This window comes from Spermophilus citellus (assembly GCF_964194105.1).
Source record: "Spermophilus citellus genome assembly, chromosome: 12".
NCBI lineage: Eukaryota > Metazoa > Chordata > Mammalia > Rodentia > Sciuridae > Spermophilus > Spermophilus citellus.
This window is the reverse complement of record NC_138198.1, coordinates 10,022,394-10,083,341: the sequence shown is the minus strand read 5'-3', so window position 1 is coordinate 10,083,341 and position 60,948 is coordinate 10,022,394. Positions and strand designations below refer to the sequence as shown.

The 60,948-nt window shown below is 48.3% G+C and overlaps 1 protein-coding gene across 5 annotated transcripts; it reads right to left on the bottom strand.

The window, feature by feature from the left end:
- Positions 1 to 4,800: 4,800 nt before the first annotated feature.
- CDC14B (cell division cycle 14B) lies at positions 4,801 to 54,379 on the bottom strand. Of its 5 annotated transcripts, none has more exons than XR_014018228.1 (15): positions 53,576 to 54,379; positions 52,208 to 52,270; positions 51,452 to 51,527; positions 48,912 to 49,004; positions 37,546 to 37,622; positions 33,163 to 33,229; positions 30,097 to 30,159; positions 27,365 to 27,452; positions 26,830 to 27,060; positions 21,225 to 21,363; positions 20,910 to 21,075; positions 20,119 to 20,216; positions 10,708 to 10,824; positions 7,962 to 10,518; positions 7,127 to 7,924 (listed from the first exon to the last, which is right to left on the bottom strand). XR_014018228.1 is itself a non-coding variant. In XM_081262792.1 (14 exons), exons 1-14 carry the CDS (start codon positions 53,622 to 53,624, stop codon positions 6,059 to 6,061), a joined length of 1,392 nt encoding a protein of 463 aa, XP_081118918.1. In that variant the 5' UTR covers positions 53,625 to 54,368; the 3' UTR covers positions 4,801 to 6,058. The 5 variants fall into 5 exon arrangements, 3 of the variants coding, with proteins under 3 accessions (XP_081118918.1, XP_081118919.1, XP_081118920.1); XR_014018229.1 differs by having other exon boundaries at positions 52,208 to 52,298; positions 53,576 to 54,373; XM_081262792.1 differs by lacking the exons at positions 7,127 to 7,924; positions 7,962 to 10,518 and adding an exon at positions 4,801 to 6,095 and having other exon boundaries at positions 52,208 to 52,298; positions 53,576 to 54,368.
- Between the last annotated feature and the right edge of the window lie 6,569 nt (positions 54,380 to 60,948).

Below are 60,948 nucleotides of genomic sequence, written 5' to 3'. Positions count from 1 at the left end.
CCAGCACCGGGATCCCGTGTGGGCTCCAGCTGGGTGACAGCAGACCCCTCCCTCCGGGGATGACACACACCTGGGCTGCCCCACCCCGGGTGCAGGCTGTGGCAGGACAGGAAGGCAGGTGCCCCAGGGGCCCGGGGACCCTCAGTGTCCTGTGCCCTCTGTAAGTGAAGGGTCTCCTCTGCCCTTCCTCTGCCCACCGGGCTTGGGCTGGACCAGAACGGGGCAGGAAAGTCCCTCCGGCAGGGCCCGAGCACGTCTGCTGTGGCCATCGCGGCCTGGCACCGTGAATTCTCCACTTGAAGCCAACTGGCAGGTCCCAGGTGGGGACAGCGCAGCCCGTGACGTTGGCTGGGAAGGGGTGGGGGTGTCGCTCTCCACTGGCTGGGGATGTGTGGCGCCGGGTAGGCAGGGGTCCTCGACTGCCACATTTTCCAGAGTCCCACGCAGGGAACCGTCCTGCGTGGGAAGTGGCCCTGTTTCAGAGCCACTCGCCCAGGGTGGGACGGCGCTTTCCACACCATGCCACCTCCCTCTTTCCCACCCAAAACCTCTATTTAAAAAGATGGCATGTGGCCATTCTGAGACTCCGAGGGCCACAGCCAGCACCTCGGTGGCAGGCAGCCTGTCCCTACGGGGCCTCCTCACCTAGGGTTTCCGCCGTGGTCACAGTACTCGTCACCCAGGAACTCATCACGGTCATGCAGACTTGCTGGCAAAGAGATGAGGCACAGTTAGCGGGGTGGGGGCGAGGTGGCCGGTGAGCCGCAGGGTGGACCTCCTCCGTGTCCCCGGGGAGGGCGCTGGGGGAGGGGCTGGGAAGGGTTCACCCGCGAGGACCCACTTCCTCTAATAAGCTGGTGGAGACACCGAGAGGACGCCAGGGCCCTACCTTGCCTCCTCTTAGGACACAAAGTGTCCCAAACCAGATCACGAAACAGCTGAGGGTCAGGACAGCGGCACACCACTCTGGGGCCCACATCCTGCTCTCTCCACATAGAGCCTGGCAGAGTGACAATGTCACCCCACTTCAGACGGAGAGGAAGCAAGGTCAGGGAGGGGCGCGACAGGGCCCAGCCACAAGACTACCAAGTGGGCGGAGTGGGGCTTGGTGCTCAGTCTGGGCCACGCCCCATGTTCACCACTGTGTCAAACTGCGCTCCGATGCCCGGCCTGTGACCCAGAAACCTCTCCTGTCACAATTCACCCCAGGAAAGAACCAGCCTGGCCCAGGAAAGACGGACACAGGACAGATCCACACAGGGCTATCCCCAGGAAGGCGGGCAGCCACCACATGGCCAAAAGGCAGACAAGGCTGTCGTAGGACACTATGGAAAAGGGTGAGAACTCCTTCCAGGGACCCGCGAGTGCCCACAGGTGCCTGGGGAGGGGAAGAAGACAGAGCCGAGGCCAGTCGCCCTGGGCAGGCCCTTCCTGTAATCCAAACCGGACACTCACTGGCCAGTTCCACAGGTGAGCAAGGTGAGGCTCAGAGGCACACTACGGGTCCCCAAGGTGGCAGAATAGTGGCACATCCAGGACTTGCCATCTCAATAACAGAGCCTAACCAAGGGGCGCGTCCACCTGCTGACAACCCCCGGCCTGGTCTGTGCACAAACCACTCACAAGAGACTTACCTCTGCTGGATGGACGTCCCCCTTCCAGTCAAAATATTTTGTTTCTTTTAAAATAACAGCATTACGGACACACAAGGGAAAAACAGATCCGAGCCGCCACAACCTGCTACAAAATCCATCTTTGCCTGTCGTCTAAAGACAATTCCCTAAAATTCACGGCAAATTTACTTGAAGCTGTGTGCCACACAGTCAGTAGGACAGCCTGTCACCCGACATGCCTCAGGGGGCAAGCAGATAAGGAGCTCTGCACAGAGGACAGAGCCACTTGCTGCCCCACCCTGGGGAGCAAAGTGCGGGAGTCTGGAGGGGCAGGGAGACAGGTTTGCGCGATTTTCACTTTGAAAATCTGTGTCCCAGTGTGAAGCAAAGCCCAGGTCCTTGGGGAGCAGAACAGGACTCAGGAGGGTCCCAAGTTCTGACACCACCTCTATGAGGTGGGGGCTTTGGGTCTTAGGATCCTGCCCAGCGAGGGACCATGAGGGCAGTGGGGAAATGGCATCCCGGGTGACAGGTCAGGTGCGGGGGGGCTCGGGACCACTCCTGCCCAGCCCTAGAAGCTCCTATGAGGGGGGCCTCCGCTTGTGACCCACACCCCGGATGTCCCGGTCTCCTGGAAGGGGAGGGTGTGTGCAGTGACTCTGTACGGGAGCCCCCACTTGTCTTACTCCTGTGTCCCTGGAAGTCTAAGTCCCCCCAAGCCCACCCCTTGGCACCTTAAGGTCTGATTGTGTCTGGGGACGCTGCGGAAAGATGGGGCTAAGGAAACAGAGGCCACTGGGTAGCACCGAGTCCAGCCTGGCAAGGGCTTTTACAGATGAGGACAGAGAGACATCGGGGACAGGGAGGCAGAGGAGGCCCATGAGAGGGCCCAGCTAGGTGGTGGCCTCGGGACAGACCCAGCCTGCCACACCCTGATCTTGGGAGAGAGGACATTCTGGACTCCATCTTGGCTGTGGAGCTGTTTTGGTGGCCCTGACAAACCCACAAAGAAGGGGACACCTGCTTTATATTCCAACACCGCTACCCTGACAGAATGCTCAGTGAGCGAAGAAACCGGAAGCCTCTTTGGTTAATACTTTTAATTACAGGATTGTAATTGTACAATTTCCACTGTTCAGTGTTTCGTATAAAACCAGTTCCAATACACAAGATTTTCAAATGCAACAGTATGTATCAAACCACATATATATGCAAAGTTTACAGGCCATTATGAAGCTGTATCTTTAAAATACCGTCAGGAAAATAAACATTCAACCAGTTCTCTCAGCTTTAAAAAATATGATTAGAAATATACATTTTAATAAAAAAATCAAAACAATGATTGCTCAAATACTGATTAATCAGTTACATTTTAAAACTTTTAATAATCTGTACATGAGTGCACATTAGATAAAAGTCTGCAAATAATTAATATAAAACTGCAGTACTCTCTACGGGTGATAAGGAGGTAATGTCCTACACAGTATGGGCGAACTGTCCAGTCTTTTAGACACGTCCCTGGTATTTCCACTTAGAGGCGGGGGGGGGGGGAATGGAGCAGCAGCGGGGGCCTCACCAGGACATCTCAGTTGCTAAGAACTATTCGGAAAATCCCATGTTTTTAAGGTGGAAGTTTGATGAGCATTGCTTTTTAAATGCACTAAGGGAAGATAACAGGGAGAGAGCGCAGCAGCGGGGTCCTTCTAGAACACATCAGGTAAGCACACTGCTCACCTGCCACAGAGGGTCACTCTACAGAGGGGAGAAGGCTCCAGAACTCCTGGCACAGGGCACCCGGAGCACCCGGAGCACCCGCAGCCCCCGTGGCCTGCAGGCCCACACTGCGCCCCAGGGCAGGCACGAGGGCCTGGGGGGGGGGGGGGGACACTGGGAAGACCTCGGAGACAAGTCTGGGCCTGAGCCAAGAGGTAGAAAACACCCCGGGACAGGGGCAGCGGGTGGGTGGGGCAGAGGGGGGAGGTGAAAGGCTCAAGCTCGTAACCAGAAACGTCTAGAGACAAGTAAAGCTGCCACGCTGGGCGAGTAAGGCCACCTTTGAACGGGGCACGGCTCACCAGGACTCTGTCTTGGCATTTCATGGGTCTGTCCACACTTCCAGGAGCCCAGTTTTGTAGACACTCCTCCCAGGGTCTCTCCCCGACTCCTGATGATCTGAGTCAAGGGCACCTATAAATACCTGTCTCTAATTTTGCTTTCCCTGGAAGCGGGCTTGGTGTGCTTTCAAAGCTATTTAAGGCTTGCTCGCGGCTCAGCCTGGCGAGCACTGCCTCATCTTCCACAGCAACAGGGTCTTCAGCAGGACCCCCAAGTTGGAGGCCCAGAAGACGCGGGTGTTTTGTGGTTTCAGGGGGGACGGGGTTTGCGCTTATTCACAGCAGGAAAAACTTTTCGAGTGTCAGACCCAGAGACTTCTGGATCCTACCGTGTCCCCGTAAGCTTAGTAAGGTTGCTATGCGCTCCTTCTTGGGCCCTGGCCTTGCTTCTCTGGGCACCCCAAGGAATGTGTCTTCCACAGCAGCCTCAGACTCATCTCAGTGAGCTAGTGACACAGGGATGTTTGGCAAGAGCCACAGTGATAGCGATTTTAGCTGGAGAGCTGAGAGGCCGACACGAAAAGGCGACTTAGAGGAAAGCACTGTGGTCACCAAAGGCTTTGGCCCAAACCCAGCTGGCTTGCCCACACGAGGGGCCAGCTCGGTAGGAGCATGTGGGTAGATGCATGCTCATTCTGGTGCAGGAGAGCCCGATTCAGATGGGCATGTGGCTAGTTGGGGAGGAGGTGGCCCTGGCCAGGTGTCCCTGAGACACTGCAGCCCACTCCTGGCGTGCTCAGCCTGGCCTCAGCCCACGGATGCTCCTCCTCCCAGCCAGCTCCTGGGCCTGTCTGCCTCCAGGCACAGAAAGCCACTGCTTTCCTGTGACCTAGTCCCTAAGTTTAGAAGCTGGCCTGACAGGACTGGGTGTGGACATACCGGCACCCTGCCTTTCCCTCAGGGCCTGTCCAGGCCACGCTTCTCTCCAAGGCAGAAACCCTGCAGCAGGCGCAGCCACCTCTCGATGACTTCAGCCTGTCTCACGTCCCACGTCCCACTCATGGGCAAGGCCGCTCTGTGCGTGGGATCCCGCCCCCATACATTCATCTGGTTTTTGGAGGAAGGTGGCGCCCTCTCCAGACTAGCCAGGAGGAAAAGCGCTCGCTCCTCAGGGAAGGTGCTTGCAAAATGTTCTTCAATCATGGGCCCTGTTTTTTTAAGCAGCAGATAAACTGCGTGACTGCTGCGGTCACAGCCACCGGCGGTGGTGCTCCAGGAGGTGAGGGGACAAGGCACAGTTACTGTTGGACTCCCTGACCAAAGGCAGTGGTAGGGGCTCACTGCCAACTACCGAAGCCCCAAGCGACGCCTGTCAGCCGGGGGGTAGCCTCGGCCCGATGGCTGAGGAGGAAAACCCACGCGGTTCAGAAAGACTCTGAAAACCTGTTGACAGTTTTCTTTTTAAAGCCACCACAATGTGAGATGGCTGTTTCCTGGGGCAAAGCCCCACTATGTGTGTGTGCACGTGTGTGTGCATGTGTGGGGGTGTGCGTGTGAGCGTGTGCGTGCATGCGGGATTGTTTCTTCATGTCTAGAGGAAAACACTACTTTACTCTGCCTGGCTGGGCCACGCAGGAGCGCAGAGCCTTCCACTTCTTCAGTCTCTAAATGATATCGGAAAGGAAGGACCCACCATCGCCTTCCAACTCGGAAACCAGCTTCTCCTCCTGAGTCGTCTAAAGCTTCCATTCAAATTCTCTGGCAAGCCTGAGGTGGCCCAAGTACCTCGGGGTGGGACAGCGTGCGACAGTGTGCAGGTGTGGCTTTCACAGGTTCTAGTAATAAAGCACTCTTTGGTGGAAGACAAGCAGCTTGGGTACTTCACAGAGGGAACGTCACAACAGTATGTCAAAGGGAAAAGGGAGGACGGGGAACTGAACTGCATCCCGTGTGGAAAGGCCCACGCAGGTGTCTGCGGGGCCGCGGGGCAGGAGAAGACCAAGGCATCAAGGTGCACCCTCAGATGCTCCGCTCTCCTGAAGGCCAGCAGCCAAGGGGACTGTGGTCATGGGGACACAGGCCGCACACACCGGGCAGCTCTCTGGACGGCAGAGGCGGCGACTGACACCTGAGCTGGGGTTACAACAGTGTTCTGTGGTTTAACTCGAGACAATGCTAGAGAAAGGAGAGCCGGGCCCTTGGCGCCGCCGCCCGCACCCCGGGCTCAGTGGCACCAGATGCCGGTGGGTCTTTACTTCTCCGAACGAGCTTCTTGGGTGGAAAGCGGCTAAGGCGTCTGCAGTTTGTTTTGTTCTCAAAGAAATTGTGCTACGTCTTGTCGGAGTTTTGTGTTCCCAGAGTCTCCGGCACTTCTGGTCACGGGTTTTTAACTTAACGCAAGACTGTTTTAGTCCTTGACAGAGAGGGACTGGGGAGAAAGAAGAAAAAAGAAGAAGAAAAGGGTTTTACCATGAGGTTTTAAGTGTCCCAGAGGCAGTTACCAGGGACGAGGGAGGCAACGCAATGAAAGGATCGACATGCGGAGGAGAGCAGGCTTCAGGTGCGTTTGAATGACAGACGCTTTGGAAGGGACAGCACCCCACAATGACAAAGTACAGACAGAGAGGAGGAGGGCCGAGCGGAAAAGGGCTCAATTCTGAAAAAAAATTAATTTTAAAAATAAAAACAATGAATAAAAATGAACGGAGATGGGAGGGCAGGGGTGGCAGAGCGAGGTGAGTACCATACTGCCACCAAGGGCACTGGCTGCAGAGCTCTCCTTGTCCTTCCTTCCCTCTGGGGAACCCGGCTGCGAGGAAGGCGGAAAGAAGGAAAGACGAGGAGGTTACTGCAGAGGCCATCAACTGGTCCCAGGCACCACACGCCATTCCCAGCTCCGCAGGGCCCACTGGGCACATGTGTGATGGGATGGCCCAGCAGGGCAGTGGAGCACACCCAAGGACCCCGTCCTGCTTGATGACAACCCTCTTGGATCCTCACCCCCCTCTCTCCCAGCCCCACCCATGTGCCCTCGTCACTCTTCCAACTCGGTCACAACTTGCAGAGAAAAGCAAAAGCGAGAGTCACAAGAAGGCTCTCTGTCTGGAGGAGGCCTCACTCGGATGCCCCTGCTGCGTCCCCTTCCGAGAGCCCAGAGGAAAACGGTCCTGGTCACCTGGTGGAGGCAAGTGGGAAAGAGCTGGAATTTTAAAGGGCCGTGAATTCACGTTTGGAAAGATCGGAGAGAACCGGCATTTAAAACATGTGAAGAGAGAACTTCCTGGGACCCTGCAGGTCTGGGTCAACCCCAGTGGCCACAGGCAACCAGACAGGCATCCCATCTGCGACTTCTGAATCCAGATCAGCCACAGGCAGGACAGAGGGGACTTTGCAAAAGGACTGAGGAAGTCAAAGAAGCCAAGGTCACGGCTGGGGGCTGGAGAAGGATCCCCAGCATCCCTCCCCCAACCACGGGAACCACCGGGAACAAAGCAGCCCCAGGCCACGGGCAGCAAAACGGTGGTTCCCAAAGACGCCACTCGCAATGAAAGAGTCACTTGTCCAAGAGATTCCTTAGAACATGGGATGGAGAGTTAAGAAATAAGACTGCCCAAAAGAACCGACAGGGGCTTCCAGAAAGGGCGCTCAGTGGGAGAGCGGGGTGAAGACAGGACCGGAGCACCGGCCAGCAGGCCCCACAGGGGCGCGGCACACAATGCGCCTCCAGACAGCTCACGGGGAACCCAAGAACGGGAGGAACAGGCCGATTTTCCACTGCGCTTTCTAGTTCTTAAGAGAGAAATGTCAGGTGGTCCCGTGGCTCAGCCGGAAGTGGGAGGAGCAGCCCACGGATTCTGCTTTTGGATTGAGAAAGGGAACGAGGCGTCACAGAGTCTCACTGCTCTCAGTCACCAGGCCACACACCCTCTGTGTCTGCTGTGCCTGGGCCACTGCATTGCGCGTGGCTCAGGTTTAGCATGGTGTGTCCAAAGGGACACGTGACAGAATGATCACCTGCCGGACAAACATGGAGGCGTCTCTTTCCCAATAACTTAGCACAACAATCCCGTCCCCACCCGCTACCCAGTGAGCTCGCTGAACAGGTTTGGAAAAAAGTTCTCCAAGGCTGAAGACCCCCTCAGCCAACGGCCCAAATGAGGAGAGCCAATTCAGCGTGAAGTGACATCTGACAGCCCCCCCCCCCCCGCCCCGTCCTGGAGCCTGGAGGAACAGATGTGTCAAGGATCCCTGGAGCTCCTGCGCCCCAAGATGGGGTCGAGGGAGGAGGCGGGACCTGCAAGACAGAGGACCTGCACACAGGAGGGATAGCACGGCAGTCTGCCTGTGCCCGGAGGGGACCAGGGACGCAGGTGGAAAGGGTCCTGATTTTAAGATACTCTGCTGAAAGAAAAGACTTCAGCCCCGTCCCGGGACGACGTGCCGGTCTAGCCCACACTTCTCCCCGAGTCAGGCCACACAGCAGGGCCATCGTTCCCGCTCTGTTCCTGTGCCACCCTCCAACCAAAAACAAGTACTCAGGATGACCCGGCCGCGGCCCTGGCTCCAGTGCTCCCAGAAGCAGTGTGGACGCTGCACATGGTCTTTGTCTTTCTTCTGAAAACAGGTGAGGTGAACAGAGGTGAAACCCCGACCCCAGAGAGGAGGTGGCTGAACAGAACCTGAAAACCCAACTCACTCGCTGTCTTACTCCTTTGCCTCTCTAAACCGCCCCCTCTGAAAGTGCATCTCAAAATTTAAAAGAAGTCTTTCTTGGTTTTTGGCACTGCCCCAAATTCCCGGAGCCTGCTCTGGGCCAGTTCACTGCTGAGCCTGGATTACTGGGTCTGAACCCCCCACGAGGACCCCCAAGCACCCTCTGCGGAGGCTCCCTGCATCAGAAGCCCTCTCTCCTGAGCAACACGAGCACAGGCCACCCAAGTGACATCAAAAAACCTTGACACTGGTGCACGGCCCACCCTCCTTAAAGGAACACAGCAGCGCTTGGGCACGTGCAGCTCTGTGACTGGACTGTGTTCCTCCACAACCTAAAAAGGCACAACCCATAAAAATCAGAATTAAGTACCCAAGAAACGCGACACTGTGATGGAAGCCCGGTGCTTACACCTAAGGAGGATGGTGTCCATTCAGAGCATGTTGAGATTTACCATTTTAACTTCTGACGGTTTGCCTCACCTAAAAAGTGTCAGAATCAAAACACTCCCATTTCCTACCATTTAGCTTAGAAAAGTTGGAAAATAAGAAAATGAGCTGGCCTGGTGGCGCACACCCGTGATCCTGGTGGCTCTGGAGGCTGAGGCAGGAGGATCATGAGTTCAAAGCCAGCCTCAGCAGGCCCCTGTTTCTAAACAAGATATTAAAAAGGGCTGGAGATGTGGTTCAGTGGCTGAGTGCACCTGGTTCAATCTCTGGTACCAAAAAAAAGATAAAGAAGAAAAACACAGTCCCCAGCTGTTGTGTCAATCATACGTCAGAACGTTAGTGTCATGACACATCTTTCCTCTGGTCTTATTTCTCTAGACACAGAAATCCGTACATCTGCCAGTGTGGCTGTAGCTGTGCACCTCTCTTCCTACAGTATAACGTGCATACACAAAATCAGGGCAATATCTCAGGTTTTTTGGGTGTGACCCCTTTCTTTTGCTTCTGGATCATTTACTCAGGTCACTGGATTTTCTTCAAAAACATGTCCGAAGCTTTGCCCAGCATGGATCAGGCCCTAGGTTGATCCCCAGCATCACCAAAACCAAAAAGAAGTAAAAACACTACTCTCAACTCCTTTGACCTGATGGGACAGCCTGGGTCATCTCCTCTTCCCTGCTGTTACAAATGACACTCTGACATCATGCTAAGGATGGAGTACCCAAATCTGACCTTCTGTCAGCAATTCTCTAAGCCTCCTGTCAAGTGGAATTGGTCAGTGAAAACAGTGTGAATATTTGATACATTTCTCATGAAAGATTAAAAGCCCCCAAAATCATGAGTCAGTGCCCGACAATTCTCAGACACTCAAGCAGGACACTGTCACCTTCCCGTGTGCACCGAGTAAGGAGTGGACATTGATAAAGGAGCCAGCCATGAGGAAAGGCATCAGAACTGAGCCACTTCTTAGGTCACTAGCGCACACAAGTCCCAGACCAGGTCTGCTGCTCCTGGCACCCATCAGGGACCGACCAGCGCCACCAGGGAGCAGCGAAGAGAAACAGGGAGACCGTGCGGATGCGTGACCTGGACACACGAGTGCCTGGTTCTGCTTCTCCACAGGCCGCCAATGGTCTCCGGTAAGAGACCTGTGTGACCACAGCACAAAACCAGAGCCGGGCAGTGGCAAAGGGGCCCCACCTCGCATGCCTGAGACAGCTGTGACCACATTACTAACTCGTCCCTCAAAGAGAACGTGTTTTCAGAATCCTTTCAGAATTCAACATCCGCCTTTGGTCCATGATAAGTAAACAGGGACAGTGGCAAGTGGCTGGTGTGGTCCTAGGACAGGTCCACGTCCCAGTCAGGGCCTATATTTAAAGGAAGAAGTGATGAAAACTGGATCACAAATGGAGGACGCAGGAGCAGCACTGGATGTGGACCGTGGCCACGAGGACCGGCGGGCCTCGGGTCAGGAAGGGCCTCTGCACGGGCAGACACTGGCCACCAGCTGAACTGCAGCCAGTGCTCCAACAGTTGAGCTAGCAGACAGAAAGATGGTCAGTGTTCTAGCAGACGGACAGCAAGACACCTCGGAGCTGTGACAGCACTTTGGAAACTCCATTTAAAAACTCTTCAGAACCACCACATTCTCAACTCTCCACAGCCCACTTTCCAGGGGTAAGAATTTCCTGAGCCACAAAAGGAAACAAAAGCCTGCATTCAACCGCCCAGAATCTCACACGCCCCCGGTGAGTCCTCTCCCACTGCAGGGACCCTGCCCTCTGCGGTCTTCTGCCCATCTTGAGAACTAGAGCCTAAAAGAGCAATCTGGAAACCCGTGCTGGGAGCGGTTCCCAAGAACAAGATTCTTTTCTCACCTTTTAAAACTGCCTTTCCTCGCAGCAGATCGGGTGGTTCTTTTAGTAATGCCTGCACTGCCAGAAATGTCAGGTTCAGGTGTTCTACAGCTCTGAACACTGGACTGGAGAATTACTCTGAAAACAGTTGGAAAGAAATGAGATTATATTCACCGCAACGACTTTCAGACACTTTGACAGAGGAAGGCATTCGCGCCTTTAGTGCAAATTATTTTCTAGAGAATGATGAGATTGTCTATCAATACGCTTGCCAAAAAAATACCCCAAAACACATTTTAACACCAAGCCTTTTTGAGATGAAGCATCTCATTTCCCTTTGAAGGTTGAACAAAGATAACCAGGGTGCTCTGCTTTTGGAGAACAAATGCCGGGCATGATAACCGATTCCCACACCAAAGAACCCATCAAACGAATCTGTGAAGACAGACTCAGATTTCTAGTCATGGAAACAAGTCATAAACCCCAAATTCTGAAATATTTGAATATGAATTTAGGAATAGCTACACAATACTGATAACAGCTCAAAGTATATGTGATGAACACAAATCAATAATTTCCTGTAACATTTCAAAGTTTTAAGATACTTTCAAGCAAAATTTGAGTTTTGTCTGGATTGTACCTGCTTACTAAATTTCTATGTACCATTAAAATGAGAGTGAAATCATTTAAATGTCGTGAAACTTGCCTTAACTCTAAAAGACAAAACCTTCCTGCCATAGCAGACTGCCCAAGAGGCAAAGGCAAGAATCGGAAAGAAGAGCCAAGTTGATGGCCACCCAGAGCCCTGCTCACAGGGTTTGTTTTCATCTCCCTGAACTGTCACTGTGAAGATACCCAAGACTGCATCGGTACGTCCTCACTTCTGAGTTAACCACTGGAAAACTAAACAGCACTCACTCACTGATACGTATCAACGTTTACTCATCTCAAAGAGAAAACACTGACTTGGAAAAGCTTTCTCCTCTCACGTTTGAGCCTCAGGGTGAGAACTGGTCAGGACCCAGCTTGCAAAGTGAAACAGCCACTAGGACCCACCAGAGCCTCCTGGGCCTCTGCCACCACCGCGGTAGCTAACACCCAAAGCCAGGGCCTGACAGTGGCAGGATCAGCCAAACCAAAGCAAAAGCAACATTCAGTAAGATGGGAACACCTCATCGCTCAAAATAGCAGGTCTTCCTGAACACGCGCACAGTCTGGGACTGGTCTCTGCCAGGGGCCTCAAGCCCCCAGGGAAGAGGAGGCGGTCCTCCTGTGGCGGCTGCTGCCCTCGTCCACGTAAGATGTCTCAGTCCCCTGAAGCAAGCCCTCCACCTCACAGAGAAATCAAACCCTGGATAAATCAGCCGACACTTGGTCCAGCTTTCCCTAAGGTCTCGTCACTGGGAATACAGAATGATCTAACAAGACAGAAATGCCGCATGCAGGGTCACATGTGGTCAAGTTCATGAGGCACGGACTGCCTGGATTCTGAGCTCCGCTCCCGAGGACCCGGACAAGCTCATGACATTTATGGGGTACACCGTGACACGTAGCAATCGGATTAGGGCCATGGCCTCACCCTTGCCTCGCACACACGTCAAAACCCTTGCTCCAAGCTATTCTGAAATAATTACCAACCACTGTTACCACACACTGGGCTATGAACGCTACTCCTCCTGGCCAACTGCTAAAAATTCTCTCTGGTGATATAAGGTGAGGAAGAGACTCTTACCCGTCTCTGTGAAGGGTCTGACTCGGGATTCTGCATAAAGAAAAACAGCACAAGCCAGATGCAGTTCTGCACACCTGTGATCCCAGCTACTTGGGCAGCTGAGGCAGGAGGATTGCAAGTTTGAGGCCAAAACTGAAAAAGGAAAAATGAAACTCAACTGCCACTTCCTAACTCCTTCGGAGGTCCAGGTCCGGCGGGGTGGCCGCTCTCACCAGTCCCCCAAGCCACTTGTCGGGTGGAGAGAATGGGGGTCCTGCTGGCTTCTCTGAAATACCACACCTCATTGTTCCCAAATCTCAGGGATACTGATAATCAAAGGCCTAGACAACTTCCATACTGTAAAATCATTAATACGAAAAAACCACCCAAGAGCCTCTACACTGCCTGCTGAGGAAACCTGAGCTCTGACTCCTTCATCTTTACTGAAAGGTTAAACTACTCCTGAAAACAAAGCTCGGGCTCCGCTGGGAAGTATTCCTCAGGGTTAGAAAATGCCTTTAAAAAGTACTTATTTCCCTGTAAAATGTGCATAAATTGATATGAAATATTAAACTAGTAGATAACGATTTCTGTGGAATACTGAAACTAAGAAGAGCAGGGCAGACACTCAGGGTGCAGTCGCTGCACCGGGGAGACCCACCATTTGTGCTCGTACCGCGTGCTCGGCACACCTGCAGGCAGGCACCACAGTGGCAAAGCCCCCACCGCGCGCTGAAGTCTTCCAGAGGCGGCCCAGAGGTGACAGCCAGGCCAGCCGAAGGCTTTGGAGCCACATTCAGCACAGATCTTCCTCCTTCCCATCCTCCCTGAGGAGTTCCTCAGCCTCACTCCCCTCTGCCTCAGGCCACGTCCACTCTTCACTTGGCAGCATTTCTGGGCCCGAAGGACCCTCAGATGTGGGCACAGGGACACCCACACCACAAGGCACAGAGCAAAGCAAAAGGCTGAAAAGCCGCGCGTCTTGCCTGTCAGGCCAGCGAGGGTCTGGACCTCCACGGCCAGGGAAGCCCATTGAGGGCGCCACGCACCTGTCCCTGGGCAGCCCTGAGGTGGGGTCTGGAACGAGGACCCTAAGACACCTTTCCCAGGACCCGAGGCTGCCACAGGAACGGGACATGCTGCTCCGGACAGTGCTTCTCAGCCTGGCCAACCCACCAGGCCAGGCTCCTTCACCTGCCCACAGATGATGACCAGAATGGGCCTGGAGTGGTCGCCTTCCAGAGCAAAGGCCCTCTGAAACAAGCAAGGGGGAGGCAGTGACCACGTGGGTAGGACCTGCTCAGTCACTGGCACTATGGACAGCTCCTGGCTTCTGTGCACTCCCAGTTAAAAGGCCAACCTGGACACTGAGCTTGGGTGTGGGGCGCAACGGGCAGGCGTCAACGACGACCACGGGGTCCGGTGTCTCAGAGCCAGCTGGGAAAAGCCAACAGCAACAGACCCTGGGAGTGAAGTGCCCAAGCACCAACTCCCCGACTGGAGCACCGTGGCCACCTGGAAAGTCTGAAGTCAGTAAGTCAAGGAAGCGCCCAGGCTCCTGAACACGTGGACCTCAGAGCGCACTGAAAGAAGGAAGGAGACGCACCTAAAAGACCACGGACGTCAGAAACCGCCAGGGTGAAGAGACGCCAGGAGCTAAGGACACTCAAGAAAGTGCCCTAAGAAAGGACACGCAGGGGGTTTCCTTCTCATGATGCAAACAAAGAGCATAATCTGCTTCGTTTTTAAATCTTTCGTGTCCATGTGAAAACACTCACTGAGACCACAAAGCACCCGAGTTGGCGGCCATGGAATTTGACTTTGGAAGAGATCCTAGAAGGAACTCTTTGTAATTTCCAACTCCCAGCTGGGACCAGAAAGCATTTCTGAAATATGAGTGAACGAAAAAATTTTAGAAAATAAAGAATGTAGGGTGACCAGCCTCAGGGTCACAGGTCTTGATTCAGTGGTGGGGGGGGGGGGGTCTTCACTGTGGCGTCCCATCGACACTTCTCGCCACATTCTCCTGCAGAGAGCAAGTGTCTCCACTCATTTCAAGGATGAAAGGTCTCAGGAGAATGAAGACATTCTGGTTATTTTTGAGAAAGGAGAAGAACGGAGCCCAGAGACGCCGGAGGGGATGCAGACACAAGTACCCAGCCTCTTGCCTTCTATGTCCTTTAAGTCAAGGTCAACAGCTCTGCCCACTGCGCTCCCTACAGAGGAGAAGGAAGCAGATGGAAGACTCTGGAGAGCCACTGTGTGATGGCAGGGGCCAAGTCACAGGCTCCACAAGCCCACAAAACCACCCTGCTGCTGGAAGCAGACCAGAGGGAGAGAATTCTTTTTTTGCCACGTCAGTGAGGACATGCTCAAGGTACAGAGAACGAGAGGGGGGCAGCAGAGGCGACCGACTGGAACCCCCGTTATCCCCAGCGAGACGTTCCTGACAGGAAGCAGGAACAGGTGAAAATGCCTGCGTTAACAAGTGGCCATTTCAGAATATCAGGTGAGAGTTAAGTGCAACTTAGAAACAGGGCGTGTTATTTTTCAGATCCTGCGTGAAAGGAGCAGCGAAGCCCTCCCTCCTGGCCAGCAGCCCCGGCACTGGAAAGAACCTGTGGAAGAACCTGCGAATGGGGCAGACCCACCAAGCAGCAGAGCCGGCATGGAGGACAGCATGCATGGCAGAACCACGCCGCAGGCCAGCAGAGAGCCAGAGAGAAGGAACGGGACTTACAGCAGCCACCTGTCAAAGGGTCCCGCTGGCTACTGTGCTCTGAGACCCTCGAGACAGAAGAGGAGGACGGGAAGAATGTAGTCACACACAATCCACCAGACGGCCACACCACACAGGGCCGAGGTCAGCACAGCTAGGGGGCATCTGGAAAGAGGCGAAGGGAAAGACAGGTGTTCACTTGGGGACGCCACAGTCGTCACGTAGGAAATAAACAAATTAATCCATCGAGCCTCCTGGGAACCACAGACACCCTGACCGGGCAGGAGCAGCAAATGGGACGAAAAGGGCCAAACGGATTTTAACCTTCTGCATGGAGGAAGAGACATCGTCTTCAGCAAAACAGATTCGACACCTGGAAACTGTTGGAGAAAAGGAGGGGCTGCAGGGAACCCAACTCTGCGGGCAGGGCATGCTCCCCAACCGGCTGGCGAGCTCAGGGTGGGCGCCCTGCCCGCTGTCCACCTGAGGCAGAGCTGCCCTCGGCCCTGACCAGAGGCTCGGGCAAATCTAAGCTCATTTTAGAATCAGGGTAAGCAACAGGGACAGGCTACTGCAACTGGCTAAATGCTGCGCTTTGAAAATGCACCACTACACATTCTACCTCTCACAGAACAAAAGGTCAGACTCAGTCTCTAGTTAAGTAACCGCCCACACTGACGTAACTTCACGATCCTAGACCGCTCACAGTTAAATGCACAATAAAGCGGACCACAGCGGTGGGAGGTGGGCCTAGACTACCTGACCAGCTCACAGGAGGCACAGCTGCCGATGGACACAGCTCTGATGCCCACTCATCCAGGAGTTCGGGCAAACTGCACAGGGGCAGCTGGGCCCCGAGCCACACCCCACCCAGGGCAGCAGACAGCACACTGTATGCTCTGGTCTGTCTCCCCATGCAGGCCAGGTTGGCTTGCGCTGGCTGCTTCCTGGTCCACAGGTCCTGGGAACCTCCTCACACTTGGAAGGACAGTAGCTCCCTCCAATAGAGCACTTCCAAAGGGTCCCCTGGACACACATGTGACCAGACACAAAGGGTTCTATGGAGTATGTGCGATGTGCAGAGAACTGGGCTGAGTGAGTCAGAAGTGCCTGGCTGGCCTCACTGGCCACCTCTTCTCTTGACCTTGTCATCGTGGTCATTAAAAGCTCTGTGCCAAGGAAGGGGACCATAGTAAACGGAGAACCTAAAATAAAACCTAACTTGTCCCAAGTCATACTTACGTCATTTTGTTGGCACTTCCTGCAAAACAGTGAATCTAATAATCAAGGGTTAAGATGACATAAGACCACATTAGCATACAGACAGAACACCTGGGAACACTGGAGACCCCACCCATCCCCACCTGCACCTGCAGCTGTTACCCTGAAACCCTGGCAAACCCCGCGGCATATGGAAAGCCAAGCAGCCTGGCTGAGTTTTAAAAGCCACCCCCTCAATCACCACAGAGAAGCTACTGGCCAGCAGATCAATGTCCTGCTGCGTGATTTCTATCTCCACCGAAGTCATGTCTGGGACAGGTTCTGATGCAGCTGCCCGTTTACCATTGCTAGTAACCTCGCTGCTCCCCAGATATGGACCTCTCGAAAGGAAACATCAAAGGAATGGTATTTGACATGCTTTCTCCTGCAGTCCCCAAGCGTTCCTTCCTGCAGGTATTTCCACATGACTAAGGACCAGTACCCAGGCAAAGTGACTCCCTGGCACAAACAGTTGAGTCAAGCCCAGACTGGGGGACAGCGTTTGAATTTAGATTTCTCTACCCAGGCTGCGGCTCGACATTGGGGTGGGGTGGGGCATTTCTAAAATATCAACAAAGACCTGGGAGGGAAAAAAGGTAAGAAAGCTAACCTCTCCTAGGGCCGGAAGGGTCACAAACAGAGCAAAAGATGTTGATGAGAAGTGCAAAAGGGTCTGAGAAGTGGAGGAGGGCAAACCAAAAGGCAGTAAAGGGCCAGGAAGGTGATTCACTTTGTCATTTAAAAGCCCCCAGGGACTTTACACTAATTAAGAGATTAAAGGGAAAAAACAAAATGCTCAAATTTTTCTAAAGCGTGGACTACAAATTTGTGAACTTCTAAGCCGGGAGGGGAGGAGTGGGTCTGGTCTGGTCTGCAGGTCCCAGTTACAAGGCAGACCCCCAGCAGCACCAGCTCTGCCTGGGTGGGTTTGCTCTTACCATTGCACCAGGAAGGCCAGCCGAGCCACACACCCTGAGGGTGCGAAGAAGGCGGACCGCCATCCAGGCCTGCTCTCAGTGGCTAATGTGGCTCTGCTGCCCTGGCCCGACCCTGCAGCCTCTCCCATGAGAGATTCCCTGGTTCTCAGAGCCTCCAGAGATGCAGGAAGTTTCTTCCTTCAAGTGGGCTTTGAATAGAACCTCTTTTCCTACCACCTTCACTCTGGATATCCGCAGCCAGCAAGCAGGGAGTCCAGATAACCATATGATCATTCGCCAAAACATTCCAGCTGACTTTCCATCCCGTTCCTCGAAGGTCGGGTGAAAAGACATCCAGGGTCACCTGCAGGTTCCCTGGGTAGTTAAAATCTGAACACCAGTTTCAGCTGGGCACAGAGGCCCACGCCTGCAATCCTAGCAGCTCAGGAGGCTGAGGCAGGAGGACCTCAAGTCCACAACCAGCCTCTGCAACTTAGCAGGCCCTGTCTCAAAATTAAAGAATAAAAAGGGCTGGGGACGTGGCTCAGTACTGAAGGGGGGAAAAAAAAACTTACCATTTACAAATTTTATAATCTCAACTTTCCCAGAACTGAGCACCAAGTGATTGGAACTCTAGAAAACATAGCCCTGAAGGTCGTGGAGAGGGCGACTGAAGGATATCTCCTACAGGGCCCTACTTAATGGAAACTTTACCAGGAAGAATCTAAGCTAGGTGCAGTGGTGTATACTTGTAATCCCAGTGGCTCAGGAGGTTGAGACAGGAGGATCATGAGTTCAAAACCAGCCTCAGCAAAAACTAGGCCCTAAGCAACTCAGGGAGACCCTGACTCTAAATAAAATACAATATGGGGCTGGGGATGTGGCTCAGTGGTCCACTGCCCCTGAGTTCAATCCCTGGTAACCAATCAAACTAATCAATAAAAATTAAACCATGTTAAAAAAGAAAAAGAAGAAGAATCTAAATTCCAATCCTAACCCTGAGGGCAGTGACCTATTAAGAAATAAAGGGCTCGTGCAAATTCTTTTTTGTTTTGTTACCAAGGATTAAACCCAGGGGAGCTTAACCACTGAGCCACAAGTTGCTTAGGGCCTTACTATGTTGCTGAGCCTGTGATCCTACTGCCTCAGCCTCCAGAGTCAAGCCTCGCCACTGAGATTACAGGCATGTGCCACCACACCTGCCATGCTGCAGATCCTCAAAGAACAAAACAGAAACTTTGGACACAGCCAAAAGCGTCAGTTTTCTAGAGCCTGCAATTCACAGGATGGTCAGCAGCCTAAGCGCATCTGCAACAGGGGAGCCTGCTGGGTGGGCAGATTCTCTAAAGCTACATACAGCCCACCCCCCGCCCCTTAATACAGTCGCATCATAAGGAGCTCCGCAGGAACTCAAGGGCACTGAAGAGTCTCAGAGGCTGCTCGGGCCTCCTCCCTACCCTACCCCATCATGTCTAATTCCAGGACAATGATTTTCTAAACAAAAACAAGTACTAAGGCCTCAGATTAAAAAAAGTTTATGAATCCCAGCGGCTTGGGAGGTTGAGGCAGGAGGATCACTGAGTTCAAAGCCAGCCTCAGCAATGGCAAGGCGCTAAGCAACTCAGTGAGACTCTGTCTCTAAATAGAAAAAAGGCTGGGGATGTGGCTCAGTGGTTGAGTGCCCCCGAGTTCAATCCCTGGTACCCCTCCCCCCAAAAAAAGTTTAATGAGTTGGGCATGTGGAGGCATGTAGGAGGACGGCTCAAGTCCAGGAGTTCAAGGCCCACCTCGCCACACAGCAAAAAAATAAAGGAAAAAAATTAATAAAATCAAATCAAAGGCCTTGAATCTGAAGTGTATCACACAGTGCACTCCACGTACCTACTCACATGACATGCACCCCATGAAAGGCACAGCTGTGCAGGGGCCTACCTGACGTCAGCACCACTCACAAGGCACTTTGGAGGGAAGACCTGATTCTCTGCTTGGGGTGGTGTAAGACCTTCCTGGGGAGTCTGGTGTGTAATGTGACCTCAGCACCTGAATCTACGGGGTGGCACCACTGGACCACTTTTAACTAAAAAGAAAGCCTGTCCCAGCTCACGTCAAGGATTTGTTAAGCTGTCAGCTCCTCATCACGTTACAGGATGTTTCCTAAATAAATGACTCGCTCCTCATGACGAAGGCCAGAAACCTGTTGGCCCACAGTGAAGGGAGGTCACTAGGAGGAAGGGACCCAAGTCAGGGGGACACTCGCAGAGAAAACCTAGGAAAAGTACGATGGCCATGGAATCTGACCCTCCACACCATCCAACAGCCCAGGATGGCCGTGAGCTTGACTCCAAGCCAGCGACGTGCAGAGAAGACACACGGGGACACACCCTCCATGGTGGCACTTCCTAGTCTCACGTGCTGTATCTGCAGCAATCTGAAAATAACTCCCCAACAGGAAATCTACCCAAGTATCATCTTGACCAGTTCACTGCGGTCTCCACACCATGTGATGACTCTACGGTTCCACTGGAGCAGAACAGGGAACCTGTGGTGGGTAGTGACATCAAGAGTCGTCATCACAACTCTGCTGGCGTCCCCTGAGGGCAGCACCGTGGTCCACCAAGCACAGGCTGGCCTGGCCAAGCACAGCTCCCAGGGTTATGTCAGAGACGTGGGCAGGCGGGCGGCCGAGGGCTTCCCAGGCGAGCAGCCCTGGATGTTGACCACCATCAGCACCCACTGCAGAGGGCAGCCAGGGGCACGTGGCTGGAGAAGAGTGCAGGGGACCCACACTAAGCAGGACCAACCACAGCAAAGGAAGCTAGACTCACGTGAGCGGGACAGTGTTAGTTTTTGATTGTCTTCTGCTTTTCAGGGCCCGGAGTCTGTCACCTTGTGTCACTCCACTGATTTCCTCGTCATCGCTGTACTGTGTTAAGTACAAAGACACCAAGCTAACGATGCAGGTCGCATTTATTAACGCAGAAAAGCATAGGGGCCTCTCTCTCTCGCTCTCTCTCTCTCTCTCACACACACACACACACACACACACACACACACACACGAGTTTTTGCTCAACTTTAAAACATTTTTCTCTTTCCAAAATCAAATGAGTCACATATCAAGTTCACAGGCACCAATCCCGATGGCCCTCTGGTAACACAGCTTACGGACAGTGGAGTGGCACATGGGTTTTCAGTTTGGGAATCATTCTTTATAGAATGTCACCATGCCACTTACGACAGGTGGTACCACAGCCCTCTTTGAGTCCTCTCCCAGTTCCCGAATCAGCAGTCGGGAGAGGAGGGAGTGGGTGGGCCAGGTCAGGGAACAACCAGATCATCTAGAGAGCTAAAACCGATTTTTAATTCTGGGGACCACACACAAATTTGTTTTAGCTCTTGTGTGGACAATGTTCCTAGGGAGGGTTATACGTATGAAGAACTATGTGACCATGGCCCCTCGATTGAGAATATGTGCTTCGTTATTAATAATAATACGTGCTTTCTTATTTCTGACTAGTTTTCTCCATCGCCCTACAAGGTGCTCAACAGCACATAAAGCACCGACAATAGCACTCTGAGGATGGTGCTGGGGACAGTGCTGGGGACCGCTCAGTTACCGGTTCAGGTTCCTGCTTGTCCCGATTCTCCACACCATTTATTGAAATGTCATCAACACCCGAGAGGAGTCTGGAGAAGGCAGCCGCTGTCCGATGTGCTCCGTTCTCCTGCCCCCTTAACTTTTGCCGAAAGTAGTCCCCTTCCATCCAGAGGCTGGCTTGTTTCCTGGAGCATGCAAGCAACAACAAAACACAGCTTTCCAGAAGGATCCATGAGCGACACTTTCCCACCAGACTGCCCCTACTAGAAACTAACTCCCCAGTCTCCAGACATGTGTGTCCCCGAGCAATGACAAGAGCTTCCCGTCCACTTACATGACCAAGAACTGCTGCTGGGGCCCAATCACAGAGCCGGGTCTACAGATGCGGACCCACGCGATGGTCTCAGCGGCTGTCATCCTGTAGTGCTTCATGATGTAGCAGGCTATCAGAGTGCCTGTGCGGCCGAGGCCAGCTAGGAAAACAAACCAGCGGATGAAACCTCATCTTGCAAACTCTAAAATTTTCTGGGCAGGTGAAAAGTAATTTTAAGACTTCCCATGATCCTGCTTATCTCAACACTGGGTCTCAGGGCTGGTTATACACTGGAACCTCGGGAGGCTTTAAAGACTGATGCTGGACAGAGTTTCTAAAATCCCCCCCATAACTTGAGGTGTAGCTGAGACTGAGAGTCGCTGGATTCTCAAGCAGGGCCCTGAATCTTGCCCAAGTCTTGCCCTTACAATCGCATCCAATTAGGACCTGCAAGCACTCTGCCGATGGGCTACAGCCCTGGCTACAGCCCCAGCCCCAGATCTACTGCAACTGCCCTCTTTTCCTCATGTCCAGACGATCGACATTACACCCTGAGATGGCTAATGTCGTGTGCCGTGTCTGCTGGGAAGGAGTGCTTGGGTGAATTTAACATCTAAATGCAGAATTTTCAGGGAGCACACGCGTACTGTGGGTGGGCTTCATCCAATCAGCTGAAGGAATGAATGGAACAAAAAGACCCGTGTCCCAGAGAAGTCTCCTGCCAGCTGCATCTGCACTTCACCCAAGGGCCCAATCACAGTGGCTGCCAGTCCACACTGCAGATTCGGGATTCACGAGACTCCATGTTCACGGGAGCCAGTTCCTTCTCACACACATACACACACCCCTATTGCTTCTGTTCCCTAGAAGATCCTAATACTTATGAGGATCAGAAAAGGTATGCTGCTGTAACAAATACACCAGCATGCAGAAGTGGCTTTAAGGTCAGAATTACAGGGGCCTTTAGAGTTTTGAGGCATATTAGAAAGAGCTGTGGACTGGGGTGTGGCTGTGCGGAAGATGCTTCCCTAGCACGGGCAAGGCCTTTAGCTCATTTGCCAATATTGCTAAGAGGAGGGGGAAACAAAAGCAGCCCAGGTGGCCCTGAAAGGACTGTTGCTAGGAATACGGATGCTGAGGGTGATGCCAGGTTACCTCAGGTGGAATGTGGGATGCACTACTGGAAACTGGAGGGAAGTCGTAATTAAGTGGCAAATTAGCAGCACACAACCCCGTGTTTTGCGGAAGGCAGTGTTTGTTGAATGAGAACCCTGGAGAGTTAGTAGAAATCTGTGAAAGAAGTGAGAAGGTACAGCCTGGCTTCACCTTGATGGCTAGTTAAGTGCAAAAAGATGGGTGAAGAGGACTTGGTAAGCAACAAGGAACCAGAAACTAAAGGTTCAGAAATTCTCAGGCTAGCCATATTGAGGGGAGAGGAAAAAAAGAGAAAAACCACCCCAATAAGTTCTAAAGAGAGCATGGTGGGGCTGGGGCTGGGGCTGGGGCTGAATGGTAGCGCACTTGCCTAGCATGTGTGAGGCACTAGGTTCGATTCTCAGCACCACATGTAAATCAATGAATGAAATAAAGGTTCATCAACATCTAAAAAATATTAATAAAAAAAATCCAATGGTGTTTGCTTTGCTAGTTTTGGACTTGCTTGGGGGCCTCTCCTGACCTCTCCCTTCTGCAAGAGGAATGTCCACCTACACTTCCTCGGCCACTGCGTGTGGAAGCACACGGCTTGCTTGATTTCACAGGCTCACAGCTGGAGAGGAGACCTGCCGCAGGGAGGATCTCACCTCCAGGGTCTCTCAAACCTAATTTAGATGATGGGCTAAGCAGTCGCTCTACAACCAAGCTACCTCCCAGCCCCAGATGACGTTGTGGACTTGGAGTAGGTGTTCAAATGGACGAAGACATCGGGCTGCTGTGACTCAGTGAGTGAAGGCCACAAAGACATGGATTTTGAGGGGCCAGAAAGCAGAATCACAGGACCTGAACTCACCACTACCTCAGTGTACGTGGCCTTAACTGCTCAAGTGATCATATTTGGAGAGAATAAGGTTGAGCGAGGTTGGAAGGGAGGGGCCTTTCCTTGTAAGAAAAGGAAGAGACCCAAGAAGCCCTGAGAAAGCTCAGGGAAGACAGTACTCAGCAAGTCAAGGACAGAAACTGTGCCAGAGCCCAACCCTGTGGGCACCACCACCCCAGGCTGCCTGGGGTCACACGCCTCCAAACTGTGGGGAAAATAAGGTCTGTTACTTAAGACACCCAGGGTGTGGCGCTCTGTCCCAGCAGCCCACCAGACAGACATGCTTCTTAATGCATCTCCGCTTCCCGCCTCCTAGGGTCTTCATCCAGCGCTCCTGCGTCAAATCCTCTTCGGGTTCTAACTAGACCTCAGCCAGGGCCCTCCACCGCGTCAGGAATGGCCCTGCAGGGTGGCTAATCCTGTGCCTGGTGGGAAGTCTAGCAACTCCCTGATGTCTACCCGCGAGACAGAACAAGCACCTCTTGCCAACTTGTGAACAGTAAGAAACAGATGTCTCTGTACCATTGCCAAATGTTCCCTGGGGGAGGCAAAAGTGCCCTGGCTGAGAATAAGCTCGACTGCACGCACTGTATAATTTAAAAACGAAATGACCAGTGTTGGATTGTGTCTGCTTGAGTGGCTTTTTAAGGTACAGCTAAAACACTTACCATAAAATTTACCAATCTTTTTTTCCATGTATCATTTTCCTGATTTCATTTAATTATCTATATTCTCCTTGAACTTACTGACCATTTTTAAGACACTTGCTTGAGTCTGACAGGTAATTCAGACACCAATATTTCCTTAGAATGTTTTTTTTTCTTTTTTTCTTTTTGATACCAGGGATTGGACTGAGGAGCACTTACCTACTGAGCCAACCCCAGCTCTTTTTGTATTTTATTTAGGCACAAGGTCTCACTAAATTGCTTAAGGCCTTGCTAAGTTGCCGAGGCTGGCTTTAAACTCATGATCCTTCTACCTCAGCCTCGTGAGCTGCTGGGATGACAGGCGTGCACCACCCATGCCCAGCCCAAGATGTCTTTTCTGCACTGATGGACATTCATGTGGGCCTGTCCTTCCTTGTGTTAACTTGGAGTATTGTACTGGTCTTTGTACGCTGGCCCACCTTTGTAACCCTGGGATAAACACCACTTCATGGTGGATGATCCCCTCAGTACACTGCTGACTCCATTTGCTGGCACTTCGTTCTGAATTTCTCCATTAATGTTTGCAAAGGCTACTGGTCTAGTCAACTTTTCTCACGTCGGCTTTGTCTGCTCTGGTCTTAAGGTGACTCTGGTCTCACACCAAGACTTAGCAAGCACTGCCCTGTGGGCCAATTGGCTCGCTGACTCCATCCCATGATCTAGTGGCCTGTTCAGATTTTCTTTCTCATTATGATTCAAGGTTGGTAGGTTCTGTTTCTAGGAATGGGTCCATTACATTTGGATTACCCAGCTTGTCCCAGAATTGTTCAGGGGACTCTTTTATTGTCCTGTTATTCCTGTAGAAACCGCAGTAGTGTCCCCCTCTTCCATTCCTGACGTTCGTGATCTCTGTCCATCAAGCAGCTTAGCAACGTAGCTAAGTTTTAAAGAACCACTCCTGTGTTTGGTTGCATTTTATTTTGTTTTTCCACTGCTTATTTTGCAAACTCTAATGTTTATATTACAATAATTATAGTAATAAGCCGGGCATGGTGGCGCACACCTGTAATCCCAGTGACTCAAGAGGCTAAGGCAGGAGGATTCCAAGTTCAAGGCCAGCCTGTGCAACCTAGCAAAACCCTGTATCAACGTAAAAAAATAAAAAGGGCTGGGGATACGCTTCTGGGATCAACCCCAGGTACCCCCCCCCCCAAAAAAAAACAGATGCAGTAAAAGCAATTTTACAAGTTATCGTAAGTTGCAGTGAGATTAGGCTTTATAACTGTTCGTTATCTACCTTAACCAAAGACATTTATTTTTCCCGTGCCTTCAGGTTATTGCCTAGTGTCCTTTCATTTCTGCTTTCTGAAGGATGCTCTCGGGCACTTCTTGTAGTACAAGTCTAGCAGTAACGACTCCCCCCGGCATTTGATTACCCAGGGATGTCTCAGTGTCTCCCTCATTTTTTAGGGACTTTTGCAGACTACAGGGAAGCTCCAGGGTCCTGGGCTGACTGGATCTATCAACCCCCTGCCTCTGGCTTCCACGGTTTCTGTTGAGATGGTGAATAACCTGCTGTCTCTCTGGCTGCTTTCAAGATACTTTGTGTCTCCAGCTTTAGGCAAATTGATTACAGTGTGTCTTCATGTGAGCAGCTGAGTCTGTCTCTAGGAGTGGCTGATCTCCTTGGATGTCCATATTCATACAGCAGGGCGGCCGGACTGTGTCCCAAGGTCCGCAGACTCTGCTCAGGGCTCTTCCCTGTTTCCTTTCTCTTCCTCGGAATTGATTGTCTCTTCACAGTTCTATTTTCTTCCCACATTTTTAAATTCCTGTGTCACAGCTGTACGTGCTGCTGGGACTTGCTGTTCCACGTTCACACACGCACACAACACAGACACAACAAATCACTCCTCGGCAGTCCCTTCCCTCCCCTGGGTCCCTTTCCTCTATCCATCTCCTTCGATTCTGGTGAGATACCCCCCACCGTTCTTTTCCTTTTCCTCGTTAGCTTCCGCATGACAGAAAACACACTACCCTTGACCTCATGAGTCCGTCCATCATGCTTCTGTTTTTATAATCACTAACTCTTTACCTGCTTCCCCAAATCTTCTCTGGAATCCCTCCAATAAAATTTTCATTTCGTTTTCTTACATTTCATTTCCAGAATTTCTTCCTGGTTTCCTCCTGCTTTCTATACTTTTTTTAAGTTGATATGTCCATTTTGTTTATGCATCATTTTCTTGACATGTTCCACATTCTCTTTTTACTCTTTGGCATCGTCTAAAAAAGTGGTTTTAAAATATCTGTCTAGCAAGCCCACGGCTTGTCTTTCTCGGGGACAGTTTCTATTCACTCATTTTTCCTTTTGAATTGATCACACTTTTCTGCTTTCTTTGACTGCATGAGAATTCTTCACTGGAAATTGAACATCTGGATATTACTATAGTTGTAACTACAAATACAGTGGTTAACTCTGGAGTTCAGAGTTTACTGGGTTTTTCCCTAATGTTGGATTTTTCTTAACAATGATACATCCCTTGTCTTATTAATAACTAATGAGAAGACTTCAGTACATCCTAGCATATTTATATGATGCATTATCCCACAGCCATTCATTTGGAAAACATTATGTACCAGGCACTGCTGTAAGTGCGGAAAACACAGAGGTCTGTGTAGTCTCCATGAGGACCACCTCTCCTGAGAATCTGCCGTACTCACCGGCGTTCCCAGAACTGGCCATACCACGGGCACACAATGGGTATCTGGCAAATAGATGAATGCCTTTCATTGTAAACTCACTTATAAAAATATTTTACTAGACTTTTCACATAGATCCAGGGTTTTGAAAGCCTTGCTTTAAAAATGTAGGCCTCTCCATGTGTCCTGGCATGGAACTGAGCGTTCACGTGCACGCCACCCTCAACCACCCCCAGGAACCTACCTTTACAGTGCACGGCAATGGCACCCTCGGCATTCTCACAAATATCCAGAAACTCTTTGACAATGGCATCGGTTGGGGTGCTGCCGTCCGCAAAGAAAAGATCGTGGTGATCAAACCCAGCATCCGTGAAGCGCTTGGCATCATACATCCTTTTATTCAGACGAATAATGGTAGTGACATTGTGAGTCTTAAAATATGGAATGTAAGTCTCAGGAGAATGTTGGTGATAACCTACATAAAGAAATGCACCAGATCTTGTGAAAGGCAGGAAGAAAACCATGAACAGTAGTTTCACCTGTAACATTCACACACGCACACTGGGAACAGTATCTGGACTGGGGAGTGATTACCAATTGGATTCTAACTGTAAAAAACAGAATAAAACGAGTTAAAATCCAGGTGGAATGATGAATTCAAATGACCAAGTGTGTTTGGATAATAAAAACTCAGTCAAGCTGAGTTTAACTCTCTGGTCTTCTTCAAAGGAAAACACAGAAGGGACATTTATATCCACTGGCCCCACAGGACGGCATACCACTTTCAAGTCTGGATCTTGCGTGAGGTCCACAGAAGGCAACGAAGCGGTCTGGTATTATCCAGTTTAAATCTCCATTTTCTGCTCTCTGCAAAGGGAAGAGCAGCACAGTTCACTTGTGGGCTCTCTCTCCTCCCACCTCCCTTCTCACTAGAGCGACATCCAGGGAGGACACCCGCTGGTGTTCCAGCATTTGGCTTACCTAGATAGAGAAAACATGTTTTATTGTAAATGTTCAATTTTATAGGGACAGGCACAGAAAGGAAGTGCATGACTCCAATACACTCTACAGAGTCTCGGGTGAGTTACTGTTATACAGACATAAAGATAAGTTAAACTTGGTGAGTCCTAAAATGTGCTTCTTACATCTTTGGCCCACCACTGCAAGAACTATCATTATTAACCTAATTCATCAATTGCAAATCTCTTGTTCTTAAGGATTCCACATGACCGCATGAAATGCTGCCAGAGGAACCACCTCTCCATTATCTGAGGGTTTGAGGCTCAAAATAACCATGGTAGGAGTAACCCCAGCAGCTGGGGAGGCTGAGACTGGAGGAGCCAGAGTCCAAAGCCAGCCTCAGCAACCTAGCGAGGCCCTAAGCAACTCTGTGAGGCCACATCTCTACATATAAGGTATGAAAAGGGCTGGGGTGTGGGTCGGGGTTAGACACCCCTGGGTTCCACCCGGTACCAAAAACATGAACCAGAATCTCTAAGTGCTTCCACCTGAAGGAGACCTCAGCACGCACCTTTCCCATTACCCACAAGGAGAAAGGAGCCTTAAAAACCAAACTACTTACTTATTCCCTCCCCGCCCCAGTACTAGGGATTGAACCCAGGGATGCTCACCACTGAGCCATGTCCTGTCGAGAGCCACAGCCGAAGGGGCCCCAGCAAACTTCCAGCTGCCAGCTGATTGGCTCCTCTGCAGTGACGTCATTGGGTTGTTTCCCGCCCTTTCAGACCAGAGCTGCTCAATGGGGGACCCTTTTGGCTCCGCCCACGCAACCCAGCCAATCAGCCTCAAGAGCGGGAGGAGGGGGTGGGGGGTTGAGAGGCTTGCCAGAAGCCAGGTGGTGGCAGTTGGGCTCCGAGGGATTTCCTAAAGAGTGTGTTCTAAAAATAAAGTTCGTTTCTGCTTGACAAGTGGCTGGTGAATTGTGCCCAGCCAGACTAGGCATTTTGCTGGGCCGCTGTGAGCCAATCAGCTGGAAGTTTGCTGGAGCCCCTTCAGCTGTGGCTCTCAACAATGTCCCTAGCCCTTTGTTTTGAGACAGGGTCTCACTAAGTTGCTGAGGCTGGCCTCAAACTTGTGGTCCTCCTGCCTTAGTCTCCCGAGTCACTGGAATTGTAGGCGTGCGCCAATACACCAGGTTCAACATTTTTAAATGTTTTAGAAATAAAAATACTATTTTTAAAAATGTAGATGGTACTGTGGGGTTTCTGCCTGACACCCCCCCTCAACTTTCTTCATTTTTGTTTGGACTGTCTGATAAGGCTGACCCCAGTACCCCCGCTTCTGGGCAGGCCAGAGAATTAAGTCTGGCCAGAAGATTCCACACCCCTCCACGGAGCACAGGCTGGTGCTGGGCCAGGCCGACGGGCGCATTTCCAGGTGTGTGCTGGAACTCAGCACTCTTCTCTCCTGAGTGTGCTGACCTGATGGCTCTCAAGGGCTGGTCTGGGAACAGCGCCTGCTTTAATCCAGCTTCTCTAAGTGTCTGAGCACTAGACAGGTTCATGCTTGAGCATTAGGAATATCTGCTCCTGGATTTTTTTTTTTTTTTGGGGGGGGGGGGTACCAGTGATTGAACTCAGAAGCGCTCAACCACTGAGCCACACCCCCAGCCCTATTTTGTATTCTATTTAGAGATAGGGTCTCATTAAGTTGCTTATTAGCACCTAAGTTGCTGAGGCTGGCTTTGTTTGACTTGCAGTCCTCTTGCCTCAGCCTCCTGAGCTGCTGGAATTACAGGCAAGTACCACAGCGCCCGGCGTTACTCCTATGTTTTTAATTGATGGGATCCAGTAAAATATCTCTGCTCACTTAAGCCACTTGTGTTTGCTTCCTATGATTGTGAGACAAGTGTCCTGACTTAATACAAACAAAAGTGGCATTTCTCAGAGGTCATTAGATGACCGCTCACCTCCTCACACCCTATGCCAAGGGCTTCATGAACTTTGTCTCGCTCTCTCAGTCTATGGGAGTAGACAATCCCAACATTTTTTAACTTAATATTACAAAAAATGCACAGGCGCACTCTCCTCCACGCTGCAACCACTAACCCCCGCCCGCCATACCCCTGTGAACTAGGGCTGGAGAGACGGGTAAGGGGGAAGGCATGAAGGACTAGTCTACACATACAAACCATTCTGAATTTTTTTCAAAACATAAGATTTTTACTTACTTCTGCAAATACCACAGGTGAATAGAGTTGAAAACAGGGGGGGAAATGGGGTTTTTCGTCAGAGCATGGGCTTTGGGTAGTGAGATGAGTAAGTTCTGCAGATCTGGCGAAGCAGGTACTATATGATGGGAGAATGTGCCGAGCACAGCCCCGAGTGTTCTCACCAACACACAAGAAGCCAACTGGGAGTGATGGCTGTGCTGATTACCTTGTGGTAATCATCATCTACTGTGCAAACATTATGCACCTTAAATATCTACGTTTGTCATTTATAGCACCCTAGAGCGAAGGGGGCTGAAAACATTATTCCTGAAAACTTACTTCGTAGTGTTCGTACTCCTCAAGGTCAAATGTGTTGAAATTTAAGAAGCCATACTGCATTGCCTAAAATCCAAAAGAAAGCTTTTCAGAACAAAGATGCAAATAAGGAAACAATTTCCTAATAACAAAGAGGTATCCCAGAAAATCATTATTACATTTAGATTACTGTCCACTGAACAGTTTTCAAACAAAGTGGGGACATGCCTTTCAAATGCTTCCACTATCTGGAAATGACTCATGACAACGTTTAAGGAAATTTTGTGTCTATATTTCCATTCACCAAAGATCCTATCCATACATAGTGAAATAATCATACCTGTAAAGTAATCCTAACCAACTTATTAGCTCAACCCCACCATGGTGGAAGATTAGGACGTTGAGAGCAAAAACACAATGCTCGACCCAAAGGTCTCTAAGTAGCTACTAAAGAGGAAAGAAACCATGGGCCGCTCCACCCCAAACAGAGCCCTCACATTCCATCAACACCTTCACTTGCAAATTCTTAAAGTCTCATTAGAGACCAATGTTCCCTATACTTAAAACAGCCCAGATATAACACGAAAATTCAAAGTTTTAAGGAAAAAAAAGTATTCTTTTCATAAGAAAATTTTCTGTCCTATCCTGTGACCCTGCTGAGTCACAGCAGGAGAGGACATTAAGCAAGATTCGCAGAGCATGTTCGCCCAGCTCATTGATGGCTGAGCCACACAGGACAAGAGCTAGAATTCTTGAACACCACGGCAACCGGTTCACAAGGGATGACTCCTGTAAACCCGGTCTTCAGAAATATCAATGTAAAATAAGGAGGTAGAACAACCACCAAAAAGTCCTTGTTTTATAAAACAGAGTTACAGCACTCCCTCCTCGTAATCTGCAGGAACTATGTTCCCCCAAGACTCCCAGTGGGTGCTTAAAATCAATGAGCCCTAAGTATGCTGTGCTTTTTCTTATACAAACGTACCTATGATGAAGTTTCATTTATAAATCAGGCACAATAAAAGTTTAGCAATAACCCAGAATAAAATAGAGCAATTATAATATACTGTACTAAAAGTTATTTGAAATTTAGGCATTATTTATTTCTGGAATTTTCCATTTAAAAATTTTCAGATTGCTACTGATCACGGAAAATGAAATCAAGGGTAAGTGGTAGTACAAGACCAAATCCATGATGAATTTTCCTTCCTTGAATTTAAGACATTTATATATTTAACGTACTTCATGATATTTGGAGATTTTCCTCCAGAATGACACAGTCAAATGTGGTTTACGGGCTGCGGGGGAAGCTCAGTGGTTGGTACATACAAGGCCCTGGTTCGACCCCCAGCACAGCCCTCTCCCAATGTAGTTTACTTGCAATTCTTATTTGTCTTTGAATTTTTCTTTTTTGGTGGTGCTAGGGATCAAACCCAGGGTTCCACATGGGCTAGGCAGGCACTCTACCAGGAGGCCCTTCCCCAGTCCCTTCCTTTAAATTTTATAAGGTCATCCTACAAGAAGCAGCAGTAAAATCAAAGCACAATCACAATGATATTTCATATATACACTGACCCTCAAAACCAGTCACACACGAAAAATGTTTAAATTGAAACTCAGACATGTGAGCCCTCGAATAAAACCAAATATAGTGTAAAAAGGGAATCTTCGACCTGGCACAGAGCTAACTGGGCTCAGGTGCAACACAGATCAAACAAGGAACACAACCCCCAAGTCAGTAAACAACGATGAACTGCGACGGTGTTGGTGTCAGAGTGGACGGGTCCCTCAACCGTTCCCTTCCTTCCTCTTGAAGGGGATGTGGCTGCTACGTTAGCCATTTCTGGGCCCAGCTGGCAGGGACCACAACCAGAGCGAGAAGTTATCATCTGCAGCTGTCGTCCCTCAACCTCCATGTCCCCTCCCCCTGGGCCAACACCTGCCTAGGCTGAGGTCCCGGGTCCCGTGAGCTGCTCAGGCTGGTGGCACCTACACAAAGAACTCCACCTGCCCAGTCACTGGACTGAAATCCAGGATCACACCCACGTGTCACTGCCCAGTCCAGGAAAAGGAGTCCATGGTCAGTCTCTGGGTTTTAGGCCAGTTAGTCTCCTTTAAAGACACAATTTCTGCCCAGATTCCCAGAAAGTCTGTTTCATTACACCAGGAAGCAAACCCTGGCTCCTCCGGCCTGGGAAAAGCCGCCACAGAACTTGAACTTCGGGTGGAAACTTCTTCTGTCTGCAGCTACTGATCCAGTGCCTGTGCTGTCCCCAGCCAATAAACAGGCCTGAGGTGTACTGTGACCTGACCTTGTCCCCTGGACACAGACACACAGGGCCTAATACACAAGTTATCTGAAACAGTTTGGGCGAGCGGTTGTCTTTTGTTTGGGCTTTGGGGTACTGAGGACTGAACCCAGGGCCTCCTACACGCTGAGTGCATGCTCTTCCACTGAACTCCCCATCCCCGCCCTGAAAACCATTTTGATGAAGTAACAGTGACCCACTGAGTTTTACATAGTCTTTAACTAGTTGAGTAACCAAATTCCTATGCTGAACTGAAAATTGAACACCTGGAAAAACAAAATCTGTGTTTCAGTTACTGTATTATAGACGTACGTTTGTAGAGTAGTATTAGTGAGACTCAGACACATAAGACACATAAATAAAAGAGAATTTGGAACTGGTCATCTATTTACTTAATGTTTCTTTCAAATTACAACATGCTCAAAACAAATTCTGGATCTAGGACTTAATTCTTAAACTATCTCTTTATATCCTTTCCACCCCCTGCTCTGTTGTTCTGGGGCTGCTGGGGATCAAACCCAGGGCCTTGCTTGTACCTGCCTGGCAAATGCTCTAATGCTGAGCTGCACCCCTGCTCTTGTACCAAATCGTGCATAGCAGCACTCAGAAAACTCTCCTGGTTTGGTGTCATTCTGATGTGAGCTGGAAAATGGAATGCCTCTGACATGGGACACATCCTGCAAAAAATTCCAGCAGATGGATCTTTGGGGAAGAAAGCTGGGTGACCCTTGAGCTGTCCTCACTTCTAGCACAGCCCTGGGAGCACTTCCAAGTCACTTACCTTCTTCACTGCATGAAAACAGTCGAGAAGAGTAATGTAGAAATTGCAGCTTCCGTAGGCAGCATCTCTGAAATTCCGAAAGTATGGAAACACATTAACTCAGTGGACTTTCCGCAGCGAACTCACCTCAAAACAAAGCTGACCAGGATTTAAAATCAAATACGTCTGACTGTTCTAGTGACCTCTCTGGGTGGCTTTTGGTTTAAGAGCTGGGTTCATTCTTGAATTTAGACAAGAAACATCTACTCCTCCTCACAAAAGAGCGGGGCATCTGAATATTTTTTCTTAAAACTGGAAAATACCTTATCAAATTATTATCAGAAAAGATTGCCTTTGAATGCCAAATCACATGTGTATGTGTGTCCAAATACGTACTTGTGTCTGTGCATGTGTCTCCAAGTAGAAAGACACACTGAGAAGTCAAGGTAGTGGCTGAAAAATCGGTGAAAACTCACAAGCACTTTGTTGCCATCACTGTGTTCAGACTTTTAACGATTTAATGGAAAGCTTCTTCTGACTCTGAAGGACAATAAGACCACAGGGACAAAGGCACCCACTCCCCTGGGTGGGAACACTCCACTCTGGAAAAGTGCTCACAACAGCTGACAAGACAACTCCCTCCGACCACCACACAGGCACAGGCTGTGATCTGACCACAAATCTCTTCACATCAGCTAAGATTGTACCCAAGAAAATAAGCTACCCTCCTATTTGCTTGTTTTTCAGTTACCCTGAGCTGTTAAAGGATAAAATCTTTTGAAATTAGGCAAGGTAAGAATTTGATTGTGATCATTCTAGGTAGGCCAAACACCAGGCCTACTGGAATAGCTCTCACCTGGGCCCCAGGTGGAACCAGGCTGCCCACAGGGCATCATTAATTGCTCACCTTGGCTGGGTTTTCACACAAATACCTGAAAAATTAAACTGAATCCCTCACACCCCCACAATATTGGGGATTGAACCCAGGCTCTCTTTAGCACGGAGCTACATTCCAAGCCCTTTTTATATTGAGACAGGATCTTGCTAAGTTGCTGAAGCTGGCCTCAAACTTGTGATCTCCTGCCTCAGCCTCTAGAGTAACTGGAATTACAGGGTACACAGGTAATTCACCCAGCCTACACATTAACTCTTTCTTATCCAAACCTTAAGGGACTATTGATTGAAGCAATATTAAACTAATAGTGAGGGAAATAAAGCACATCTTTTTCAGTTAAAATATTCTATTATTGAACTGGTTATTATTGAACGCCTCCCTCTCGCCTCCTCGCACCGAAGCAAGCGGCCTTCTTCAAACAGGCAGAAGAGCATCTCTGAACCTGGACGTGAGCCTGGCGGGCAGCTCTTGTCAACATCATCTATCAAACTCGGGGAAAACAGATGCAATCCACAAAGGGGGGGGCTGCTCAGAAATGGCAAAGCAACACCGAATACTAGCTTAAAAAAATACCAGCTTTCAAATCAGGACTCAAAACTGCAAATGACCCCCAAACCATCCAAGAATAACAGGAGACGGGGCAGGGGGTGCAGGGCTGTGGTAGAGCACTCGCCTCAGCCCTGGGTGGATCCCCACAACCACACACACAAGAAGGAACAAAAGACAAACCACAGCACTCGAGGCTATGGCAGCCCCCTCCATAGCCTCGTGGGGACAGACCTGTGACACCTCTGACAGGATGCCTTTGAAAGGCCAGCCTCCAGCTTCCCAGGAGATGGACCAAGGATTCCAGATACTGAAGTTCAAGGGAAGCAAAGCTGGTGGTGACAGAAGGAACAGCCAAGGCTACTTGGGAGGTGACAGGGGCAGCAGGAGGGCATCTTGGGGAGGGTGGCGGCCTTCTGCATCCTGTGGTAGTTCAAGACCACACAGAACTGGGCTGTGCTGAGCACTTAGGATGACTGTTTTTAAAAGCTGTACATGGAACAAGTAGCAGCAGAGCAGAGCCCAAGCCCCATCTGCCTGATGTCCCCAGGAGAGCTCCGGACAGACAGCCTCCTACACATCTCTCCAGAAAAGAAGGCGGAGCCCAAGAAGAGAAAAGAAACCCTGGCCCGTGGCTCAGTGGTAGAGCACTTGCCAAGGGGGCACAGGCCCTGGGTGCCAGCCCCGCCACACACACACCAGCTCAGGAGCCCAGAGGGGTACCGAGGATACCAAGGAACGGGAGCACCTGAGGGAACCAGAAAACACAACGGTGCCCACTATTTTCTCACTTAGATAAATATTTATTGCAATAGAAATCACATAAGGAAGCACACTTTAAACTCAGTGCTTGAAGAGACAGGTTCAATTAAATTTAAATATTGCTTCTGAACATTAAATTCATTTGCTGTAAAAGAATGCCACTCTTGCAAAAGCTGTTGTTATCCATACTCTGTTACACTGATTCTTTACCCTTCAAGTGGCAAAGATAAAAATGATCTAATCTCTTTCAAAGTACTGTCAGGCTTAATCCAAACTGGCCTACTTTCTAATTAGAAAGTCCTACAGAACAATAAAATGGGATGAAGCACCACATTTTAATATTTTAAGTCCATTATAGGCTGCTCCTTTTGCAAAGTACAATAAATGTAAAATATAAATAACCTATTGCATACCCACAATGATGCAGTGATCTTAGTTTATCAAAATGAATTACTAGGGTTGTGGCTCAGTGGTAGAGCACTTGCCTAGCATGTATGAGGCACTGGGTTTGATTCCCAGCACCACATAGAAAATAAAATAAAGGCCCATCAACAACTAAATATATATACATATATATGTATAAACACGAATTATTAGAAAAATGGAAGGGTTTAAAAAAACTAATTTATATATATGTATAAACTTCCATTACTTATTTTCACAGATCTAAAATTACTAAATTACTATAAATGTCTCTAAAATCTAACTCTCAATTTATTTATCTCAGCACAGGGTGGTGACAGAAAGTTCACAGACTGGGGTCACTACTCAGACCACACTTTGAGAAAGTGCATCAAGTTTCTGGCTATCTTTGTCTAAAGAGATTCCAACTTCACAAAGCTGAATGGCTTCCAGCTAAGTCTGGCTGTTTAGAGGATTTTTGGCTGGTGATCCTACACCAGAAACGACTGGTTTCATTTCTCAGTTTCAGATTTCAATGATTTTACACACAGAAATAGCAGTGGACAACATTTATTGCTCTCAGGGCTTATATGAATACATGAACACAGACCCTTCCTCACATCAACAGTGTGTCACAAATCCTTGCTTAAGATTATGTAAACCTGTGTTTATTCAAATGCATGCCCTCATGCTGTAAACTGGGAAAAACTATCAACAGGGTGACCCAAGGCCCTGCGACTCGGGAACCACAAATACAGCATTTCTTTCTTTCTTTTTTTTGAAACACATGGCTGCTGATTTATTATGGGCTGGGAAGATGAATGGCACACTCTGGGGACAGAGGGTTCAAACCATGTCTTCTAATTTGCTCAATTACTAATACAGTCTTCCCTCCAATGCACTACTGGATTCTGAAGACTGTCCCTAAAGTCTCCCTCACGGAGTCAAGTCCATGGGCCATCCACAGAGTTCCTGGAGGAAACTGCCTGTGGCTAGAGAGACCCAATCCAAGGCTCAGCCCCAAGAACATCAGATTCATAACCTTAGATTTTTGTTTAAAGGCCTTCCAGGTTGCATAATAACCCGCAACAACCGACTAATCTGTGGATGGAAGAACAAGGCAACCATGGCTCAATCAAGTGTGCAACAAGTGAAGTTATTTCACAATTCACTACTCATTAAGCACCATACAGGGCTTTAGATTATCTAGCGAAATCAAGCAACTTGATAAATGAGTAGAGAAACTCAATTTTATTTATTTAAAGAAAAAGAACAACTTTTCTTTAAAATACCTTTAGGACAAGCTCATGGTAAGTTTAAGGTGAGGATGTCACTGCTTTATGAAAAGACCCTGCCATCGTTCACCTGAGCCCCACAGAGATGACTCCTGGTCACGGGGGAGTCTCATCGCCTTGCTCAGCTCCTCAGGAGCCACCTGCCAGTGTTAACGCTGAGCACTGTCACCTCAGGGCCTCAGCTGATCACAAAGCCTCTTTCCATCAAGGCAAGAGGAGACCTGGCCCCTCCTCCACCCAAGCACTTCCAGGCACACCCAGCAGTGACTGGAAACCTGGACATCTTTGGGTTTTGATCACCGGGTGGGGATGTCACTGAGATCTCCTGAGCAGAAGGCAAGGACACTGCTCAACACCCTACCATGTTCAAAATGCCAACAGTGTCACTGCAGAGACCCAGAGACCCTACGATGCTACCCACCAGGTCTTCTGCTTTCAGAAACACCACCCAGAGATTCCTGAAGGGTCTGAGTGACCAAATCCACCCATCATTCTTATATTTACCTGAAAGGGATATAGGATGTATCGCCAAAGATTAATATTCTATAGGCATCTTCAGGAGTTCTCCCCAAATATATAACCTACATTTGAAAAAGAGAAGAAAAAGGCAATTTACTTCTCAGTGAAGACACACGGTGGCAAAGCTGTGCACAAGTCCTGGCCACAGGCTGAGCTGCGTTCTCAGACTTCCCGGGGAACCTGAGCCACCGGTGGCCGTCTGGGAATTCCTCATCTGCTTCAATCTGCGCCCTAGAGGGCTTGGAACTTTGAGAACTCTTCATATGGACCTTGGGTGCCAGTGAGTGCGCCATTTTAATAACAGAATGAGGGTTTCACTGCACCCCCATCCACAGAAGGGACCCATGGAGAGAGGGGAGGGGCAGGTGCCAAAGGAGGAGCCACCAAAGCAGGCCCCTCCTTTACTTATTTTTGCAGGGCTGGGGACTGAGCTGGGGACTGAGCAGGCAAGGCTCTACCACTGAACCTCGGCCCAGGACAAAGATTTTTGATGGGCCCTTTCCATTTAGATGCTGATCCAGTATTATACAAACTCCCATTTGCCTCTTTTGTCTTTGGAACTATGTCACGGGTCGTTTTTCATGTGACAGAGCACTCCAGTGTATGCCCTAGCATTTGACCTTTGTGGTGTTCCTTGCATTTCCTACAATTCCAATTTTTCGGCTTTGACATTTACTGCTGGACCATGTACAGGATTTCTGGTCTGTAGTGCTTTTCTCTCAGTACTTTACATTGTTCCGATGTCTTTTTGTGTCTAGTGCTGCTAAAGGATTTTACTATGCTAATTCTCTCCTTCTGCTCCTTCTTACAAGTTATATGTTTGTTCTAGAAACCCCGCCATCTGAATGTCATCTCCAGGACCCCGCTGAGCCTTCCTGGGACATCACAACCTTACTGAAGGGCATTTTCAAGTCACATGTGGGGGACAAAGACACATATGCATTAGATTTGGCACTATATCATTATCAAAATTAGATTAAAATCTAGGCGACTTGGAAGATACATTTTACATTTCACTAATCAAAAAAAAAGGTCACCAGGTTGGGGCTGTGATTCACAGAGTCTGTGCTTGGCATTCCCAGGCCCTGGTGTTCATCACCAGCACCCCAAAAAAAGTAAAAAAGAAACCACTATAAAAGCCAATTTAAACCTTTTTTATCTCTCCTGCTTACCCTATACATGTCAACTGTTTCTACAAACAAATTATAAGCATTCCATATCTGCTGGTTTCTTTTTAGCTTCCAATTTAGACATTATATACAAACTCTGATGTACTGTTCACGTAGGTGAACTGAAATTCACTTATAATAGGTAGAAAGTCTAAACTATTTCATAAAATGTTGAAATAAAATACAAAATAGTTTGATTAAAAGAATTATTATTGTAGAAATCTAAGAGCTGGCAAGATCTAGGGAAATCATATCTTAAAACTACTCACAAGAGTTGACAGATTACAGAGGGCATTTCATCAGTGGGGCTGTGGCTATAGACTCAGTGGAGCACTGGCCCACATGCACGAGGCCCTGGGTTTGCCGCCCTAATGCCTGCCACACACTCACACACTCACACACACACACACACACATACCCATACTCACTCACACACACACACTCATAAAAGGAACATTTTCCCAATCATTAGCGAATGGACAGGATATTCTAATATCTATCTATCTAGAGCAGCATACGAACCCACAAAATGACTAACAGAAGATCAATTCCAAGAATAAAGCAGTGCTTTGTTCAATCTTATGTAATATCAAACAAATTTCCAAGTTACAACACTGACTCAGCAGAGTGTCATTTATCATGAACCAACCTCAAGGACATCACCGATGATCCTATGAACCTATTTGTACATCCATTCCTTACTCTCCACTTTTCAGCAATCCATTGACTGACTATTTTATCATTATTCATTCAGAAAAATGGCTTACAATTATTTCTTGAAAATGATCTAAATTAAATCTCCCAAAAAAAGCCAGTGGCAGTTGGACAGAAGGTGGTCACTAAAGCAGGTTTCCAGAGACAGAGAGCTTTGGCTAATGACAGGGTTCTAAACACACAGCGCCAAATTGCACTGCAAGGCAAACTCACTGTCCACTCAACACCAAAGGACAGAACCCAGGACCTGCCCTCTTCAGTGAACTTGCACAAAAAAGGACTTTACATTAAAGTCTGGTTATCATCAAGCTGCCGCCAAACACAGCTGGACAATTAATCAAGGAAAAGTTTCCCTGATAACTTCAAAGCTGCCTGGACAGAAAAGAAACCCCCTCTGTTTCCAGATACAGGAGAGTGCTTGTTCACAGCTACTCATCAACTCCACCTTTACTGCGGATCACACCATCGTGCAAATGCCTGAATGGAGGACCTTGAGAGGGTCATAAAACTGGTGATAAACAATCACAGAAAAAAATCAAAACACTGGATTTCATCCTGCTAAAAACGCTTTTCATTCTACAGTGGAATTACCTGAACAAATACATAAAACTCTAGAAAACATACACATTCCTTGAAGCCAATCACGGTGAAAACAGGGTTAGGTACATGATGTGTACATACCTAAATATACCCAATGGGATCCAGAGAAACCCTTCAGAATTTTCCTATGTTTCTAAGACCTTCTCTCAAATTATGTAAGTTTATAATAAGCACCAATTTAACATAATCCTTCCTACTCAAAACTGTGGTTCTTGGCTTTAATTACCAAAACTGCAAAGGGATACAATCTCCTTGTAACTTTCAAAACAAAAATCATCTCTAATATATTAACTAATTGTGAGCTAGTCTTAGAACACAAATTCAAAGAACACAAGGACAATGTAATATTTTTTCCCATGATGGGAACCTAAATTCTTACTGATGAACTTTGAAAAACTATAATTTTCAAATCCACCTGGGGTTGGGCATGGTGGTGCATGTCTGTAATCCCAACCACTTGGGAGGCCGAGGCAAGAGAATCCCAAGTCTTCAAGGCCACTCTTTTTTTTTTTTAATATTTATTTTTTTTTAGTTCTCGGCGGACACAACATCTTTGTTGGTATGTGGTGCTGAGGATCGAACCCGGGCCGCATGCACTCCAGGCGAGTGCGCTACCGCTTGAGCCACATCCCCAGCCCTTCAAGGCCACTCTTAAGCAACTTAGCAAGATTCCATCTCAAAATAAAAGAATAAAAAGGGTCAGGAATGTAGCTCAGCAGGTAGGCAGAGCACACCTGAGTCAAACAACAGTAAACACCTCCCCCCAAAATAAAACCCATGTTGGGGAATGACACACATAAGGTACAATGAGATAAACTAAAAGAAACCTGCAGATTTACACTAAATCCACTTACAGAACTAGCAAGGGAGTATTTGTTAACAAAATTTCTGCTTTTCTGCTTGCCTACTCATCTTCCTGATTCAAAAGGCTTTCCCAAGCGAAATTATTCTAAATGCATGTTAAAAGAACCCTACTAGACGCTTCCTAGAGTAACACAAAATCTCAGATTAGGAAACTGTCCTAGCAGTTTGGATACCAGGCCTTTTTCAAATTCTTTTGGCATGTCTCATCAGAAGCTATGCATGCAGAGTGCACACCCCAATCCCACAGCACTGCTGGGCACCACGGAGCAACAAAGGGTGACCAAGAGAGTGACAGCTGTGGCAGCGGCTTCCAGGACAGCCAGGAAGACCCCGGTGCTTCTACCTTGTGCAGTCCCCTCCCCCAGTGGGCCCTGGGTGGATGGGGGCATTACGCAGACTCCTGCAGAACCACAGTCTGACGTATGCCTTTCGCTCACTTGGATCCCTCACGGGGCAGGAGTGTCACTCTGGGAGGACACTCCTGTGCCCAACACTTGGCACTACCTTGCCAGGCTTGTGAATAAGCCACCTTAGAAGTGGACCCTTTAGGTAACTGCAGCCCGGGAGAGATCCAGAATCAGACCCAGGCAGGCGAAGCCATTCCTGGGAACCTTGACCAGAGGAAGCACCAGGGAACTGTGCTGCTGTCTGACACTGCTGTGTGCCCTGTGTGCAGGGAGTCTGCTGGCGGCAGGTGACAGAGCAGCTCACCGCCCCTGTCAGCCTGCAGAAGTGACAGGCACAGAGATGCGGTTACATGGGCCTACAACGAGGAGCTCTGTGAGGTGCAAACAGCAATCCTTCAGGAAGAACCAAATGCTGTGCAGAAAGTACTTTAGAAGCCAGCAGTGTTCTTCCAAGTCATGGAACAAGGTCTTTTTTTGCTGAATAAAACCACAGCTAGCTGGATGTGGTGGCACACGCCTAGAGCCCCAGCTGCTCAGAGGCTGAGCCCAGGAGTTCAAGGCCAGCCTGGGCCATAGAGTGAGACCCTAACTCTTCACCAAAAAAGTGGGGGAAGCATTTCTAGAACTTTCTATCACCTCCATTTTTAAAACCACGGTCTGCATGCCCCAGAGCTCCTGAGAGAACCTCTGGCCAGTGTTTCAAATCCCTGCTCACTTGATAATGGACAGACGCAATCGCTGGCTTGAGGAGAAGGACCACAACTCCATCCTTCATCAGTGCACCTTGGACGAGCAAGGCCTCAAGTGATGAAAACCCAGTCAGGCCTGGGCTTCTTATCTCTATTCCTGTAGATGACATTTAAAGCTCTATCTACATTCCCGGACTTCCTCTGGTACAGTTTAAAACCAAAACATCACACAGCTCACACCCAGGGTTAAAGACAAAAGACATGAAACCCCAACACCAAACACAGCCTGAGAAGCCAGTGAGCTATTTCCAAATATCTCTGTGGATAAATGTCACAATGTTTGCAGCATTTAAAATCCTTAAAACTGTTTTCACGTCAGCCAAATGACACAGTCTTTCCTATGCCAAGAATTTGATTGATCTTAAAAAAAAAAAAAAAACAAAACCACTTTCCACGTCATCACAGAATGTTGGTGAGTCAGTGGAAGTCCACACTGAATGGCTGGAAGAAAAAAAGTGAGCGGGGAAAGAGCACTTGAGAAACCACAGCTCCTGCACAAATATGGGCAAGGGGAACACCCTAAACCACAGTTTAAAGTAATCAGATGGAGGGGCTGGGGCTGCAGCTCAGTGGAGGGCGTCGGCCTCACACATTGAGGCACTGGTTTCAACCCTCAGCACCATGAAGGAGGAAGGAAGGAAGGAACTGTGTCCATCTACATTTTAAAAATATATTTTAAAAATCAGATGGAGCTGGGCGTGGTGAGGCACGTCTGTAATCCTAAGGAGGCAGGAGGCTACAAAGTTCCAGGCTAGCCTCAGCAACTTAGTCAGACCTTGTCCCAAAATAAAAAGGGCTGGGGATGTGACTCAGTGGTTAAGCGCCCCTAGGTTCAAGAATTTCTAGCCACCTCCCCCAAAGTTAATCAGATGACCTTACCTTTCAAAACTTTTTAACTTTTCAAATTATTTTTTTAAATTTTTTATTAGTTGTTGCTGGATCTTTATTTTATTTGTTGATTTATATGCGGTGCTGAGAATCAAACCTAGTGCCTCCCACATGCTAGGCAAGCGCTCTACCACCAAGCCCCAGCCCAGCCCTCAAACTACTTTTATTTATACAGGCAGACTATGGGTTGGTGGGTTGGGGTAATGATCCTCAAAGTATGAAAAAGGAAACTAAGTCTGAAGTGGCAGGCGCAGGTCCACAGGTACAAGAGCACATGGGATACACTGTTTTGAGGAATGGGGACGTTTTTTAGAACAAAGTAAAAATCTTGATTTTCTTTTTTATGAGCTCTCCTGACTCTGAAACTTGGGTGGGTGGGAATCCCCATGAGTCGGGTGCAGAGGGCAGGCTGTGGCCTTCCTGTCAAGGGCTACTCAGGCTCTTCCTCGCGGGCATCTTGCCGCTGCCTTATTACAGACAAGAAACCCCACTGGAAAAAGCAGGAATCCTGAAGTCCCGAGCCTTGTCACACCTGCAGCCAAGGATCAAAATGCCTAGAGCCACCTCTCAGAGCCGCCCAGCACGCACAGGGCAGCTGGGGGTGGGAAGGGACAGTAAGGTAACAGTGCGGCTGCCGCTGCCTACACCCACACCCGGGGCCTCTTCCGGGGCAGCCTCTGCTTCTCAGTGGCAGCTGTGTCCAGTGGCCCGGTGGCGACCTTCCCTGCCGCCTTTCACCATCACCAGGAAGGAGGAGGTCTGCAGAGATGACACCTGCCAAGCCCTGGGTGCCCCACCCGATCAACCTCCGGTCTCAGCTGCCCCAGATGTGTGTGGGGACCTATCTGCTGAACTGAATTTTGACCCCAGGCTTCCTGACCTCCCCTCCTCCCCCTGGGCTCCCCACGCCCCCTGCAGCCACCTTAACCCCAGCACCCACAATTTTTAAGTCCAAAGTAATTAAATCACTTAAAAAGTGGACCATAGGTTCAAACAATGATCAATGAATAATGATGAGGTCCCTGAGTGCCTGTCTGCTGAGGTGATCTCAAAGTCAATGCAATCTGGGATTCCACTTGCAGACTTCGGAGTTAACATCCTCTTAGAATTTAATTAGTATCATCATTATCCCTATAAATGTTTACACGGCAAGTCATTCCAAAGCTATAAAAACTACTGAAAACTTAAAAAATATATATAGTAATAAAACTTGACCAGGGAAACGGACACGTTACTACCATAATTACCTCTGCCAAAGTTATCTCTCAAATACTAGACAACAGCAAATTTGCAAGCTATATGCCAATAGTTTGCTTATGTTATATATTTTTTACTCAGAATGCTTTGCATTTACTTTACACACAGAAAAATGTTAGAAATGGTGGTTAATTTTCCAGACTAGCCCTCAAATGTACATTTAATCTGTAGAAGAGCTCAGTAATGTTGTACAGCAGGAAAACATGAATTCTCTGAAGTCAGTTCACTAAATCACTAAACGCCATCTACCAATCCTCGGTCTCTTTCAAATCACTCAACCCCTCTCTCTCTCTCATACATACACACACACACACACACACACACACACACACACATACACACATACACACACACACACACACACACTCTTTTTTCCCAGTGCTGGGGACTGAACCGAGGGCCCTGGGCATGGTAGGTAGCACATGCTCTACCACTGACCTACACCACCAGCCCCTCAAATGTTTTTTTGCAACTAGAAATCGTTGTTTCTACCTACTACTAGACCCAGCACACCACCTCCATTAAAAAGTACACATCTAAAACTTTGTGATAAAGTGACAATTATCTATAATGCACCAATTTAAAAAAAAAAGAAAAAAATTAACAATTTAAAGTTAATGTAACTGATATATGCTTCATTTTTAAAAAAATTCTTGAAGTGATTTTTAAATCACTTCAGTTCTTGAACGGCTGCCGAAACAACAACAACAAAATTTTGATTCCTAAATACAAATGTGGTAAGTATATCATTGGCTTAGCCAACCAAAAGATCATGCAACTCTCCCTTGATCCTTAGGACTGGTCCCAGAACTTCCCTCAATTAAAAAAATAAATAAATAGCCTTATATCAAAAGGCAGGGTATTTGCCTACAGCCCATGCACATCCTCTGGTGTGGTTTAAATTTTCTTTCAGCACCTAAAACAACACAAATGCTATCTAAATAGTTACTGCAGTCTATGATCCAGGGAATGGTGAAAAAAAGAGCTTCTGTGTGCTCCACACAGGACTCGATGGGCTGGAACCCAGGGCCTCCTTCTGGCCAGGCAAGCACTCTCCCACTGAGCCACATCCTCAGCCCTTTCAGATGCAATTTTAAAATAGGTATTTTCTGATGTGCGGTTGGCTGAACTCATGGACATGAAACTCACTGTTTAATCCCACCCAGCAAAGACGCACATTCATTTAGAAAATTCCCAACTCCCCAAAAGCTAATGAGATGTTTTCTTGCACATCTTTTTAAAATATATATATATATATATGTTGTTGATCGACCTTTATTTATTTATTTATTTATTTATTTATTTATTTATTTATTTATTTATATGCGGTGCTGAGAATCAAACCCATTGCCTCATGCATTCCAGGAAAGTGCGCTACCGCTGAGCCCCAGCCCCAGCCCCTTCTTGTGCATTTTAAAAAATGTTTAGCAGATGTGTTCAAAACCCACCGAGCCTTTGTTTAGATTATTTTAAAACAGGTCATAAAATTCTTGTTCTGCAGCAATCAAAACTCCTTCCTTTGAAAACTGGCAATTAGAGAGGAATGACCGTTCACTCGGCCGGTTCATTTGGACACTTGGTAGGGGGACCAACAGTCCAACTGGAAGGAGGAAAGCTTGACTCCCTTAAAAGAAAGCCAGGGAGTCAGCAAAGGACGAGAGGAACACACACCGAGCCCCCGGGGAGCCTGGTGTGGGCAAGCGCAGGGGGCACAGCTCACCCCCGGGATGAGGTCTGAGGGTCACCTTCAGGTGACTGCACCACTGTGCAAACATCACAGGGTGTGCTGACACACTCGTCCAAGACATCACTGAGCCCTCAACCTGCGGCCACGGCCTGTCGCTGGCCAAAGCATCACTGTTTTATAAACTGCTGTTTAAAACACTAGACTGAGAGCTGATGCGACCATGCCCAAACCCACCTGTAGGGGGCTGTGAGTCACAGGAGAAAGGCACACACTGAGGGGCTGGATGGTTACCCACAACCCAGTGGTCATTTTCAGCCTTGTTAATAGTGATCCAAGTATTTCATGTTTTCTGATGTTGTGCAACCTTTACTATTAATGGATAAGCCTCTGTTTTAACTTCCAGTACACAAGAAATACACAGAATGGAGTAGCTTTGTGGAGTTAAAAGAAACCACAAGAAAAAAAAAACAGTGAAACTCAAAAAGCAAAGAGACCATTCTACCAGATGCCAAGGCTGGCCTCGTTGATAAGTCAGTGCCATCAAGAAGTGACTGTGCCAGGCTTGGTGGCACACGTCTGTAACGGTAGCAGCTCAGGAGGCTGAGGCAGGAGGATCTCAAATTCAAGGCGAGCCTCAGCAACTTAGCAGGACTCTAAGGAACCTAGCAAGACCCTGTCTCAACATAAAAAATAAAGGGGGCAGGGCTGGGTTGTAGCTCAGTGGTGGAGCACTTGACTGGCACGGGTGAGGCACTGGGTTCCATCCTCAGCAACACATAAAAACAAATGAAGAAAAAGTAAAGTTTAAATTATTTTAAAAATTAAAATGAAAGGGGCTCGGGATGTGGCTTAAATGCCCCTGGATTCAATCCCTGGTATTTAAAAAAGAAAAAAAAAAGGATCCTATCAAGAAGAGACGGCAAAGGCACTGAGCCTCATGCATGTGGTTGCAGATTAGATCATTTGGACGTTTGAGGCTAATATGGAAAACACCAATACAATCTGGGCATAAAGATGATAAAATATGTACTAATACAAAAGAACAGATCACTGACTAAAAAAAAGAAGCAGGCAATAAAACTGCTTATAAACACAAAACCTATAACATGCATGTACATGACTGCATACATATGTCCTGCTTCTATAAAATATAAAGGCTCTTCCTAAAATTCTCAAGGGTGCAAATATAGGTTTTTGTGCATGATATTACTTTTTACAAAAACAGAATTTCAAAATTTACAAACTGTGTTCTAATCATGAATTTGCTTTACAAAGCATTTCCATTTCCATTTACAATCTCACCTTTAGTTTGGCATGCGAAGGCTAAGCACTGGGACCCCAAAATCTAGCTAGAAAGCAGTCAGTGGCATATCCATAGAATAGAGGCAAGTTCCCCATTTCACGAAACAATAGGGCACACTTATTCTTTTGCAGAGGAAAAAACCTCTTTTGAGTTCCTACTCTTTTCACAGAGGTGCAGAAGAATTTTGGCTTCATTCTGCTTTCAATTACCAAAGATTCTCCCACCAGATGGGTGAACTAGGAAAGCCACTTACCAGGCCACGAAAAGGGCAAAACTTTGAAATGCACTTAAGACAAAGGATTCTAATACACAGCACACCCGACCGTCCGACCGACAGAAGGGCTAAAGGAGGCCGGGCATGACTGTCCATATTTAAAGCTTCGTGAAGCCCAACCTCTTTTGTTTTAAGATAAATAATAAAGTATGAATGCTTTATATCCAAAAGGACACACGGGACATCCTCTCCCCACTCCCTGTCAAGTCTTTTTACATATAAAATGATGAACAAACCACGATCCCTACAGAAGCCCGGAGTTTAGAGGAAGGATGAAGTGGACAGTCCATTTGGAGTATTTTTTTCCTAATGATTCTTCCTCTGGGTTTTTGGTCTTAATGTTGCCAGGCAAGCTTTACCATCTGTAAAATTCCTCCACGACTCCAGCAAGGGTTATCGGAGCTGCAGGTGAATTTATAGGGATCATCACTGTCTCTAGCAGGCTTCAATAGAGAGCTCACTGGACTCTGACCAGTCAAAGTTTCACTGATGGCTCGGGCACTTTACCTTCTGGGCCGGCCACCTCATACCCGACACTCCTCCTCCACTGTAATAAATCTCCTTCTCTCGGGAGCTTCTCGCCTGCTCCTAGGAGATCATCATGGCTGCTCCAACCTCCTCCTTTCTCCAGCCGGGGATGAACAGACTGGAGTGCATGTCCTAATCAGCTTACCCTGGCGCTGTCCTAACCAATCACCCCAGAACCAACCAAAAGTGCAAAATCCTGAAGGATTTCTAAATACGAACACATTAATCATTAAAAAAAAAAAAAAAAAAAAGCTTCTGTGTGCCAAGACACAACCAAGAACAGTCAAAGTCACACCAAGCTGGGAACAAACATGACAAGAAATTGTCCATAACTATGCCAAGAGGTTATTTTTTTCCCCACTAGTAGTTTAAAAAAAGCAACAGCAGAGGGCTGGAAGCGCAGCTGAGTGGTGGATGGATTGGTGGGTGCCTGCTTGGGATGCCTGGGGCCTGGGCTCAGTCCCCAGCACCCCGGAGGCAGGGAGAAGAGCAGTAAGATTTGAAAAGCAGTTACTCATTTCCAACATTTATCCAGTGTTCTGTTTTATTTTTAAGAAAACTCTCCATAGGCTCCCCACCCCCACCTAAGCACCGACTCCTTCAGCAGGTCAGTTTTTTTTTTTTTTAATACCTTTGTTTTGTTTATTTAGGGGGTTTTTGTTTGTTTTTAATGTGGTGCTGGTGATTGAACAGTGCCTCACACATGCCAGGCAAGCGCTCTACCATTGAGCCACAACCCTGGCCCAGCTGGTTGGTTTATAAAAAGCAAAATATATTCCCTTGGTTTGTTTTTAGAAACAAACCAAGACAGAACCTTAGAAAAAGTGACTTCGAAATTCCACCCCGAGATTTAAAGAACCGCCGAAGTATACGTTTTTATGAATAGGTCAGGAAACTAGTGAAGTACTTACCATATAACATCCAACAAGGAAAGCAGCATTAGCTTGTTTTCTCTGATCAGAGCCAGTAAAATGAATAATTTTCTTCCTTATCATTGTAATGGACTGCGTGAAAATAAATAGTTGTTAGCATTTCCTTTTTGAGTTTTCTAAAACTTCACTTCGTGATAACACAAATTCACAATCCCACCAGAGAACCACACACGTTAGCAAGGCCGTGGGAAAGACCAACACTGCTACCCAAAGATACCAGGCACCTTCCCACAAAGGGCATGTTCTGAAGCACGGATGAACATGAGGCTAAAGGGACAGAGACGCGTCCTGACATTTCCAAGAGGACCTGCAGGGCCATAAAACCAAGGACCCTGGGGACCGTGCTCAATCTGAATGCCACAGCCGCTCACAGTGCTGGGCGTTCCCAGGCTGTGATGTTCAGCCACTGGTCTCCACCTTGTCCACAACTGGTCATGTGTGTGGGTGTGTAAGCAAACGTCTCAAAGTCTAAAAAGCAACAACAAAGGAGACGGCACCTCTGCCACACAACTCCTCTTTCCTGTGCGCTTTTTCAAGTAATCCAAGCACCACTATGTTAAAACACAAAGGTAGAGGCTGGGGCTGTAGCTCAGTTGGCAGAGTGCTTGCCTCCCATGCACAAGGCCCTGGGTTCAATCCCCAGCACCACACACACAAAAAAATACAAGAGTTTACACAACAGTGCAAAAATACTCCACGCCGCCTAGAACCCGAAGAGTGGAATCCTGGGAGGGGCCGTGGAGGGGGCTCCGGGGGGCTCCTCTGGGGCTGCTGACTGTGTCCTGGATCTGCTGCTCAAGATACTTGCCCAAAGAATTCAGTCTGCACATGTGCAGAGCTACACACCCTCGGTCTGCATGCACTGCACCCCAACATGCACGTCATACTCAGAGTCTAATACAGAGAGAAACGGAAGTCAGAGGTGAAAGGAGCACTTCCCAGCTGCACCTCACTGCTGCGAGGAAAAGAAACTGGGGGAAGGAGGGATAGGGACACATTCAGCTGAGTGTATCTGGCCTGGCTTCTCTAAGTCCATTTTCCAGTGTTTCAATATTCTGCGCTTTCTTGATGAATGCATACACAGTTTCCTTTACTGGTTTAGATAGAGTAAGAGACACAAGTTGATTTAAAAAAAAATTATATATATGATAATTAAAAAAAACAAAGCCCTGGCAGTGGCACATGCCTGCAATCCCAACCACTTGGGAGGCAAAGACAAGAGGATCAAAAGTTCAAGACCAGCCTCAGCAACATAGCAAGACTCTGTCTCAAAATTTAAAATAAGAGCTGGGGAGGTAGCTCAGTAGCAGAGCAGCCCAGGGTTCAATCCCCAGTGCCAAACCAACCAACCCCACCAACCATCAGCCATCTAGTAGCACAACAGGACAATCTTCACATTGTAAGTTGTTCTAGTAAACTACTTTTAAAAAGAATTGAGATTGGTTTTGGTTGACCCAAACCAAAGGATAAGAGTCCAGAGACAGCTAAGCATAGTAGTGACTCTTTCAAAATTAAAGCAAAGAAATACAAGAAGGGGCAAATAAAAGGAATTATTTTTAGCTTCCCAGCCCTGTGGGAAACAAAATATCTGCCGCTGGCAAGTGAAAAGAGGGGAGGGGACACGTGTACACAAAGCCATTCATGTTCACATTCCTATTTAAGGGAGCCCAGGAGGAATACAAGGTGATGCTTGGGGGGAGGGGGTTCCTTACTCAAAAGTTTTTAATTAAGGCAAATTAAAATTTGAAAGTGAAAAAATTTGTAAAGTTGCCTGGTAGACAATCCACTGAACAACTCTTTAAAAAGGACCTGCTTCCCAAATGCAGACAATATACAGTAAACTAATGCATTACTGCTTGCAAGTGGTACCATAAACCTTTCCAATTGTGCCTGACCAATAATTCAAAGTTTCTAAAAGAATGAGGTCAAAATATAAGCCAAGAGAAATAATCTTCAGTGATATGCTGTTTGTCTTTGCCCCCCTCAATCATGAAGTATACAAGGTCAAAGAGTCACAACTAGTACTATAAATGGGGATTCTAAGACAGGAGAGATAGCAGAGCCCTGTTAGTTTTTCCTGTTAGTTTGCTAGCAATCCCTCATCACAATAAAGAAAGAACAATGACCAAAGCCCGGAAAGAATTTCTCATGCCATTAAGTCAGACAGTAGAGTCTTACTGAATTAACCAACCTCCACTTTGACTTTTCAAGTATTTGAGCATCAGCAACCCAAGTTAAATCAGCTGGCCCAAATTTTAACTGTTGCAACAAAACTCTAGAAAATAAATATAAGCACTATGACTTTACAAGACAAACAAATGTTTGTCCTAAACACCACTACAGTGACATCCTAAAAAAAGTCATTTCAGTAAGAAATGGTATTCTTAAAGGGAAAGAATGCTTTCAAACCCTCTATGAATTTTTTTAAAACCTTAAAAAAAAAAGTTGTCCTTAATTTCTTCCCAAGACTAAATTAACAATGATTACTCAGGTCAAATCTTAAATAAAAAAGACTTTACCTTGAGTTTCTTATTTATCTTGCAACAATATCTGTAAACCATTGCCAGATTGAGTGGTCCGAAATCTGCGTAGAAGCTTTAAAAATAAAAAATAAAAGCATGTATGTATATTCTAAATACTCTGAATACAAATGCCTGTGTGTGTGTGTGTGTGTGTGTGTATAAGATCAAATTAAGGACCAGAATACATCCACCAAACCAACCGATCAGGTCACACAATTCAAAGCACCCCTTCTAGTGGTAGGAAAGTTCCGGTAAGCAATGCCTACTGAAAATAAGCCACCAGGGGGCTGGGGGGGTGACTCAGTGCTGGAGCACCTGCCTGGCACACTTGAGGCCCTGGTGCTCCATCCTCAACAAAGTAACACACACACACACACACACACACACACACAACAGGTGTCACAGCCTCCCTGAAACCTCAATTAACATGAAAATACCTTCCAAAATAAGCAAGTTGTTCTTCTATTCAAATTTTCTACTGGAGAAACCCGTGTTTAACTTAGTATACACTATGTCTCATTGCAGTGCAAACTATTAAATACTGAATCTACAGGTTTAAATATAGGAAAGGCCTTTCATTTTCATTTCCCTCCTTAAAGGTCTATTTTATTACTAGTTTTTTTGTTTTTTTAAAAAGCATCTTGCAATGAGCAACCAACAGTTTTGTGAGTTTCCAGGGCTTTGCTCGTAATAAACATACCTTTAGATTGTTAAAAAAAAAAAAGTTACAATCTTTTTAAAAGCAATACTTACTTCTCATATTCAAGTTCATTATCTATGCTGAAATAATGTTCATTTGATGCACTCTTTGGTCTGCTGTAGAGAATGGCAAAACAAAGGCGATCTGAAATGGAAAAATTGCAATGTTCCTTCCTTCAAGTTATTTAAAATAAAATTTTAAAAGTTTCCTATAGCATGGTGCAACTATTCCTCAGATAAAGTCAAGAGTCTTATTTTTTTCCATGCATGTTTCAGATGGCAGTGGTGGCAAAAGATAATTTCAAAATATTCTGACTGTGGATGGATAAGAATAAGCAAAATTTTTAAAGGAAAAATTGCCTTTAAACCTAAGTTTCATCAGTAGTGACATCACATCTTGTGATAAGGTCTGACTTCTGAAGGAACTAAAACTTTAGTTCCCCTGGACTAAGACATTTCAACAAAGACCGCACAGCTTTACTACTAGCTTCAGCTCCAGCTTCCAGCCATCTGGAAAGTCATTTCGGTAAGAATGCTTTCAAAATTACTGTTCGCAGCTAGCAGAAAACAACCAAACAAACCATATGTTTACCCAACTGTTGGCAGGGATTGCTGTTTTTTTTTTTTTAATTTGGAATCACTACTTTGTGTTTTTTAAACAATTAGACAAATTAATATTAATTAAAACATAAGAAATGAGAGGTTTCTGCATAATGAGACAGATGAACTTGTGCTTCTTAACTGCAGACAAGCGGGTATGGGGCAGAGAATGTTCATGTTCAGAAGCTTCACCCTTCTCCCCCCACCCAAAAAAAGGTGGCCTAAGTCCTCAAAGTCCTCTGCACACAGTAGTAACTCCAGTCGTGCTAGGGGATACTTACACTCAAAACGTGGCAAAAATGAAGGCAGCCTTCAAAGCGCGTGTTACTTTCAGACAAGAAACAGGGCGCCAGCTGGCATCCTTTCCCCCAGTGGTAAACTTTTTTTTTTTTTTCCTGGTCTGCGATTCAACTCACGCCAACTGCTACATTTATTTCCTCATAAACTCAACTCCACATTCCTGGCAGCCGCGGACACTGCAGCGGGTGACAGGCTGACTCCTTTCCAACCACCAGCGACCTCTGATCCCGCACAGCACCCAGGACTGCGCTCAGGACGTGGGGGTGGCTGCGGGGCAGGGAGGACACGGGCCTGTCCACCTAGGAGGCTTCACCAAGCCGGACCCTGGGGTCTGCCCTGGACGCCCACCTCTCCAAGCCCAAGGGTGCCCGCGAGTGCAGGGCTCGTGGGCACCGCCCGTGCCTCCGATGTGGGGGCGCCCTCCCGCCGGCCCTCTGTCACCTCAGCCACCAGTGAGCAATGCGCCCAGATGCCTACCCTAGTGTCACCTCAGTCCCAGAGCGCCCCCCCCCCCCGCCTCACCTTGGATCACCTCGGCCACCAGAGCGGACCCTGCGCCCGGGCGGCTCATAACGCTGGGGCATCTGGAGGGTGGGGACAGAGGGACCCGAGGGTCGGGACAGCCAGCAGAGAGGAGAGGTGGAGCCGCGACCACACCCCCAAGTTTAAAAACAGAAAGTTTAAAGGGCCGCGCCCAGCACAGCACCGCGCCAGGCCGCCCCGGGATGACAGACAGGCGCGCGGGCCAACCCGGAAGTGCAGAACTGGGTCCCCGAGGTCCCCGAGGTCCCCGAGGGTAGGCGGCGAGGCGCGGGACAGACAGGGCAGTGACGAGGTGCGGGTGCCTGCTGGGCGCAGCGGGCCAGAGCGCCACCAGGCAGGCCCAGGAGGACTCCCAGGGCACCAGGGCGCGGCGCGAGGACGGCGGGGCTCCAGGCCCGGGCCTGAGCGCCGCCCTCGGCCGCCCGCCCCGCGGCCAGGGGGCGCTGCAGCCGCAGGCGTTCGCGAGGGGAGGGTCCTGGGCGTGCACCAGAGGCAGCCCAGACCCGCGTGCACGGCCGAGACCCCCGAGACCCCCGTGGGCAGCCAAGACACACCCCGGGCAGGCTTAACACCCTTGCGCAGCCATGACACCCCTGCGCGGCCAAGAACCCACTGGGCAACCATAACCCACCCCGTGCGCAGGGAGCGCAGCCACACGCTCCTGCGCACCTATGACCCCAAGCGAAGCCGCAAGGCCCCACTGCGCAGCCACAAGGACCCCCTGCGTGACCACGATGCCTCCTGACCAGGCCAAGGTCCCCCTGCAGGGCCACGACACCCCCTGAGTGGCCAAGGCCCTGCGACAGGGCCAGGATGCCTCCTGCGCGCCCCAGGTCCACCTGCGCGGCCGCGACGCCTCCCCCTACGTGGGCCAAGGTCCCCCTGCACGGCCACGACGACACCCCCTGTGAGGCCAAGGTCCCCCTGCAAGGTCACGACTGCGCCCCCTGCGCCACCAAGTTCACACTGCGCGGTCGCGACTGCGCCCCCTGTGCGACCAAGCCTACACTGAGCGGTCGCGACTGCGCCCCCTGTACGACCAAGCCTACACTGCGCGGTCACGACTGCACCCCCAGTGCGACTAAGCCTACACTGAGCGGTCGCGACTGCGCCCCCTGTGCAACCAAGTGGTGCACCCAAGGCCCCACTGCGCAGCCTGGACGCCCGCTGCGCAGCCAGGATGACCCTCCCTGAGCGGCCAGCACGCCCCCTGCGACGGCCAAGGCCCCACTGCAAGACCATGACGCCCCCCGCGCGGCCACGACGACGCCCCCTTCGCTGGCCAAGTCCCCACTGCACGGCTATGACGATGCCCCCTGTGCGGCCAAGCCCCCACTGGGTGGCCAAGGACCTACTGCGCAGCCAGGACGACACCAGCTGCGCAGCCATGAAGATGCCCCTGCAGCAGCCAAGGCCCCACTGCGCAGGCACGAGGCCCCCTGCGCAACGCCCCCTGCTCAGGCCAAGGCCCCACTGGCAGCCACGACAGCCCCGCCCCCGGGGTCCAGCAGGATGGAGGCACTGCCTCAAAATTGTGCAAGATCTAAAGATAAGCCTGCCCTTAGGAATTACCTATTACCAAGATTTAAAAACAAAACCTCTGATATCCTTCCCAGCAGCCATTCAAGATCTCTCTAAACCTATGTCCACATTTTAATCTTAAGTGGAGGAAAAAAAAAACAAACAGTATGCGTGTGATCCTGGCTGTTCTAAGACTTTTCTAAGTAATAGAATGCCTACAAACCACAGGAGATCAACTGCTAAATTAATCACACTTTGACACACAATCTTAAATGGTATTCACGGCATTCAATACATAAACTTTAAGAGAACTGGAAAGAATTTTTAAATTCACCTCAAAGATGCCCAATTTTATGTGATTGCAAATATGACAGAAGTGCACATTTATCTATGAAGTACTATATTTTTCCTCAAAAAAATCAAAGGCACTTGGACAGTGTTCTGTGCTAGGAAGGTTGTGGGTAAACAGGCATCCACACACACTGCTTGTGGGCAGGAACAGAAATCTGGCCAGCCTCCTGAAGGACCACAAAAGGGCAGTTTGGCAAAAATGTTTATGAAAACTGGAAAGATTGCCAAAATAAGACTGTTAATTACCATTTACACACGTTTCAGCATGTAGAGAACTGTATGTGAAACCTTTCCAGGAGACACAAGAAACTGGTATTCAAGGATGCCTTGTTGACAGGAAACTGGTGTCTGAAATAGCATCCTTTTTACAGCTTTTGAATTTTGTGACATATATTATTACCTAATGAAAATGACCACATTCTGAAAAGTTAAATGTGCAAGCCAACAAGTTTTTCCGAAGCTGACTCTTCATCAAGATAAAAACATTGGCCGGGTGTGGTGGCACAGCCTGTAATTCAGCAACTCCGGAGGCTGAGGCAAGAGGATGGCAAATTCAAAGCCAGCCTCAGCCACTTAAGGGAAGTCCTAAGCAACTCAGAGAGACCCTGTCTCTAAATAAGATACAAAATAGGGGTGGGGACGTGGCTCAGTGGTTGAGTGCCCCTGAGTTCAATCCCCAGGACCCAATTAAAAAAAAAAAAAAAAAAAAAGATACAAAGCATGGCATGAAGGAACCCAGAAAACATTCTTGGTGAGGCCGAGGTTTTTCCTGAGAGTCCAGTACTGGAGTTTGGTTCCTTCATCTCTACCTCATGCCAGTGTTCTCTGGTTACCAGCACTGCACTAACCCACCCCAGAGACTAGCGAATAGCGTGCTGGTGAAGGGGCATTTGTTAGGAACCTGGAGCTAAGACACAGGGCTCTGTACAAAGCTGTACTTAAAGGTCCACAGCTGACACTAACTATTATCCTGGTGTAAACCCTGTGTCCCCCTTAAATGGTGGGACATAGTGGATATAGGACTCAGTACCACTGCTCAGTACCACCAGGCGTCCATGGGGCAGGTGGGGAGTCCAAAAATATACCACACAGATCAGGGGGGACTACTTTATTTGCATGTGAACAGAAAGAACTCTCCCTGGATCAACAGACACTGGCTTGCCACACTCCATAGTCCCCCTGGATCTGGGCTGACTGCTCAGGCCCTGGCGGAGCACCTGGGGGAGAGCAGGGCTTCCCTAGACGGTGGGACAGCTGGCTTGGTAGGCAGGCAAGGCAGGAGCAAAGGAGATTCCACACTGCAGGCAAAGAAAAACACGGCCCAACATGCAGGGCAGTACTGTACGCCTGTAATCCCAGCAGCTTGGGAGGCTGAGGCAGGAGGACCTCGAGTTCAAAGCCAGCCTCAGCAAGAGCAACTCAGTGAGACCCTGTCTCTAAATAAAATACAAAATAGGGCTGGGGATGTGGCTCAGTGGTCAAGTACCCCTGGGCTCAATACCCAGTACCAAAAAAAGAGGCCCAACCGCAGGAGGCATCTGAACACTCAGGAGCAGGCACTGGGCATGGCTCTGGCTGTCCTTGAGAAGTGGCCAGGGGGCAGAAAGGAAGAAATGGCACAAAGGTACTGATTAAATAAAGAGGTTATCCATTAAAACAATGACAGCAGGCAACTACTCAGAGTGTGGAGCTAGGTGCTGTAGAGACCACTGACATTTTCCCCGAGGCAAGTGCCAGCCTGTACAGGTCATGCAGCTTGCTGGGAAGTGGCCGGAGTCTGCACACAGGCTACTGACTGGAGTCCGCAGTGTCTGGTGTTCAGGTCTCAGCTACACAGACATGCCCTCATGTGAAGAATAATCCAAACAACTTCATGAGACCTGGCTCCTGCCGGGCACGGTGGTGCACACCTATAATCCCAGTGGTTCAGGAGGCTGAGGCAGGAGGATCACAAGTTCAAAGCCAGCCTCAGCACTTAGCAAGACCCTGTCTCTAAATAAAATACAAAATAGAGCTGGGGATGTGGCTCAGTGGCTAAGCATCCCTGGGTTCAATCCTCAGGGCCACAGGAATGCTCAGCGTGTGAGAGAGCTGGTATTTCAGCTCTGTGACAAAGGCAGTCTTCTCTCATAAGGGGCAAGTAGCTAATTATCACAACAGATAAAAATGCCTACAATACAGCAACCCATTGGGGAAAAAACTCCATAAAAGCTATTAACCGTCAACTCAGAAAAGATAGACAAATGACCAACAGCCTTTGGAAAGAAAATGAATCTCACCAGTGGCTTGTCATAAAAAGCAAAAAGTCTATCCACAGGGACAGATTACAGGAGAAAGTCACATGATTATCATTGAATACACATAAAAAAGGGAGTGCCTAAAGTCAGCACCTGGACGGGGGACATGGCTCAGTGATAGAGTGCTGGTCTAGCACAGGAGAGATGCTGTTCACCCCCCCAGGACTGCCAAGAGGAGAAAACCAATGCTCACTCACAATCCAGTGTGTCAGTGTGAAATTCAGAACCAACAGGGCAAAAAGACAACTCCTTCACCTGGTAAAGACCATCTTCCAACCACAGCAAGCACCACACTTCCCACCTAAGTGGAGAAGCTACAAGAAGAAACAATAAGACAAAATCCCTCTCATGACTCCTAGTTAATAACATGATTTCTGGAAGTGCTTTCTGATGCGGGCATAAGCAAAAGGGATAATTAGAAAGGAAGAAACGAACCTTGTTTTCAGACAGTGATTATGTACCTAGAAAACGCAAGAGATTCTGTAGGCAAACTATTAAGGACAAATAAACTAAAAGTTTTACAAAGCTTCTAGATAACAACGAGTAACTCAGAAAACCAGGAGCTTTTCTACATCCCTGTATTAACCAATCATGAAATGCAAGAAAAAAAATAAAAGATGTGCCTATTCTTTATGGCTAAGTGGAGAAAAAAAAAAAGCAAGTATATCAATGGGAAGATTCAATAGCTCAAAGATGATGATCTTTCTTCAAACTGATTCTGATCAAAATCAGGATCTGATCCGGGAGCAAGTTCAATCTTTCACAGGCCTCTCCATGCAACCTGGCAAACATCTCCTAAAATTGTTCTAGAAGAAAAACAACACAAGCAGGACCTTGTCCTGCTGAAATATTAAAATGTAGAACCACTTGGGCAGTTCTGGCAGTGCCGTCATGGTACAGGAGCTCAGAACTAGAGCCACACACCTGGAATCGCCCAGGGGGCTGACGAGCCCCCCCCCCACCGGGTAAGAGTACTGGACATCTGGTGTGGACAGTCCCCTGTCCATACTGCAGGGTGGGGGAGGGAGGACGTCCATCCAGGTCTCGTGCCATACCCTCCTGCCCCCCAGGAAGAAAAAAAAAAATCTCAGGTTAAAAACCTGGATACAAGAAGACAGCTTTAAAGTTTTTAGGAGAAAAAAACAGGTTTTAAAAGGTAACTCCCAGACTAAAAAGAAGATAGCAACATTTGTGTCTAAACTAACCAAGGATCGGTATTTAGAAATAACAGAGAATAGGAAGGGAGAGAGAAACAACCAGCAGCACCCCAGGAATGGGCAGAGGACGAGGTAAGAAACACACAGGAGAAGCACACAGGTTCAACCGTCCTGGCTCCTTGCTGGACCTCCTGCTTGCGCTGGTGAGTGGTTCTGCCTGCTCTGCGCCCCGGGATGAAATAAGCTCATGAGTCAAAAAAAAGAGTGCAGGGCTGGGCTGGGCTAGGGCTCGAGGCAGAGCGCTTGCCTGGCATGTGTGGGGCACTGGGTTCGGTCCTCAGCACAACAAAACATTAAACAAATAAAATAAAGCATGCTGTCCATCTACAGCTACAAAACGTTTTTGTTGTTATTTTAATTGAAAAATAAATAAGGGGCTGGGATTGTGGCTCAGCAATACAGTACTTGCCTTGTACGTGTGAGGCACTGGGTTCAATCCTCAGCACCACATAAAAATAAATCAATGAAATAAAGGTTTAAAAAAAGACATGGTTTTTTAGGGTGGTTCTGCTGTTTGCAGATGCACCATCTGGAACGTGTCCTGCGCTCCTCCAATATGCCAGGGACAGTTTGCATAAGTAATTCCAGGTGCCTGCAGATCTGAATGCACAGACACAAACCATATCCACGTGTTTGTCTGTTTACTTGTGCTCCTCAATCCATTGGCCTAGAACTAAGGGAAGGAAAAGAGGAGTCGAGACATCCTCACAAGACGCTGGTCTACTTAGCCACACTTCTGAAATACTCTAGAAATGATTTTTAAACAGGAGATTGAACATTTTTTTTACCAGTATGATTTTTTTATACTACAAGAACTATAAGTTCTCATACTGTCCAAATTGTTAGAGCAAGATAAAAAAATGAAACTAAAAAAAATGTGATCAAGCCGCTTAAAAGCAAGAAGAAATATCCTGACAAACAGAGTAAGACGGTGGGAATAAATTCAAACAGGTTACTCATAACAGAAAATGCAAAACATGTCAACTCAACTGCTAAGACAAGATTTTCTAACTGAGATTTAAAAATTCAAGCTGTATGTTGTTTAATAAAGTCACTGAAACAACACCATACTGGGAAAATTTAAATGCAGGAATACAAAACAGTATGCTAATCAGTTGCCAGAAAAGAGAAAGCAAGTGTGATAGTAACTTCAGCTCAAATAGAATTCCAAGCAGAAAGTAACATTCAACCAAAGACCAAGACGATGCACAATTAAAGATACAAGCTACCAAAAGATAATCATCACATCTTTTTTATTAAATGTTTTCTTTTTTTAGTTACAGTTGAACACAATATGCTTATTTATTTTATGTGGTGCTGAGGATAGAACCTAGTGCCTCACACATCTAAGCAAGCACTCCACCGCGGAGCCCCAGCCCCAGCCCCAGCTCTACTGTATATTTTATTTAGAGTCAGGGTCTCATTGATCCTCCTGCCTCGGCCTCCGGAGCCACTGAGATCACAGGTATGCACTGCGCTGGCTGACTACATCCTTTAACAACAGATTTTAAATCTACAGAACAAAATTTAGTGAAAATAGGAGAAATTAATAAGTCTATCATCATGAAAGGCAAAAACATCCCGAACAATTAAAAAAAAGAAAAAAAAAACTATTAGAAGCCTATCTGGTGGATATAAACTGTCTTCAACAGAAAACACACAGACGTCTCAAACACCAGGACATTGACTGAGGCCATCATGGGTTGAGTCATGAAGAAACCAGAACAGATTCGGGGAAGCAGAAGTCGTACCCGCAGGCCACGTTCAATGATCACGAGACAGTACCACCTGACGCAAAGACAATGAAATCCAACAACCTGAAATGTTAACAAAGGGATATAAAAGAAAATTCAATACAAAAGCTACTTTAAAAATTCAATAAGAATTCTTATTTAAATCTGTAGAATACACTTAAACAAAAATCTGAAGAAAAGCCACGTGCGATGGCACATGCCATAATCCCAGC

Bases quoted from the DNA above. Each gene is read 5' to 3' on its own strand.
- CDC14B (XM_081262792.1), bottom strand. From the start codon at position 53,624: ATGAGCCGCCCGGGCGCAGGGTCCGCTCTGGTGGCCGAGGTGATCCAA. The intron at 20,217-20,909 runs GTAACTGAGCGG...TACTTAACACAG, and splicing joins ACAAGCAGGAACCTGAACCG to TACAGCGATGACGAGGAAAT. The intron at 10,825-20,118 runs GTGAGTCTAGCT...AACTGTTTTCAG, and splicing joins ACTAACACTGTCCCGCTCAC to AGTAATTCTCCAGTCCAGTG.